General features: G+C 38.7%; 3 protein-coding genes across 6 annotated transcripts in view; 1 reads left to right on the forward strand and 2 right to left on the reverse strand.

Moving 5' to 3' along the window:
- Positions 1-2856: 2856 nt before the first annotated feature.
- LOC149071707 (dietary and metabolic glutamate transporter-like) lies at positions 2857-33301 on the reverse strand. Of its 4 annotated transcripts, none has more exons than XM_089247687.1 (11): positions 33234-33301; positions 33038-33153; positions 24517-24670; positions 21005-21232; positions 17543-17726; positions 16995-17125; positions 16078-16227; positions 14173-14305; positions 12570-12725; positions 10922-11007; positions 2857-3005 (listed from the first exon to the last, which is right to left on the reverse strand). In XM_089247687.1, exons 2-11 carry the CDS (start codon positions 33055-33057, stop codon positions 2874-2876), a joined length of 1374 nt encoding a protein of 457 aa, XP_089103813.1. In that variant the 5' UTR covers positions 33058-33153; positions 33234-33301; the 3' UTR covers positions 2857-2873. The 4 variants fall into 4 exon arrangements, with proteins under 4 accessions (XP_089103813.1, XP_089103814.1, XP_089103810.1 ...); XM_089247684.1 differs by lacking the exon at positions 2857-3005 and adding an exon at positions 5387-8689; XM_089247688.1 differs by lacking the exon at positions 33038-33153 and having other exon boundaries at positions 33234-33300.
- Positions 33302-43480: 10179 nt separating this feature from the next.
- Positions 43481-52282, reverse strand: Crz (Corazonin). The gene is made up of 2 exons (XM_089247900.1): positions 52032-52282; positions 43481-43991 (listed from the first exon to the last, which is right to left on the reverse strand). The coding sequence occupies exons 1-2, from the start codon at positions 52218-52220 to the stop codon at positions 43860-43862; spliced, it is 321 nt and encodes a 106-aa protein (XP_089104026.1). The 5' UTR covers positions 52221-52282; the 3' UTR covers positions 43481-43859.
- Positions 52283-65779: 13497 nt separating this feature from the next.
- Positions 65780-72089, forward strand: part of LOC149071709 (ADP/ATP translocase 1-like) — a 14483-nt gene continuing 8173 nt past the window's right edge. The window contains exon 1 of the mRNA XM_089247901.1: positions 65780-66078. Within this exon, the coding sequence (XP_089104027.1) occupies positions 65922-66078 (157 nt within the window). The 5' untranslated portion in view covers positions 65780-65921. The remainder of the gene's footprint in view (positions 66079-72089) is intronic.

A 72089-nucleotide genomic window follows, 5' to 3' on the forward strand; every position in this document is an offset into this window, starting at 1 on the left:
TTGTAAGAGATCTTTTATCAAACTTTCATAGTGTATCGGCATTAGGTTATAGAGTTACAGTATTGCTATCTTCGAAAACGCTAAATTATACGTTTGATGTAAGCTCGGGGAATTTGGCAGAATTATGAAGTGACGTAGGCCTAACCAATTTTTAAAGCGCTATAACTCTACAATTACTGGTCAAATCAAAAAGCTAAAAACATGTTTCTGTAGTTGATCAATAGTGCCTTCTATTGGGTGAAATTGAAATTTCTTGGAAATATTTATTAGAATATCCACTAGGTCGCGTTGAATCTTTTTTCAGGATTGGTGCAGAGATATCCCTGTAGGTGCAAAGTAGTCCCGAATTACGGTACTTATATTCTCATCTTCCTAAAAATGTTTAGAAAATATACTTTCTTACGTACTTATGAGATTTGGGAATTTCCAGAAATGCCTGGAAGGCGTGTGTATGCATACCCTTGAGAAATGCGTGAAAGACGCGCATACTCTTCGAGATTTCCAAGACCTTGCGTATCTCTAAAAATGCATAGAATACTAACTTAACAGTGGACATACTTATGAGTAGGGCTAGGATTTTCATGACCTTAAAACCGACAGAATATTGCTCTACAAAAAATGCATTTATGCTCTAAAAAAAAAACTAGAAATATTCCGTAAAAACCTAAAAATATGCTGTTATAAATAGGCTGAACATATGTCCTCGAGGAAATCACGGGAAATCACTAATCGTTGTCCAAAATGATGCCAATTGATAAAATAAAATATAAATCACCAATTATTGCTAATATCGCCGAAAAATTGCCAATTATTGCCAAAAACGATGTCAAACTTAAAAGTAAAATTGCCAACAACTGCTAATATGGTCGAAAAACTGCCAATATGAGAAATGAAGCTAGTGAATAGTGAGCTTGAGGAAAAGAATGAGGGGCCGAAGAGCCCCTCACGTACCACAGGTTGAGAGCCTAACACCTAATACTAAAGTATTGTCACTACTGCTTGTAAGTTTTGTTTTGTGGCGATGCACACGATTGCTGTCCGAGTTGCAAGAACAGAAGCGAATAAGTCATCATCGTCCCAATCGAAGCAACAATGAAGTTTTTAGTGAAACGGAAAATTTTGCAACCAGTGTAAGAAAAATCTCGTTTCTCGATGCTCTCGATGAAAAAGTTTTCGCCCTTGGTCAAGTTCTCGTGACCCTTCTTGGCGAAATGGCCGCGAATTTCGGATTTCAACTTGACGCTTTCTCCGTGGAACTCCGCCGCTGTCCACGTCAGCGAGAAGTACGAGAAGATGTTGGAAAAGAAGTACATGTAATACATCGAACACGACAATTCATGATAGCAGACTTTTCCCAGGCCGAACAGTACATATATCGTGAAGAATATCAAACCAAATACTTTCACGGTAAAAAGCATAACAGGGTAGTTGAGGACACTCTCGGCTTCATCCAGAACTTTGCACACTATTTGGTATCTATCAAACAGTCCTTGCACATCTACATCCATGTTACGAAGTTGCACGCGAAAATAACCAATCAGTTTCCTACTCTCGTGGCACACAGTGATATAATAAATGCAAAAACTATTGGGGAACACTAAATGAGTCAGACTAAGCGATAGCAGAGCTGTCAAGACTAATACGAAGGATGTCAATGCATTTCGTTGGAAATCCAAGCCCTCCACTGGAAACGTTAATTGGCCAAATCCGTAGATCATCGCCAGAGCCAATACGGGATAAAATATCGGGATCAGGATCAAACCGAATAAAACGAAACGTATTCCTCGTTCTGACTTCTTAGAAAAACGCATCTGTCTCTCAGCGAGGAATATGTTTTGTAAGAGTTGGCGCATTTGCGTGCTTCTTACGATGATGGCGTACCAGAGAGTGGTGATCATTGGTATTTGCGTAAAGAAGATAAAACCTGGCTTGAAGTTATCTGGTTGAGTCATAACCTGCGTGATCAGATCCGAGCAGTAAACAATTGCACTCAAGATCACGAGGAATATCCTACGAAAGTTCTTTTTAAAACCACTTCCGAAATCAAACACTCCGACAGCAATCGAAGCCAGCTGCAAGGGCAATCCTTTCCTTGTCCTAAATTCTTCATTGTGTACTTTACGGAAATTGTTGCCCCTAAAATTATGAAAGTTACCTTGGCGTTTATTACGGAACTGGACTTTCTGGCGCAACATCGTTTCATTGGTCATCATCATCGTTCGGGACTCGCTGCAAAAATGATACTGGAACGCCTGGAGCGAATCGCAGTTTGCTTCAAGATTGGCGATTTAAATTGTCGAAGAGCCCAAGCTTTGCCGTTTGGCGTCAAATTTAAAAGTTTAAGGGATGATAACCGAAATGTGGTAACTTTCGAAATTCAACGCAAAAGGATAATGGGGGCTGATAAGTTGGTCTCTAGGTTCCACAAAAATTACGCTTTGGTTTTGAAGTAATGATTTCGAAATAACTACTTTTTTGAGGTCGATGGTTTTCTGCGTAGAAAATACAACGGCTGTATATACATTTCTGTGTCTATGCGTCCATTTTTTAAAAATAATTTTCTCTGTTTTTTTTGGCTCATTGATTACTCTCCGACCAATGAGAACTATCAACGGTATATTTTTTAATTAAGATTTCTACGAAAGAATTAACAAAAAAAAGTACGGACTGTCATCTTTAGGACGCGCGATCGAAATGACTTTCAATAGAAATCATTCATGGGATGATTATTTGTATAGTTTAATTGAAGGACGGAGTTGAGTCCCACAAGTTCCTTCAACTATCAGTATCTGTCATTTAATTGAATTTCTTCTATGGGCAGGTACAATTGGTGTCACCTCAAATGAATGAATGAACTTTACATATAAAATTAATCAATTTATTGGTTTTTCTCCCACACTTACATTACACTTTGGCATGCTTTGCAGTGTGTATTTGTCCCGGTAACCGCTTATTTGAATACAAATACAAAGGCCACAACACAGACAAAATGCCCAACGAAGTGGCTGAAAAAAAGATGCCCATAAAAAATATGAATGTCGAATACATATCTAAACTATATCAAAAATACAGCAACCCAGTAATAGTAATAAGGACCTTATAAAATATAAATACCGTATATACTCGTGTATAAGCCGAGTTTTTTTCTGGAAAAATTCGTTCCCCAAGTGTGGGGGGTCGGCTTATACTCGGGTCAGTTTTTGATGAGAAAATATCGACCCCAATCAGTAGTCATTTTTGTAGCAGTGTTCGAGGAACCGGCATTATTGGTATGAGATATGTTCAAACCCCACAGAACTGATAATGTCAAAGCCGAGGCAAAGAAATCGAAAACATCATTGGTTGGTGGTGGCGGCTAACGTTGATTGTACAGCCTTTAGATGTGAGCATCAACAAGCCTCTCAAAGACTATTTGAGGACTATTGAGACTATTTGAGGAATTTGTGGATCGAATGGATGAGTTCCGATGATAAAGAAACTACAAAAAGTTGGGCCCTTGAAGAAACTTGACATTGGTTTAGTGTGCCAATGGCATAGCTGCCAACTTTTGAAAATGAAAATTCGGGAGATTTTCGCGCAAACCCGTATTTTATGCTAAAACCACTCCCTAATAAATACAATAGGGATTTTTCCAAATAAAATAGGGATTTTCCAAACATAAAAGTTAAAGCATAGGGAATAAAATCCCTACTCAAAAACCGAAGTCAAATTAAAATAGGGATTTTACACACGTGGAAGTTAAACACTTGGGAATAAAATTCCTACGCAAAAAACAAGTGAAATCGGAGGCCAAAACTTCAATGATGTAAAAATAAATATTGTGTTCAATCAGAAACGCTGTGAACAAACATTCTGCGCGAATGACCCCAAAATCATCGGAAGATGAAGGAAAACACCGTAAATTTTTGAAGAACACTGACTTTTTGTGACACTTGCTTGATGTTTTTTTTTTTCACTTCACGAGTGATGATGGTAGTATTTCCATGACCGATGTTTATGTCCGTAACACAACTTGTACAAAAAGGAAAAGTCGGCCCTCTTCTGGAACGTTTGATGAAAGGAAATTCATCGGAATAAGTATCTTTAAAATTGATTAAATATGTTTTTGCTTATCATTATTCATGCTTTGTTATATCGCACGTACGTAACTTCAACAAAAGAGAGATTTTTGACCATATGCGCGTGACTATAATCTTCAATTATTATGCAGGACTATTGGCTGCCAAGTCATTTCCCTGCACAATAAGACAAACAACTTTCTTGTTACCATCAGAGGGTTTGTAAAAGTTCTTTAAAAAGGGAATTTCCCCATTTACGACGTGTGACGTCATTTCGAAAGGGGAAAAAAAGAGGCTTCATGCCCCACAAGAAATTCCTTAGGGATTGTTTTCATAAGCGGGGATTTTTTTTAATGAAGTAGGGAATTTTTAGGGACAATTAGGGATTTTTGTGATTTTCGTAAAAATTCGGGAGATTTAAGAACTTTTCGGGAGATCGAGCGATGAAGCTAAAATTCGGGAGATTCCCGAAAAATTCGGGAGACTTGGCAGCTATGCAATGGGTACATATTAGGCGTGTATAATTCTGTATAATTCTGTCCGAAATTATCATCCGATCCTTCAAAAAGTGTTTCGATGGACGGAACTGAAGATGATATCCTCTTTGAAAGTGACAATGGTCATTACTTTGGGGTCGGCTTATACACGGGTTTTCAATTTATTTGGTGGTCCTGAAGGGGGGGGGGGTCGGCTTATATACGAGTCGGCTTATACACGAGTATATACGGTATACTGCCCATAAAGCTGGATCGTTCACATAATGCATGCTAAATTAATATTGAAACTTGCTAGATTTGTTGAAAATTGAAAGGAAACCGTACTAAATGCGGAGCGAGTAGTATTCATGCAGAGAATCACTAGTATCTCTCTCTCTCTCCATATACAGGGTGCATAGCTACCTCCTCGCACCTCAACCTCCGTTTACTTTTTTACTACCATTGACGTAGGAGTATTTTCCTACGTCAGTGGTTTGTGGTTCCGCGAACCCCGGTGGTTCCTCAAGTGGATACTAACGGGTGCACCAGACGCGTTCCAGAAGGAACAAAGCAGAATTTAGGATTGGAATTTGGCAAGTGGGCTACTATGTCTTAGACCAGAGAGAGTCTTTTTTTCCTTCCATGATATTTTTGACAAGGCGTGCCCACGTAAGCACTAATTGAAAATACTTGATTACAAAACAAAGCTGATTATACATCGGAGGATGAACCTGATCTCTAACGAATACATGTCCCAAGAGTACGACGTATGTGCCCGGATTTCTCTTCATGAAATTAACAACAGAAAGTCACAAATACAGTCCTTCATGAAAAAATTCAGACATCTCCAATGCAAAATGAATATCATGTGCTACAAAACAGCTTCTTTTAATTAATTATAGCATGGGGTTGTTATATATCTGTACAAACAATCAAGAAATTTATATAAAAAAAATATTAAATTATACAGGGTGTTCTGTAGATGCTAGCACGGCCTTTACCTCATCAACCGTCCGTCGTTGTGGTATGATTCCAATTTATGAAATGCTCAACAGCCGTTCAAAAATTACCCTGTACCAGTTTTGAGAGTGAAAATACAGTGTATAACAAAATATGAGGTGTAAATTTTTACACGGTACCCCTGTGCTCTAACTTCTAAATAAAAAGCTGTTGCCTTGTCTCTCCTGATGGCAACAAACAAAAAAAAACAAAAACAAAAACACCACGTTCTTAAGTGCAATATTCACTGAGATACATTCGAATTCCAAAAACGGAGGAAATTTGGGAAAGAACAGCGTTAATTGCGGAAAAACCGTTTTACCCGCATTTAACGCTGTCTTTTCCCCTCCAAATTTCCCCCGTTTTTTGAATCCGAATATCTCTGTGAATATTGCACTTGGATACGTGGAATTTTTTTTTTGATAGCATTAGAAGAAACAGGGCAACAACTTTCTAATTGGAAGTTAGATGACTGAGGGGCCGACCGTATAAAAATTTAATTCATTTATTTTGTGACACACCGTATTTCCACTCTCAAAACTGCTACAGGGTAATTTTAGAATGCCTGTTGAGCATTTTATAAATTGGAATCATACCTCTACGACGGACGGTTGATGAGGTAAAGGCCGTGCTAGCATCTACAGGACACCCTGTATAAAAAACATATTAAATTATATACAAACATATATGTTTCAGAAATACTGAACCGCTTAACAACGGTAACCTCCCAATAACGAGATTTTTGCTCGGCTTTGAACATTTGCTCGGTCCCGTGGCCGTTGTTGGGAGGTTTCAGTGTACAGTCGGAACCGCGGTATTCACGGAGGGGTTACGTTCCGAGGGTGGCCGCGAACACGAAAAATCCACGAATAGCCCAAATTATAAGCTTTCGTTTTGTCATTTTATTGAATGTAAGTTTTAGCATGTTGACAAGGCTTCATCTACCAAGTGATCTACATGTGGAAAATACCATGGGTTATTTCTATATCGTAAACTCATTGGCGATTTAAACAAGGCCGTAGCGAAGGGGGGACGCGTGGGGGTCTGGTCCCTCTCCCCCCGCCCGAAATGTGAGAAAATGACCGAAGAAAGGGAAAAAGATGGCCGAATCTATTGTTTTATCACTTTGGTTCCCTCCGAACGAAATTTCTGGCTACTGGCCTGGATTTAAACTTGCGAAACTCATACGTTATGCTGCTCAGAGTGAAGTTGTTTTCTTCAACTTCTTCGTCTTGATCTTCTGAATGAGGGTATGACATCAGTTTCAGGAGCAATCGTCTCTGTCAATGTATTTTAATCGGTGTTTCATTAATTCTTGGATTTCTTTTATGAAATATCCCCGAAGCTCATCTCCATTCATCTGCTTTTCTAACGTGACTTTTATGAGGTTTTCGATTGGTTCCGTCGAAATGGAAGTGACCTCAGCCATACGTTGTTTCGATGCACCATTCAGATGGGCATAGTCAGAATGTCGAATCGTTCTCGTAAAGCTTTCGCTTTCTTTTGAGTAAAAATTTCTGGAAAACCCTTGAAAAAAAAGCCTCATGGAGATCCATCGTTAGCACGTAAAATTTAACAGGGTGCATAGCTAACTGTTACTTTATCCAACTCCGGTTATTTATCGCCATACCGAAATTTACAACCAGTAGAGTTTGATGGGGGGAAAACGAAGTCGCCATCCATCGGTGGCCGCCCCAGGGCAACACCTCCTAGAGGTAGAAGGCATCCGCACGGGTTGCCATAAACGTCATTCAGACTACCTAGCAAGTTTGCCACATTTTGAAACACAGCATCCTATTTCGTTTCTTCTTATTTTGGCGTAGAATCTTCATGATTGGATCACAAATGCCGCGTAGTGATTGGACGTGGGGCATAGAAATCGCCAATTCTGAGCCCGATCATTTCTTTTCCTCACAACGATGATACTGGCACGAGCACGGAATTTTTTTCCCCTGAATATTCTGAGGGAAAATGGACTACTACTTACTGACGTCACAAGCAGACTGCGAAGGCCTTCTATCTCTAGGAAGTGCTGAACGGGGTCGGTAGGTGAAGAACTTGTTTCTGATCTCTTTGCCCGGATTCAAACCCGAGGAACATAACGGTAACCTTCTCAGTGGAAGACGAACACCTTACCACTGCGCTACTCGGGGACATAGCTAACAACTGGCACCACAATTTACTGGCAAACCGTTGATACTACAGGCGTACTTCCAATTAGAAAAGTATCCAAATAGACTTTAGATACGTCATTCATGTTGTGCAAGGGGTTGTGTAGTTATCAAAATTTAAAAAAAAAATTACTTTTCCATACGGACACCCTGTGCTGAGAAACCCAATTAGAAAGTTGCTGGGAAAAACAGAATAAATTGGGGGGGGGGAAAGCGTTATCCGTTATTTAATCCTTTGTAGTCCTTTCCCAATTTTTCAAAATTTTCGAATTCAAATATCTCAGTGAATGTTTCACTTAGAAATGTAGAATTTCTTTTGTTGGCCTCAGGAGAGACAGGGCAACAACTTCCTAATTGGGTTTTTGAGGACAGGGTGTCCGCACAAAAAGTTAATTTTTATATTTTAACAACTATGCAGTCCCTTTCGATATGAATGACGTGTCTAAGGTCTATTCGGAAGCTTTTCTAATTGGAAGTATACCTCTAGGATCCACGGTTTGCCAGTGAATTGTGATGCCAGAGCTGTTAGCTATAAACCTTATACAGTGAAAAAAAAACCCTCAATGCATATCGCTTAGATGCGGTCACCCCTCTTTTACGGCCAAATAATAATTTTCCCGTGTATAATAAAAGTATGCTTTTCAAACCCCTGATTAACGGTCACCTCCTCCCTTCCACCCAACCTCTTTTACGGGCCTCGGTACAAATGGACGAAGTTGGGAAAACACCGCGAATACCGAAGGCCGACCGCATATATTTTGTTGTCTCATGATTTTTCTTTACGAATGAGTCCTGAAACGTTTGTGTTTTGTTGCTGAGCTTCGTGATCGGCAACAGCTTTTTTCCTCTGCCTGGTTCCCATGTCGTCGACTGTCCCATTCCAGGGCTGGACATCAGCAGAACCGAAAACATGAAAGACGGCTGCACTCGAGAGAGACACCGCTATGTTTATAAGAAACACTTTCTGCCATTCCGACATCAATTGCTGCAATTAAACAATTGGCTTTAATGAAAGATATTCATTTTGTTGTATCAAAACACTACTACTACTACTACTGAACCCAGGGCCGTAACTAGGGGGGGGGGGGAGCAACTGCCCCTTGTGACAAAATTTAGGGGCGTTAATTTTAGGTGGGAACAAAGAACAAAAGAACACCGTTATAAAATTATTGAATTTTAAAGTGGGGGTGGGGGGTGGGTGGCAAAATAATGTTTGCCACGTGCGGCAAAAATCCTAGTTACGGGCCTGCTTAACCGCACGTGTACCTCGTAAGATTCCCCCCTTTTTTTAACGAATTGGTTACATGCAGGATGCCAACAAAATATTTCACGATTCCAAGCGCAAGATTCTCTGAGATATTCGAATTCGTAAAACGGAGGAAACTCCAGAAAGAACAGCATGAATAAGGGAAAGAAGCTTTGTGCTCGTTAGTTTTCGCTGTTCTCTTCCACCAATTTTTCAAATATCTCAACGAATATTGCACTTAGAATTTTCTTTGTTGGTCTCAGGAGAGACAGTGCAACAATTTTGTAATTGGGTTTTTTAGAACTTGGTGTCCGTATAAAAGTTAATTTTTTTAAAATATTATCTACTGTACAACCACTTTCAACATGAATCACATATCTGAGGTCCACACGTTATTTGGATAACTTTTTCTAATTAAAAGGATGCTTCTAGAATCAACGGTTCGGCAGATCATTGATCATTTTTGTCGCACCACGATCATTTTCTGCACACGAGTGTCAATTAGACCGGGAAGTACAATTTATTGCCGATTCCGAGTGGCAGCCTTTTTTTATACTCACCGAGAGGTTGGTGCGCTAACCCCCTCGATGTGGAGCTCCCTATGGTAGCAATCTTTTGTCTGTGGTCATGTCGCCGTTTTTGTTGTAGCCCTGTGTCAGGAAAGTTTTCTGACAAGGTCGAACTTGCGACACCTCTAAACATCTTTTGGTACTTTAAGCGTGTACCTGATCGACCTGGGCTACCGTGCCCAACGGTAAGTGCGGAAGTATCGCCAGTAAAATGTGGGCGGGGGAAGTACTCATCACCCTGTATGTTCACATTTTTGTTTTATAGAAACAGTGATGTGTTTGAAAAGATATGAAGGAAATCACCAAAAGCGTACGTGGGAAAATAAACCATCATATAGCAACAAATCTTGCAAGATGCTTTTTGCAGAGGTTTTCCACAACACTTGTAATAAATGTTGCTTTGAGAATTTATGATATTGTTCCAGATGATGTCTCTCGCACAAGTTCTCGGAATCAGTAAAGAACGAAACATTTTGCAGGACGTCACAGATTTATTTAGAACAGCTATTCACACGCATTCACAAGCAGATATTTAACCATACACGATAAACAGAGAGAGCCCTCTGATAGACGGTTTCTTAATCGTACACGCGAGAGAATTTGTCTTCTCTCTCTCTCTACTAAAACGGGGGGGGGGGGGGAGGGGCGAATCTTCAATCGTTCTCGTCTCGCGAGCACCTTTTCATGCTCAACGTCAGAATAAGAGCACCCTGGAGTTAAAACACCACCCCTCCCCCTTCCAACCCACTCTTTGCCAACCCATTTTTTCCCCAAAATTTTAAATAAGGAATTAGTATTATTATTAAAAAATATATAAATACTTAACTTTCACCTAACAGTTAATTTTTTTTTCAGACACCACTGCAACAAGTTAGATAGACATGAACCCCCCTCCCCCACAAGGGTACGGCTGACAGGACCCCCAGCAATAGGGGCCCGAGACGATTGCCATCATTTTATTTTGTGATAAAAGGCTATAAATTCACTATGGAAGGGCCCGTGAAAAGTCTGGCTTGGTGCCCTAACGAACTTGAGGCGACCACTGATAGACAGCTTCCAACCCATCTCATTAATGGCAGTAAAATGCAATGTAGCGATATGGCCAGAATTGGTGTTTGGTGTAGTAGCCTAGGGGGCTCTGCTCCAGGATGTGGGGGTCATGTCAATAGGCTTTCGGGTGGATTTAGTAGGTTTGCACATACACACACACACAACACGTTCCTGCAAGTAATCAGTTCGTTAGAGATTTCCCGGGGATGTTTAAGAGGTCATATATACGGTTAAGTACTAGCAATAGTTCATAACACTGCCGTATATAAATAATTTTAAGTGACCGGCCTTTCTTTGAATTGGCAATGATAATTCAAGCAAAAAAAAGAAAACAGCATGCGGTTTTCCTCACCTGTTTACTCGTTAGATATCCAGCAGCAATAGGCACGAGAAATGCGGCTAAGCCTGAGATGGTATTGTTCACACCAGACAGAGTTCCTGAAAAACAATTATAACATTCTTGAAGTATATTTATAATCGAGTACATTGTGGAAGAAAGGCTAATTTTTGAGAGTAAATATATATTTTATTGAAAAAAAAATGCGCTATCCGCATTCTTAACCCATTTTTGACCGTTCTTCGAATTCGCGACCAAATTGCATAATAATTTTACATATCAGGTGTCTTCAACCCGTTGCTCGGTGCCCCCCCCCCCCCCCCCGAAGCATCCAGAGCGCTCGATTCTTCTCCGAGGATGACGTCACTCTCCGCTATCCATACTAAGGTTTTTAACAGCTGGCTGATGCGAACATACATTTTGGAAAGAGGAAAATTCAACTATCCCCGTGGGGAATCGAACCCACGTCCTTTCACTTTCCGGGTGAACGTCCTAGACTACAGAAGCAACGGATTTCTCAATCTTTCCTTGGAGCTCGTGTGCACTGAACGGGACCGTACATGGACGATCAGACTCAACTCAGGCCAAAGTTCACAATTGCTGACAATGCCACCAGATGGCGAAAAAAAAACAACCTTTGTATGGATAGCGGAGACTGCCATCATCCTCGGATAAGTCGTCATCTGGTGGCATTGTCAGTGATTGTGAGCTTTGGCCCGAGTTACGTCCAAATGTATGGTCCCGTTCAGTGCACACGAGCTCCGAGGAAAGAGTGTGATATTCGTTGCCTGTGGTTGTCTAGTGGTCTAGGGGCGTTCACCCGGAAAGTAAAAGGACGTGGGTTCGATTCCCCGCAGGGGCAGTTTAACTTTCTCACTTTCCAAAAATATATCTTCGCATCTCAGCCAGCTGTTAAAAACCTTTGTGTGCTCGATTCTTTTGTCCGATTTCGTGCTCGTGGGCGCTTGATCAACGTTCCAATTAAACGCTCTGTAAAAAATTACATTCGGGGGATTGAAATCATCCTGATTTCATGCATTCGTATGTCAGACTTGCGGTAAGGGTGGGTCTTCTTTTAATGATAGGTACACAGCAGTGCTCGCGACTTGAAAAAGATTGAATACCTCTGTTATATATACTGTATGAAAGCTGTTTATACTTAATTAACATATTTGAGAGAAGTTTAACTTAACATGTTTTTTTTTTGTAAATTTCTAATTGATTAACATAAATTAATCACATCTTGATTAAATTAAATTAATTAATAATTAGGATGTTAAGAACACTCATGTATCATGTAGCAAAGAATTCAAGAAAAGAAAAACTATGCTTTTCTATTTAAAAAAACATATATTTCTGTTCATGGTCATGAAAATTCCAGATCGCAAATAAGGATAAAATTTCTAAAAATTACATTTTTGAAAAACCATAAAGAACCGAATTTCTTCATAAAAAATTATAAAAAAATGCTATGTGGCGCCCTCTCTCTCTCTCTCTTATTAGACAATTTAATTTTCAAAATGTTCATTTCATACAAAAAATTTGCAAATTTGCATGGAAATTTAATTGCAAAAATTTTTTGTTTTGAACAAAGCGTGCTCTTGCAAATGTAACGTCGGTCAAAAACGAGTTTTAAAAGAGTAAACGTGAGGAAAATATCCACCAGCGAAATTCGGGGTCATTTCCACAGGAGCAGTTACGCAACCAACGACACCGAATCCTAGAATGGTCATGCCACATACGAAGCTGATCGCATTAACCGTCTTGTCGTTGCCCGCGAAGTACACGACGAGCGATAACACTGAAAATAAAATACAACCTGAAAAGAAAAGAAAAGAAAATTTACACAGTATATTGCTGAAAAAAAAATCTGAACTGGACTAACAGTCCACCAAAATGCTCTCGTTAAGCTTCCTTTTAATGGTGAAATTCAGTTACGTCACGAGCATCACGCGGAGGCCTTCTGCTATAGATGGTGTTGGGTAACCCCTGCCCCCCCCCCCTTCCCGTAGAAGTGGCAGTGAATTCAGCCAGCACTTCCTAGAGATAGATGGCCTCTGTAGTGTTTGCCATAAACGTCATTCAGACTACCTAGCAAGTTTGCCACTGGACGTGTGGGGACAATTCTGGACGTGTGGTGTGTCGCATTGTCCTGCTGAAATTGTCCAAGTCCGTCGGAATGCACAATGGACATGAATGGGTTCAGGTGATCAGACAGGATGCTTACGTACCTGTCACCTGTCAGAGTCGTATCTAGACGTATCAGGGGTCCCATATCACGCTCCATACCATCACAGAGCCTCCACCAGCTTGAACAGTCCCCTGTTGACATGTAGGGTCCATGCATTCATGAGGTTGTCTCCATACCCGTACACGTCCATCAGCTCGAAGCAATTGGAACCGAGACTCGTCAGACCAGGCAACGTGTTTCCAGTCCTCAACAGTCCAATGTCGGTGTTGTCGGCCCAGGCGAGGCGTAAAGCTTTGTGCCGTGCAATCATCAAGGGTACACGAGTGGGCCTTCGGCTCCGAAAGCCCATATCGATGATTTTTCGTTGAATGGTTCGCATGCTGACACTTGTTGATGGATGGCCCAGCATTGAAATCTGCAGCAATTTGCGGAAGGATTGCACGTCTGTCACGTTTAATGATTCTCGTCAGTCGTCGTTGGTCCCGTTCTTGCATGATCTTTTTCCGGCCACAGCGATGTCGTAGATTTAATTTTTTACCGGATTCCCGATATTCACGGTACACTCGTGAAATGGTCGTACGTGAAAATCCAAATTTCATCGCTACCTCGGAGATGCTATGTCCCATCTCTCGTGCGCCGACTATAACACCACGTTCAAACTCACTTAAATCTCGATAACCTGCCATTGTAGCAGCAGTAACCGATCTAACAACTATACCAGACACTTGTTGTGTTATATAGGCGTTGCCGACCGCAGCACCGTAGTCTGATTGGTTCTATATCTCTTTATTTGCATACGCATGCCTGTACCAGTTTTTTTGGCTCTTCAGTTTATATATTAGTCTATTTTATTCTTGGCACCTACTTAACCGCATTTATATCAAAATTACCACAAACATTTCTTCCCTTCTTCATGGGTCCATCTGGGCCCGTTTGTAGTCCCACAGTCAGCCCTCCCGGAACTGGGAATGGGGGGGGGGGAAACTCTGATTCTGGTCTGGTTTTCAGTTTCATTGGTTCGCAAATTATTGAATTTAAAAATATTTTCCTGACTTTTGGTTCACTTTATACTTACTCAGGGTATTACTCGCTTTCCTGATCGAGTTCAGGTTGAAGTGCTTCTTTTTGTGAAGTGCATCTGATGCGTAACCTGCCAGGCACATGACTACACCTTCAAGAAAAGAACTCACCGCAAGTATTGTGCCATTCTGTAAAGTACATGGAAAACAAATCAATGTATTTCGAATCGATTTTCACAATAAATCATTTCAGTGCCTGATATAACAATTCCAGTCAATCCCGATATCGTCAAAATGTTTCATGAAAAAAAAATCACTCGAATTTTCTATGCAGGGGTGCACAACCTCCGGCCGCGGGCCAAATGCAGACCGCCAAGGGGGTTTTATCAGCCCACGAAAGGTTTTCCTGCAGGAGAGCAGAGGATCGGAAGGTGTCATCCTCAAAAAATTATGAAAAAATTAAAGTACAGGGTTGGTAAAAAGTCCGTAAAAACTTAAAATTCATGAAAACCGGAAAAATAACCGAAATAAAAAACGGTTTGCAGGGTTAGCATCGCTAGGTCACGGAAAATTTTTTAAGACAGGGAAAAAGACCCCCCTAAAAACAGCCGATAGGTGGCACTGGTATGAGTGACCTTGGTGGAAATATGCAAATGAGACGGTTATAAGAACCTGCGTTCCTAATCCACAACCAGTTCACCGTTGTAAACCGTGTATGTGGACCAGCTGCACTCTGCCGTTACTGGATTTGTGACTCGCCTGCAATGTGCTATCCCCCTATGATGGTGGCCATGTGGAACACACACTGCTGTCATAAACAATTTGGAGGCACTCTGTTCGTTATTTGCGTATCTTTTCTCTGACTTATGTACGTCAGTGCCACCTATCGGCTTTTTTTGTCTTAAAAAAATTCCTGTGACGTAGCGATGCTCACCCTGCAAACCGTTTTTTACTTCAGTTATTTTTCCGGTTTTTATGAATTTTTAAAGTTTCTACGGACTTTTTGCCCACCCTGTACATTCTCCCACCCTGTACATGTTCTCACCTAGAAACACATAAAACAAAAAAAAAAATTAGCGGCGGAGTTCAATTATATTAAAGCCGCTAAAAATTATTAAACATTGCAACAGTTGGCTACTTATCGCCTCTCGAACTTCTTGGCGATATCTATGAACTTTTTCCCAGCTTTTTTTCTTCCGTAGAAACCCGTTTGTACGGCGTTGAAGAGGGCGAACCAAAACGTCCTATTAATGTGCAAGTCTTTTAAACGGAGATTAAAGAATATAAACACACACACACACACACACCACACACACACACACACACACACACACACACCGCACACACCACACACACACACACACCGCACACACACACACACGCTTATAAAATATTATTATAAGATTCAATGTGTTTAATTGCATCCCTAACTCTTATAAAAAAAATATTTCAATAACACTTGAAGGGAAAAAATAAATAAATCGCGCATTTCAAATCACTTAAAGCAGTGTTTCTCAACCGACGGGCCGCGACCCGGTACCGGGCCCTGATATCATTCATACCGGGCCGCGAGTGATTAGCCGTTTCATTTTTCCTCATTCAATTTCCCGTTCGTCGTGTGTTTGACCGGGCATTCGACTCACAAAAGTGAATGACACCGGGCCGCGAGCTTGTAAAGGTTGAGAACCACTGACTTAAAGTAATGAAATTTAGTGGACCTTAATGTCCACGACTAAATTACTTTAGTGGGCCTTAATGCAACCAAAAGTGGACCTTAAAATTTTTTTTTGCTGTGACCGACCATAACCGCAAGAGCTAATGCTTTGTTTTTCCCTCTTAATTTTCGAGCACATACTTCAAACACCCATACCTCGAATTTCATTGATTTTTGCGGCCTATATCGCCAAAGTTATTTTATGACCACCCTGTATATTGAGATAGAAAAAAAAAACTCGGTTTACTTCAACGATGGAGAACTTCACAACATTGCCTAGGAAGAGATTGTGCACGCCAATGAAGTAAAACACCATCCAGAATTGACCAAAACTCCCGTAGAAGACGGCCAGACACGGAACCGAGAAGAAGATCTTCATCCAAGGAACGGAGAGTTTCTGCTCATAACACACAAGAGAATAAAAATTCAACTTATATAAATTTGAAACTTTTTTGTAATATTAGAAATGCATGCGCGGAGAATTCATCGCCAACAGTCACCAAAGAAAAAATTCAGCGACAAACAATTCATCGACAAAGTGAAGTAGTAAGTGAGTGGATTACCAAGTGAGTAATCCAGTGAGCAAGTAATTGATCGGGTGAGTCGGGGGAGTTAGTGAGTGAGCAGGTGAGCAAATGAGAAGTGAGTGAGCACGTGAGTGAGTCACTCATACGGTCACTCACCCAGTCTTTCAACTAAGTCAGTCAGTGAATCACTAAGTCAGTCATTCATAATGTCATTCACCCACTCCCTTGGCCACTCGTACGGTTACTCACCCACTCACTCTATCACTCATACGGTTACTCGCCCACTCACTCTATCACCCATACGGTTACTCACCCATTCACCAGTTTATTCGAACGATCAAGCAATAGCTCCCTCACTCACTTGGATAACTCATGCGGTCGCTCATTCACTCGGTCACGCGAACGGTTTACTCATTCAATCTGCCATCCACTTACTTAGTCACTCATACGGTCACTCATGAAGTTACTCACTTGGCTAGTTTTATTCATAAAAAAGTTACTCACTTGGTCACTCACTCAATGGAGACGAACTGTTGTCGGTGAATTTTCTTATCGGTGAATTGCGTGGTGGCGAGTTTTCCGTAAATCATAAAAATGCGACAGATAATTAAATGTAGTACATTGGCGTGTGTCTTACTTCGGAAGAACATGATTTCATCCTTCCATCGAGTATGTATTTCATTTCGGATTCACTTACGAACGGATGTAACTCAGGGTCTTGGTACATGAACATCAGCAGCAACACAAACATCAACAAACCAGCTCCTCCTGGAATGATAAACCCATTACACAGGGGAAGGGGGGTGTCCAACAACTATGAGAGTCTTAGAGTAATAAAGTCGAATCCCGTTGTAACGAACTCCGACAGACCGGAGAAATCACCTTCGTTATAACGAAATTTCGTTATGAAGGAATTCCAGGTGTTTGCATTGTTCCTGCGTAAACTTATCTGGCGGATTAGAAAAGTGTTAGTTAAAACGAGATTTTCGCTATAACGGTATTCGTTAAAACGGGCTAGAATGTGAGTAGAGCGGCAAACTTTTGTATAGCATCACAGGCGGCAAAACCACAAATCCGCCTGTGACCTGCAGACCCGCGTCACGTAATAGCGATATCGGGGTAAAGGGGTAAGTTGTGTTACAGACAGTGAATAAGTAAGCGTAAGCCACGGAATCATCAACTTACCGAAGACGTAAAAGACCAATGGCCATCCACCCAGCACGGGCAACTCGCATAGAAAGCCGGACAGAATACCACCGAAGTACGAACCGAAGCACAAGCCGGAATATACGAACGCATAGACGAAACGTCTCTCTTGCTTGGGGAACCAGCTCGCCATGAGGTACGACACAGCCGGCATTGTGGCACCCTGGGTATATACACATTTTTTTTTTCAATTACAAATACAAATACAAAGGCCACAACAGACAAAATGCCCAACGAGGTTTCTGAAAAAAAAGATGCGCATAAAAACTGTGGATGCCGACATTTTATATTTGCATAAAAAATGTGGATGCAGTTCCCTGAGGACTCTAGGATAGATATCATCTGGTCCTGGTCTTTGCTTTTTAGAAAATTTAGGACCTCCACATCTTCCACTTGAATATCGTTGAGGATTTTATTACCCCATGCAATTACCGCTTTCACTATTAAAGACTGACGCGAAAAAGTCATTGAAAGCATTACACATATCTACATTGCTCTCTACCCTAGACCCACCTATTGAGGGGGGGGGGGGGCAACCGTCCCTTTACATCCATATTGAAGTACCGGAAAAATGATTTTTGGTCGGTGCCAATGTTTATCTGCCAACCTAGATTCAACATCCTTTTTACTATCCCTTATCGCTTTCTTCAATGCCCTTCTTTTTTCTTTTCAGTAAATGATGATAAGTCACCCATTCCACTTTTGTATTCCCTGAATGCCCTTCTCTTTTCAAGATAAAAATTACGTACGTTATCCGTGAACTAGAACGGTTGCAATGTGAATATACCCGTTTTTTACGAACAAAAGATACATCGTGTAAAACAGAGGAGAGTTTTGTTCTGAATTCATCCCACTAACTTACCACACCCACTGATACCAACAGGTCTTTGAAAATTAACCCTAACCTTACCTTCAAAAGTTCGAAGTTGGTTCTTTGATTGTTGGGATTATCCACGAAGAAGCTGTAAAAAAGAGTTAATTACCCGATAATCACTAAAAGAAAAGTTGTCCCCCAACCTAAACACGTTGCATCGGATAATACCTGCTGCTACAAGAAATTATCGGGCACCAACTTGAGAAAATCTCTCTCATATTGATCCCTAACCGATAGATCCTCCAAATCGATACCCGAATGATTAAAATCTCTTAATATTACTTAGCATGTAAGAAATTTCTTCATGAAGCTTGGAGATGTAATTTGGATCCCGATTCGGTGGGTAATATAGGCTTATAGCAAAACTCCTACGTAAGCTTATTACGTTTTCAAGCTCAATCCATGCAGTTTCGATATCCCTTTCTCTGTACGTAATAATTTATCAGTAATTTTATATACTCTATTAATAATTATTTCAAAAATTATTAGTAGAGCTCGGATTATAGGCATATGTGCATATATAAATGATTTGTAAGGTTATTTCTTGAGAGATATGTCAAAAGTGTTCAAATTTGTTTTAGAAATAGTGTCGAAATTCTTTTGTTACTGGTTATGTCGTTATTGAGCAGCTACAACGAACTAAATATATATTTGTGCATATCCCATGAGGTACCTGCATTTTTAACGCTGTTTTTTTCCCCCAGCTTTTCTCCGAATTTCCGAGTTTGAATATCTCAGCGAACATCACATTAGAAACGCGGAAGGGCAGCAACTTTGCGTAATTGGGTTTTTGAGCATAGTGTGTCCGTATAGAATTTTTTATTTTTTTCAACTGTTCAACTCCTTGCAACATGAATGACGTATACGAGTTCCACACGTTATTTGGTTACTTTTTCTAATTGGATGTATATCTCTAGGATCAATGGTTCACCAGTAAAATAACGTACGTCCTGTTACCTATGCACCCTGTATAGTTATATTTTTGTATTATTATTATTATTTTTACCTTTCCCCTCTTTTGTGTTTTTCACTTTACACTAGATGTTTTAAGCATTTAATCTATATTTATATATCTTTTTTTGTATTTTTTGCATTGTTTTTGTGCATTTGCATTGAATTGTGCATTTGCATTGAATTGTGCATTTGCACTGAATTGTGCATTTGCATTGAACTGCGCATTTGCATTGTTTTTGTATTTTCGCATTTCTTCATTGTTTTTGTATTTTCGCATTTCTTCATTGTTTTTGTATTTTCGCATTTCTTCATTGTTTTTGTATTTTCGCATTTCTTCATTGTTTTTGTATTTTCGCATTTCTTCATTGTTTTTGTATTTTCGCATTTCTTCATTGTTTTTGTATTTTCGCATTTCTTCATTGTTTTTGTATTTTCGCATTTCTTCATTGTTTTTGTATTTTCGCATTTCTTCATTGTTTTTGTATTTGTTTATCTATTCATTTTATTTTAATTTTTTTTTGTATTATAATACCTCGTATCTTGTATGTATGAAATTCTATGTATGTACATTTCATTGTGTTCAATAAAGTTTTCTCCGACATGGTCCCGCCCCTTGACAGGGGCAATGGTTAAATTGGCTACAGCCGATAGAGCCTGGATCGTGTTCGGTTTGAGAGAAAGAAAGTGTGTCAAATAAAAAAATCTAAATTTTTATACGTACCTCCGTCTTCTAACTTTCCATTAAAAACTTGTTTCTCTGTCTATCCGGAAGCCAATATATATACATATATATATATATATATTGCTATATTCCCTGAGATAATTGAATGAGAAATTGGAGAAGAGTCGGAAAAAAAGAGCAACATAAATGAGGGGAAAAAGCATTGTCGGTTAGTTTTTGTTTTGCCAGTGATTCCCTAAACTTCTTTCACCCGGCGTTCCCTTACCCTAACGATCGTTCATCTACGGCTCTCAGAAAAAGTTTTGTAGGTATTGTGTGCCACTTCAAAACAGAAAAAAACAGGCACGAACATCAATATCGATAGCTCTACCCGATATTCCCTAACAAAGGTTGGCGATACCCCTGGAGTTGCAATGCACACTTTGTGAAACACTGGTTTATGTGGTTTTTCTCCCCCCCCCCGCATTTTCTGCGATTTTCGAATTCAAATATCTCAACGAATATTGCACTTGGAAATCTGTTTTTTTTTTGTAACGGCCTCAGGAGAGACAGAGCAACAACTTTTTCACTGGAAGTTAGACGACGGGGGGGGGGGGAATTCATATAAAAATGTAGATTCTTTATTTTTTTGTCACACTGTGTTTTCACTCTTTAAACTAGTGCAGAGCGATTTCTGAACAGATTTTCGAGCATTTTTTAAAGTAGAACCATACCTCTACGACGAACGGTTGATGAGATAAAGGCCGAATCAGGACTTACATAACCCTGTATAGTATTTGATTGGATCCGATTATATTTTTCATACTTGAAAGGTCTTAAAAATATGAACTTCGGTTGTAACGAAAACATTTCGCAGAATCTTCGATGTCGTTATAACCGAGTTTGACTGTAAGCGATAGGGGGAAATGTAATGAATTAATGAATTAGGTACCATCCCCAACCCTTTGACGAGCTGAGCGATGATTAGACAGATAGTATCAAAACGAGCCGCATATGGTGACAAAACACTGGCCAACGAAAAGCAAACCAAACCCGAAAGCAGCACAATTTTGGAACCTAATCTCTCGGCTAATCGGCCCGCTGGAAGCTGCGGCAGCAAATAGCCTAAGCGTCCGGCTGCCAAGACGTAACCTTGAATCTCCGGGCTCCAGTCAAAAACCTGCAATAAGATAAATTGACGATTTTAAATGAACGAATATTATATGCCATAATACCAGAGATACATACTTCATTTTGTTGGGATTTGATTACCTCATACTTTTAAGTAAAAAACATGATGGAAAAACAAATTACAGTAAAAGTCCGTTATAACGACAGTTCACAAGCAGATTGTCGTTATAACCGACTTCTCGCCATAAACGAATTTTAGTTTTTTGGACCGTAGCTAAATAGAGCCGTTCTTAGGGGGATGTGCGACAGGTGCGGTCGCACCGGGCCCTGCACTTCCGGTAATGATAATTTCTTTCGTAAATTCTGAAATTTTCGTGAAATCTGAATTTTCGTGAAATCTGAATTTTCGTGAATTCTGAAATTTCATCAATTGTGGAATTATCACCATAATTGTGTCTGTTTCCTGTGTCCTGTTTTGGAAGATTTCGGGAAAGGAAAGAGAGGGGCGGGAAAGGATTTTTCCAGAGAAATGAGAACGATGTGAAAACCAGAAGTTTTCTCCACCTCCGATATAGATACAAGAAGATACAGCATGTGGTCCTTTTATCTATTGAGAGGTACTGGCATGCCCCGTTTATAAACACCTATGAACAGGGTGAAGGGCTTTAAAAAACATGCCACGCTTTCCAATTCATTTTATGTGTAATTATTAAAGAAAGTCAAACTGAAATCACGCTTTTCGAGAATTTCCATTGTTGTTATAGTGAATGTGTTCTGATTTTCATTCATAAAACAACTCGCTATAAGCGAATATATTTTTTGTATCTTTAACATTAGCTCTTTGACAATCACTTGCGAATTAGTTGTAAAAGCGAGATTCTCGTTATAAGCCGTGCTCGTTATAACGAACTTTTACTGTATTATATTATAGCAGCAAGGTGCATACCATAATTCACCGAAAGGCATATAAATTCTATGGTTCACTTTAAAATTCAACAAAGATATGAAATATGATCAGCAAAGGGTACGGAATTTATTTGGGATAGTTGCACCCTCTCCCCAAATCATTATTGGAGGAAATGCAAAAAATTGGAATTTCTATAAGGGCTCCGAATCTAAACAATATCAATTGGTAGATTTTGAGCTTTTTCTCTATGAAACTCAAAGGATTTCACCCCGTAAAATTTGGACCAAAATTCGCCGAGATGTCACAGTTCTTCTCGTATAACGGTATTTGGGGGAACTAACCAGTACATGAGAAAGAGAAACTCAAAGAAAAATAAATAAAGCATTCCAGAAGCAAAAAACAGAATTTTCCTGTATGAACAGGATAAATTATGAATAATTATTTCAATGATAACTTTTTTACTGTCGATAATATAATTTATAAGATACGTAGATATTTACGAATACATGGAGGGCTGTGTAAACTGTTGTGGACTCTACAACAGTTTTACACAAACATAAATTTATTGATGTTTCCCATTTGGCTTCTCAAAGGCTAAATAAACTTAGGAAAATCTAAATCTCCTTAAAAAGTGCCTAAAATTAATAGTTTTGACTATTAATATGTATGGAGTAAATTTCTTCGATTTTCATGGAAAAAGGAGCAAAATTTACTATTTGTCAGTTTTTAGACTGTTCAAGTATTACGTAAGCAAATTTTTATCCATTTTTGACTCCCCTCCCCTCCTTGTCAGCAAAAGTCAGCAAAACGCTGACACCCCCCCCCCCTTGTCAGCAAAATTTCGTCATCAGCTCTGCCCCACTGAATCTCAACTCATATTGTCATAAAGGGTGGTTGATGACGTAAGCATTATCCAAACCCCCCCCCCTTGTCATAGAAAAGTCAGCAAATCGGAAACCCCCCTACCCCCTTGTCATCAAAAGTCAGCAAATCGGAAACCCCCTCCCCCCACCGATGATGACGTAATACTTGAACGGCCCCTTAGGGGCCCCCGAGTACATATTTTAATTTTTGTATTTCCCCAATGAGATAATTTTTGCGGAGGAAGAGCAAAATGAATTCCGTTCTCTTTGCTGATCATATTTCATATTTTTGTTGAATTTTCAAAAGAACAATAGAATTCATATTCCTTTCGGTTCATTATGATGGAATAGCTTATATATACAAAAAACTCCAAAAAAAATTATTTGGCATCACTTAAGATCATAGCAGTATTACATTGTAGGAAATTATGACATCAGAATTGAAAATCGTGATTGTTCAAGAAAATACGGAAGTTTTACGAGGGTGGGCCGAACCACGGCCCCGAGGTCACCTCGTAGGGTATTTTTCCTCGTGGGAGCATGTCGAGGGCATTGACTACTGAACCACACATGCACCTCGTCCATATTCCTCTGAGGAACTTCTAACGAATTGCTGCATGTTGGAATGTGTGTGTGTATGCGTAGTGAACCTGACGTGATAAATTTTCCTAAGTTAATCACTATTACCGGCGATTTATGTACCCAAGCGTCGTTGGTAAATTTAATAAGCACAAAAAACATTATCACTTTACTGGCGATTATGCATAATACCCAAAGTCGCGTCGTTGGTAAACATAATAAATCGTTCTATATGATAAACTATACATAATAATCCATTCATGTATTGTATCATTATATTGGGGTACGATCGTAAAATCTGTTATCATCGTTATAATTACGGTCCGAGACTGTATTCATTACACATACTAGACTCATTTAGAATTTTTTTCCAGATGAGTCTAGTATGAGTCAAGTACCCTTTACTTTAAAATTCACCAAGTACACAGGGTATTATGCATAATCACACATAAAAGGCAATAAATTGCAAATATTTATCAAATTTAGCAACGATACTTTACATAATTGCCGGTAAAAACATGTTTTCAGTATTTATCAAATTTACCAACGACGCTTGTGGGTATCAAACTTATCAAGATGATTGGTAGGTATACATAATAACCGGCTATTATGTATGGCTATTATTACTATTATTATTATATAGTTATGGTTATTATCACGTTTACCATAACCATTTGCTGCCAGAGGGAAAATACAACTGTGATTTTCATGGATCTGCATTGGACGGACATGGGTCCCTTGGGAGATCAAACTCTTGTATTCAATTGAGTGTAGTTTTTGTGTTGTGATGTTTTTGTGTTATGCCTGTGTATTGTATTTATATGTATGAAAATGGCAATATGTCCACCAGGATCTGCGTAGGTCTGAGTAGGGTCAGGGTATAATATAACCACTTTCTATCTAGTGCTAAAAATCGATATGTAGAAAATTGTAAAATAATAACACTCTAGAGATAGCCAAATTAAATTCATAGACATCTATTACCTGACTGTCGTCTTCAGTTTTGTTGAACAGTTCGTATGTGGAATTTTTTGTCATCTTGAGAATAGCTATACCAATATTCACTTGATGAGCATTTAACATAAACATCAACATGAAGCCATACGCCGCTGTAAAATATCGGTATTCTATCCCCATCCTTAAAGAAGAGAGGAAATCATCAAATTATAATTCCTAATTCATACATATACCGTGAATATGATATATGAAAAATCACAAACGAATTCTTTGAATCGTATGAATAACTTCCTTCGATTTGAAATGGCAATTTTTATGGTCAGTCTTTCTGAATCGAGCCATTACGAGATCGATAACAAATCATTTAATAGCACTAGATTGAAATTTTGATATTCTTCGGTCTGTTATTTATAATTTTGCTCCTGTGGCGTATTCTGTGACCAAGTGTTGGCAATGAACTTCGTGAACACTTGGACTTCGATCAACTTCATGTAAACGAAATAATTGCTTCATTTCAATATTATCGTGCCTTAATACGATAAGCAGCGAAACTCTTGTCACTTCGCGTCTTTTTCTCATCCTGCCGTTTTTAATACGAATGTTTCTTCTTTTTCAATTTCGCGTGCGTGTGTGGGGGGAGAGGAGATCACGAGACGTCATTTGCGTCCTTTTCTCATCCTGCAGTATAAATACGAGGTTGGTTTTATTTATCCGAGGATGTGTGTGTGTGTGTGACGTCACTCTCCGCTATCCATACAAAGCTTTTTACAGCTGGTTGATGCGAAGATATATTTTTGGAAAGAGAGAAAATTCAACTGTCCCTGCGGGGAATCGAACCCGCGTCCTTTCACTTTCCGGGTGAAACGCACTAGACTACAGAGGCAACGAATTTCTCAATCTTTCCTTGGAGCTTGTGTGCACTGAACGGGATCGTACATGGACGGTCGGACCTAACTCAGGCCAAAGCTCACAACTGCTGATAATGCCACCAGATGGCGACTTATTGATTATTTTGTTTTATTTTTTAACTTTGTACGAGCGTGCGTTGCAAGCGTGTGTGAGTGCGTGGGTTATGAGTAGGCTGACCATATTTCCTCGAGAGAAATACGGGACATCTGGATTCCAAATACGGGACATCGCCAATTATCGCCAAAAACTACACCAAAACAAAACAAAGTAGCCAAATATTGTTGAAATTACGGAGAAATCACAATGGCGGGAAATGATGCATTACTGCAAATTGCAGTGGATTAAAATTCATTCCACGAAAAAAAAAGTTTACCAAGGCAAATGTGGGAGATTGATATTCCCATATATAGTTGTAATTATCATAAAATAATTTATGAGTTGAAAAATAATTTCAATCTTTGACTTCAATAAAGAATAAAAATTCAAGTAGTCTTCGTGTGAAATACGGGAAAAACCGGGACACTTTTGCCAAAAAGTCGGGACGGCCGAAAAGACAGAAAATACCGGGACTGTCCCGGGAAATACGGGACGTATGGTCACCCTAGTTATGAGACGTTTGCGTCTTTTTTTTTTTTTTGTCACTGCGTCTTTTTCCTCATCCTGCCGTATAAATACGAGGTGATTTCTGTTTATTTTTTTTCACTTCACGTGTGTGTGGGACACGATGTCTCATCACGAGAAAAAACAGTTACAAAAACAGAACATGGTCCTTTCCCTAGATACTTATTCTGGTTTAGTAAGTCTCAGAATGGACCGTTGCCTTTGCAATTCTGATGGTTTGCTATTGCATTTTGTCACTAGCTGTCCTCAAACGATCATACAGTATAACATTTTGGACCAATGGCGGAAGAACGTATTTTTCTTTAGAAGAAAAGGACATTGCAAAGCCAGTTCACAATGTCAAATTGAAGAATCTTCTGTGGTTCTTTGAAAGGAGCCTACACTTATTGCATAACAAGCAAATCAGGATGTCGCAATTTGATGGGGTAAACTAGCGGTCTGATCCTGACTATATACAGTGAAACCCGCGATTAACGGACATCCCTCACATGCTGCCAAATAATAATTTCCTGTTGTATTATTTATTTATACAATAATGTTGTTTAATTAATAAACCGAGGCCCGTACATGAGAATGAGGTTGATGGTGACAGAAGCGATGTTTTACATTTTGCGAAAATATAAAGGGCGCAGGCGAATCAACAACAGTGAAGGGGAATAAGTTCCAGTTAGCAATGGTATGCGGAAAGAAACTTAATTTAAAGCAGTCAGGGCGATAGCAAAGAGGGGGGTAATCTTATGCGGATGATGAAGTCTGCTAGAGATATATGTTGGCTTGGAGATAATACCGGAAGTATCGAAATTTAAATGTTTATGTAGAATTTTAAAAAGCATGGTGAATCGAGCAAAGAGGCGTTGAGTACTGAGAGGGAGAAGATTAAGTTCGCGTTTTAGTTCGGAAACAGACACAAAGGAGGACCAAATGTCGTAGATAAAGCGGACGGATTTATTTGGTTGTATTGATTCCAGCTCGTTCCAGATTGTTCTCGATATTGCTAGCAGTGTAGGGGTCCCCAATTTCGAAGGCATAGGAAAGAACTGGAAGAATATATGTTTTAAGATAACAGAAGAGTCTCACATCGCGAGTAGAGTGCTTGAGGTTGCGGCGAAGAAAGAAGAGTTTATTGAGACATTTCTGGTAGATACGATCGATATGTTTATTCCAGCGCATGTTTGCTTGGTGACACCAAGGTATTTATATTGAGAAACTTGGGATGTAGAGGAGTTGTTAATAGTAAGAAAATTTGAGAGGTGAAAGTTTACGTGAAACTCTCATGAGAACCGCTTCAGTAATGTTGAGAGGCATTTGGAGCATACCATTGGGAGATGGAATTGAGATTATGTTGGAGAAGTTCTTGGTATGACTCTGACTCGTAATTTGTGGTACGGTATATTACGGAATCATCAGCAAAAACGTCTAGTGGTACAATTGAGGGTTTCCTGAGAGGTCATTAATGTATATTAAGGACAAAAGTGGGAAAATTACTGATCCCTGCAGGGTCCCCGAATTTACGTTGGAGAGTTGTAGTCTTTGAAATGGGCATATTTTTTGTTGTATTTTAGGAAGACTTCCACCCAATTGAGCAATTGAACGTTCAAGCCGAGTGTAGACAGTTTAAGAAGTAATTTGCCATGGGAGACTTTATCATATGCTTTTGAGAAATCTAAGAAAATAACATCAGTTTGCAAGCTTGTATCGACGGCTCCCGAGAGGTCATGGGTGAAAAGTGACAATTGCGAGGAAGTGGGGTGTGATCGCCTAAAGCCATGTTGATTAGGGAATAAAAATTTTAATGAAATATAATTTAATAAAGTATAATAAAAGTATGCATTTCCAACCCCTGATTTTATGGTCATCCCCTCTTCTATGGACGAATTTTTTTGTCTTGCCGGTGACCGCAAAAGAGAGGTTTTACTTTAACCCTTCCCTCTGAAAATGAGACGGAGTAGCTACTCGAGTGGACGGGCTTTGCCATCATCGATGCAACCACGGTCGCGAAGAAATCAAGTGCTAAAATAAGTGACCGATGGATACTTGGCCACATACACTATACAGGGTGAATACTACAGTAGAACCTCTCGATAACGGATACCCATGGGACTAAAAGTTTGTCCGCTAACGGGGTGTGTCCGGTAATCGTGAGGTACGATATACAGCAAAACCCCGTATATATGACTTTCACATTTATACGGCATTCTGATTTGGTCGCAATTGGTTCCAGTAGCACATGCATTTTAATGTCAAAATGTATATGCCACTGTAAAGGTGATACATTGGTGATTAATCATAATCACCAATCGTCTCGATAAAGATGGTTTGATTGAATTTCAGTACATGTATCATTTTTTTACCAGCGATTATGTCTAATTCCGAAATAAGTTTGGGAATTCTGATAAATATGGAAAACTTTATAACCTTTCTTCTCTTCATTAAACCAATTAATTATATTAACAGTACCATATTTTGCAATAAAAATTGTGCAGAAAAGTGTGAAACGAAGATAAAACATTCAACAACATTATCAGTCTTGTAATGTTGGCCTTCAGATGCATCATAACATTACCATTCGAATTAACCATCCTGGACCATAGTTATTTATGTTCAGTTAATGAGTAATTAATTGACGATTTATCGTTTTTGGCAACACGAGTTTGGGATTAAACATAATCTAAGTTGTGTGTGTGTGTGTGTGATAAATTCTCTGTTTATTACCAAAAAATTAATAAATTAGAGAAAAAGAATTAGAGTTTGCTTGATTTTACTGCCCGCTATCGAGAGTGTCCACTAACGGGAGAGTGAAATACATTAATTCCTATTCCATGGGGCCGGGATCAGAAAACTGTCCGTTAATGGGAGGTGTCCGTTAACGGGGAGTGTCCGTTAGGGGAAATTCCACTGTATACGCATAGGATCTACATGACCAAGTACATTTCGGAACAATTCATCGAATATTTTCCTAGATATTCGAAAATATCTCTGAACTCTAAAGTGTACTATGATTTTATGTGGTTATATATAGTGTACTTTTGCCGCACAAAGCAGAAGTAAACGAGATGTCTAAAAACACCAAAGTTTATGGTTTGTGTTATTTCGCGGATTTTCCGTATTTGCGGTTATCCCCGGAACGTAACCTCCGCGAATACCGAGAGACGGCTGTACAGGAAAGTGGGATCCTAACTACTCCAGATATCACCAAATCTTACCATAAATGTTGGCAACTGCCGGCAAAATTGCCAAACGTGTATTTCTTGGGGGAAAAAATGATCATGAAAAATAAATGAGATGAGTATTTATATTTAAAAGAAGCAAACAAGAATTTATAGATTACTAGGGGGGCTCTGGGCCACCCCCCCCCCACTTCTCTTCACAACATATCTTGTTTATTTCGTCCCACTTCATCAGCGTTCTATGGAAAGGGACGTGTGAAAGCACCAGCTTACTGAAGTAACGAATTTTAATAAAAATAATAATAAAGAAACAAAAAGCAAATGAGATTCATCAAGTACCCCCAGAAAAATTCCCCATGGGGGTCCCCAGATTCAATTCGCTGAATTTTAGTGAGGCCCCACACTGGATATATCTCGGACTACCGATGTGTTGCAAATTTTACAATGTTAAACAACAAAAATCAATGAGATACATATCCAGGGGCCCCCGCATTAGAACCTGTCAACATTGCCATGGAGCCCTGACCTGGAAGCTTGTCGGACACCCCCCTGTGAGGGGCCACGAAAATTTTTAATTTGTATCAATTTCACAACGAATAAAATCCAGGGCCCCACATCCAGTAGCGGGGACACAATACGCAGGTTTTTAGTGGGGAATCCAGACTGGATTTATCTCGGTCTTCCACTGTTGCAAATTCTACAATGTTAAACAACAAAAAAGAATCAGATTCATCCAGGGCCCCAAAATGAAACCTGTAAACATGGGGGCCCACGACTTGGAAGCTTGTCGGTCATCCCCCGCTGCGAGTGCCATGAAAAAGTTTCATTTGCATTCGTTTTACCAACGAATAAAATCCAGGGCCCCCCAACCAATTACCCGGGACACCAATTCTCATATTTTAGTGGGGCCCCAGACTGGCTTTATCTCGGGCTTCCGCTGCTCAAATTCTACAACAGAAAAGAATGAGATTCATCCAGGACCCCCAAAATGAAACCCGTAAACATGGGGCCCGACTTGGAAGCTTGTAGGTCATCCTTGTATTCATTTCACCAACGAATATAATCCAAGCCTACCCACGCAACTACCCGTAACCGAATTCGCAAATTTTGTGCTTCCGCTATCGCAAATTTTTCAACGTTAAAGCAACAAGAAAACAATGAGATCCATCAAGGGCCCCTGGAAATGAAAACTTTTAACTTTCCCATGAAAGTATACGTGCAATCCCCCCCACCGGGTACCCCGACCCTGTGTCGGGAGCACTGCTGTTATATGTATATTATACATATACATACCTCTCGGCATGACCCGCCCCCCACACGGGCAGGGCTGACAGGGGCCACAACGATTCTTATCACTTTTTTATTTTTCACACTATAAATTAACCACAGAGGGGTTCCTGAAAAGCTGGTTTGGGGGCTCACCATCTAAATTCCAGCCTAAGGGATCTGCTGTAGGATGTGGGAGCCTCTCGGTACATGCACATAACATGGTCCCGATGGGTCAAATGTGCTAGAGTTAAATGAATACTCGACCCAAAATCGTAACCGACTTCCGTAACACAAAAACGTAACAGATTTCCGTCACTCAAAAACGTCACCCGCTTCCGTAACACATAATCGTCACTAATTTCGGTTGCTTAGAAACAGGCCCTTTTCAAGTTTGTGATTTTATATTATAGAGTAGATGTACATTACCTTTATCACTGATTCAAGTAGAGATCATATGCATAAAATTAAGCTTTTTTTGAAGGAAAAAAAAAAAGCTGGGATAAACAGTACATATTTTTACGTGAAAAAAATATCGATATAATTAAAATCCGGCTACTAATTTCAATCGAAGAATTGTAACACTTTTGTCTGATAGAGGGAGGAAGGGGTTCCAGTTCATTCATGCGTTTCTCACATGTGAATATAATATTGTACTGTATAATTGTTTTCAATGTTTTCAAGAAGGCATATTTTTGCTGATGAAATTTTATTTTTACCTGTTTATTGATTATAGACAAAAGTGCCTCAGACAGGCGCCATTTTTTCATATGAATTTGTCATGTGAAAAAAAAAAATTGAATCACATCTGATGAGAAGTACATCGGGACCAGGTACGAGCCCTGCTTGACCCACTCTTTTTGTGAGGGCCATGCAAGGACCTCAGTCCTGCATGGAATAGGAGCTTCCAAGATAAGATCTGTCAATGATTTATGACAATAAATATGTAAATTAAGAGGTGCTGCCTGTTGTTCTTTAATTTTGCCCTGGGGCTATGATTTTGTTGGGGCAGCAGTAGGGACATGCTTTTTTTTTTTCACAAACCAGCTTCCTCTAGAGATGAGTGGCAACTTTTTGGAAGTGCAAAAAAAGAGGTATGATGAGACATTATCTCCTGTATCTCTAGGAGGCTGAGATGAATTAAGCATTGAATAGCAAAGAGTTGAATAGAACATTTCAACACTGGAAAGTATTATATTTACGTGCGCTCATTTATACACTCGAGCTTTCACTTCAAAATTATTTCGACGTGTAAAAATTTCCGAGAGTGAAAAAATTGTCATAACGAATGTGTCATAAAAGATGCCGCCGTGTAACCATGCCTACATAGGTGGCCGCCTCTTCACCTCTGGGCCAAATAAGGAAGCTATCGACACTCAGGTGAGGCAGCCATGAATATTTTTATGGGTATTGTATTATTGTTTTTTATGTATGCTGAGGTGAGCTCGGAAAGAAAAGTCATCACGTCTCCGCCGGGACTCGAACCCAGGCCCTCTTGCATACCGGACAAGCATTCTACCATCTACACCACTACTACAGACACAGTGCGTGAAATTAGGAAGGCAGATTCATGTGTCTCCAGTGGTGTAGATGGTAGCATGCTTGCCCGGTATGCAAGAGGGCCTGGGTTCGAGTCCCGGAGGAGACGTGATGACTTTTCTTTCCGAGTTCACCTCAGGATAATATCCGGAAAATAACTGTTTCCTTTACATTGTAATTTTTAGAAAAATTATTTCCATTGGAAAACTCTCTTGCATAATCCGATAGAACTCATCCCAAAGATTCAGCAATCGTTAAAAAATCGATTTAGAAGAAAAAAAATGAACATGTTCCCTTTTATGACATGAATGTCGCTCTTCACTTGTTAATACAAGATATACGGAAGAGTGGATGTTGTGAAGATATTTATTATTTGAGATGTTAATTTCTTTAAGGAAGGAAAAAAAATCATCTCTGCCTCTACCGGGAGTCGAACCCGGGTCCCTCGATTGCCGGACGAGTGCTCTGACCACCAAGCTACAGAGCACTCGTCCATGAGCTATTGGCTGATCGGTTCACCGTCCATTGCACGGTTCCGTTCGGCACATATATACGCTCTAGCGAAGGGAAATCTCTATCTCCTTTGTAGCTTAGTGGTCAGAGCACTCGTCCGGCAATCGAGAGACCCGGGTTCGACTCCCGGTAGAGGCAGAGATGAGTTTTTCCTTCCTTAAAAAAAATTACCATTCCAAATAATAAATATCTTCAAAACATTCAGTCTTCCGTATATCTTGTATGTTCCCGTTGAAAACAAGCTCCTCATTCACACTTTAATTCTTCTTTCTTTTATTGTGAAAGAATGAACTAGCTGATTGTGAAAAGAAATTTTTTTACATTCGATTTGCAATTGCATGAAATAATTTTTAAAGTAATTTTTTTTGAAAAATCGACTCGTCTCGTTGACATCCCTTAACTCTGCTAAGGGATGAAAACTGGAAACAATGATCGCGACAATCATGCTACAATAGTTGTTATCAATGGGAAAGGAGAACAGACATTTCGTTAATGCGTTAAGCTCGAATTCTAAGAATCTCTTGTAAAAATACCTTGAATTGCGTCGTTGCATTTAATGGTTGAGTTTCACTGCTGTTTCGATTTGAAATACGGCAAGCACCATTGATTAAATAACAACTATGTATCACCATTTAGTTTTGTAACTGCCCTGAGACGGAAAAAATAAAGTTCATTAAACAATAGAAATTTAACGAGTTCATAAACGTTGTTTCTTTTTTAAAAACTTACTTGAGAGAAACCACTCATTTCACCAGTAGATGGAGAACTTCGCCGTTGCACAGCAAACATAATAATACACCTGCAGCATATGATGTGAAAGAGCAGGTGTGTAAAGTTCGAAATCTATTGGTCCAACATACGCAATGAGGCTTTTCGAATAGACATCATAATCATCATCACGAGGGACAAACACTGGATGATCCTCCATAGAGATCAATGTTAAAATTGCCGATTTTAGCGTAGAAATGCGGAAATTTAGTGGGGGTTTACCGCCACGTCAATAATTTTAAAAATTGGATCGAATGTTTGATTTTCGAAATATTGAGTTCGCTAAGAGATACGAAGCCCAGAAAATTAAATATAAAATAATGAGCCAGACCCACTTTTGAGGTGGATATCCATGCAATAACATTGATTTCAACCTTTTATTTATATTTTCTCAAGCGCGAAAATAAGAATTAATGTCTACGTATTGTTTTTATAATATCCAATTTCATCAATCCATGTAGTTTAGGATGTTTTGAAATTAATTATGGGGCCCATATAAATTACATTGAAGAAATTCTGCAGCTTTAATCAAGTATTTTTTGAAAGTAAAAACAGGCAGATCGATAACTTGAACTTAAAAACAAAAAATTTCGAAATATCTAGCTCCCATTAAAAAGAAGAAAAAAAGATTCATTTCTATGTTTCTTTACGTTAGATTTGTCTCATGAGTCGCACAGGAAGTCGCCATATTGGTTAACTTGTATGTCCCTTAAGAAAGAGGGAAATATCACGTGATCCAAAAAGCCTCGTTGAGTAAATCGTAAAGGTTCATCGCGGTTCAATGAAAGAAAAAAGTGTTGACCACATTTCCTCGAGAAAAATACGGGACATTGTCAATTGCCGTCAAACAGTCGTTAAATCGTGGCGAAATTGTCAATTATGGCACAAAACCGACCAAACTTCCTAAAACACCACAAATACATGTAGATGTTTTAAATCCTCCGAGTTTGAAAAAGATTATCAGAATAATTCGAGAATTCCGAATATTTTGTTTCGCATTTTGTTGATTCAACTTCTTTTTCCATTCACCTCCACCCCAGCATTTTCCTCTCTGGTGAAGGAAAAAGGCCTGCCATCACAGTACATTTCCATATTTATGACATGAATGTCGCTCTCCACTTGTTAATACAAGATATACGGAAGACTGGATGTTGTGAAGATATTTATTATTTGAGATGTTAATTTTTTAAGGAAGGAAAAAAACTCATCTCTGCCTCTACCGGGAGTCGAACCCGGGTCCCTTGATTGCCGGACGAATGCCCGGGTTTTCTTCAATGAGGCTTTTTGGATCACGTGATACCTCCCTCTTTCTTTGAGGGACATACAAACCGTTTTCAAGTTGAACCAATATGGCGACTTATTGCGCGACTCATGAAATAAACAAATCTAGATTTAAAGAAATGTAGAAATGAATATATATATATTTTTTCTTTTTCAAGGGGTGCCAAGTATTTCGATTTCCCCCCCCCCTCCCCCCGAAGTTCTAGTTATTCATCTGCCGGTTTCTGCTTCAAAAAATTTTAAAACTGAGGAATTTCTTCGATGTACTTTATGAGACCATAATTAATTTTAAAACAATCTAAACTATATGAATTTATGCAGTTAGACAGTAAGGAGACATTAATTGTCATACTTGAGAAGATATAAATAAAAAGTTGAAATCAATGTTATTACATGGATCTCAACTCAAAAGTAGGTCTGGCTAATCACTTCATATGTAATCTCCTGGGCTTCGTACATCTCTAAGCGAACTCAATATTTCAAAAATCTAGAATTCAATAAAATTTTTTAAAATTATTGATGTGTGGCGGAAAACCCCGCCACATTTCTGCATTTCTACAGTACAATCGGCAATTTTAACACTGATTTCTATGAGGATTACCCTTTTCCCGACCCTCAAACAGATGCTGATGATGATTATGACGTCTATTCAAAAAGCCTCATTACTGAGAGTATATTGAAAATGTGGCAAACCCTTATAAAGGCATAAACTATTATACATATACTAACAGGATTAAAGAAGTGACAAACCGTTGTAAAGGCATATACACGTCTGAAACGCATTGCTAGGGAACCACGGTAACCAAAGTAAACGTTCGGAAAGTGATTGTTGAGGCCCAAAAACCATTGTTGCCCGAACAGTTTTTTTGCCCGTTTGGGGCATTTGCCCTGCTCTGACGAAATTTTAAGGTAGCCTATCGTTCAAGTTAAACGGGTGTTTAATGTCCTTGGAACTCTCACGAACTTGCGAAATGATGCAAGTTTGTTTTTGTTTTAACTTTATTTCATTTTATTTCCTAATTTTTGCTATAATTTTTCATCAATTTTTGAATTCATAATAAATGCCGAATTATCACTTTCAATACGTTCTGGAGTGTTACTTCTTAAATTAATTCCCGTTTCCATCAATGCATGACTTTGGCCATTACTCATCTATTCCAAATTAACTGGGATCAAGAGGTGTCCGAAGTGTGCATGCACTCGTGAGCGCTCGGCCCTACCTTTTTATATGGGATTTCGAATTCTGAATACTAAGCTCAGAACGGTTTTACAAAATACTGTGGGTGCTTCAGCGCACACTGCAACCCCCTACTCTGACACCACTGTTCGGATCCCTGAATCTACATATAGCCCAGGGGCTTGAATCAATCCGAGGGCTCCAAAATTATAAGCTTTCAGTAATTATGTAATTATGTCTTTTTATAAATTTTGAATTTTCATCGATTCTGAAAATATTAATCGTGCATCGAAATTAATCTCGATTGTGGCACGGCTTGGAAAAAGGTTGGCCACCCCATGCCTTAGACCAGTGGTTCTCAAATGGGGGCCATATGGCCCCCTGGTGGTACTGGGATACTTCAAGGGGGCCACGGAAGAAAATTGAGAAAGGGGCCATGTCAGGTGGTTTGGAGGGATGCAGAGAGCTGAAAAGAAAAATTAAGGTGTGAAGAAATAAAAAAAAACTTTTATATTTGTGACTGGACACTTACAGAATCCAACAAAACTACCCAAAAAACTAGGGCCATTTTAGGGCATGGACAAACCCGGGACTCACCGCCTACATTCTGCAGCAGGTTCCCTAGGATGGGAGTTTTTCGCGAGGCCCCCTCTAGATTAAATGTAGTGTGAAAAAACAAAAAATGATGAAAACTCTATCAGGCCCCCCCCCCCCGAGCTGCCGCTCCGTCAGTCCCACTCTTGTGAGGGGGGTCAAACCCGGGGGTCTCAGGTCCATAAGTGACCCCCACCTCATGATATTTTGTATAGTACAATAAATTTTGAAAATAAGTAGGGAATATGTAGGCTGTTTATTTACACCTAAGTGTGAGACTACCATAGCATCACTTTACCTAGGGGGCCCATGATGTTGAGACGGCCCTGAATAGAACTCGGACTAGCGGGGAGCTGAATAAATTCTAGCCCAGTGGTCGGAGACCAATCTCATTTGCAAAATTTTCGTTCAGTATATATTCACTGAAAAAATAAAATACATGTAAAGGATCTTGCTTCCAGATGAGGGTCGAAGACTCTGGGTAGGCCACGTGGCTCAGGGGAGCCACGAGAAAAAAAATGTGGTTCAAACGAACTTATTCTAAAAATCTTTTTTGCACTTGGGGATTTAAAAGAGCTATTTGTGGTATTTTAGGAAGTTGGGGGTCAGTTTTGTGCCACAATTGGCAATTTCGTCGTAATTTAACAACAATTAGCAATGTCCCGTATTTTTCCTCGGGAAAATATGGTTAGCTTAGCTACCACAAATTTGTTCCATGAGAAGACCGTAAAACATAAAAATTTAACCAATAAGATCGCCGGTTGCATTTGCTCCAATGTAACCGATGCGCTTATTGGCTTAATTTTTCAAGTTTTATCAAAGAGCTTTTACAAAACTTCTATAGTATAATCCCGGCCTAACCCAATTTTATTTTCTTTCTTCCAAACTGTGCATCGCCAACACCATCTATGACAGAAGGCTACCACGTGAAGTATCGTGACATTACTTATTTTTTTCTTTCAAACCGATCACAACTCAGGTCTATCGAAACGGGCAATTTACGAATACTCTTGAGAGTAGAAAATTCAGCAAGAATTCCCGAATAACACATCAGGTGTTGTTCAAGTGCCTATATACAATACACACTGTATAGGCTATATTTCTCTGATAGCAAACAGTGAATAATATACTAAGAAGCAGCATACTAAGAAGCTTGAATCTGTGTGTTTGTATGTCTTACTGTGTTATACTACTTTATATCATGTTTTCATTTATTTCTTATAGGTTTGCTGCACTTATTTCATTTCATTGGTTCAGGTATTGCATAGTATATTTCAATTGAAGTATCATGATATTTGTTTAAATTTTGGCGGAAGTGTACAACATGCGTTATCAATATATGTAATAGAATTGGCTCGCCTACTCCAGCTCCGCAAAACAGTCTCAACGACGGGAAATACATTGGATCCTGAGGCATAATGAACGCAAAATAAAGGGTTGGTCATCCCACCCGTCAGTCGGGCTGCGAAACAGCCAGCCAAATACGTTTTGACGAACCAGAAAACGAAGGTGAGCTGCTTCAGTCGTCTACACTTACATACTACACGGATGGATCAAAGTCGGAAAAAGGGACTGGAGCTGCATATGTTAAGACTAAAGGTAAACAAGTAATGGCCAGATGGTCGGTCAAGCTAAAGGATGATAACTCAGTGTTTCAGGCTGAGCTTTTTGCCATCTATAACGCAGTCTTATATGCTTCTTTACATCAGGAAACTGCTCCAATTAGATCTGACAGTCTCTCCAGCATTACAGGCGGCCTCTAATCCTCAGTCAAATCATGAAATGTCTAGGACAATAAGAAAGCTTCTCTGCAATCATACCAGAATAAGCTTCTCTTGGGTAAAATCACATATAGGCCAATGGGGCAATGAATTGGCGCATACCACGGCGAAGGAAGCTCCCGAAGTCGGAATCATTACAGGTGATCTGCTGCTTCCCGCATCACACGCTCAAAGCAATCCCGTGGAAGGATCCGATGAATAAATGGCAACAGAGGTGGGATGACAACACAGTGCCCGGTAGATCAACTCATAGCATCCTGCGACATGTAATGCCTCGGAACCATAAATGGTCACGTGAGATGATAATGTTCGTAACGAGCCATGGTTCGTTTCCGGCTAACCTTCATAGGTTCAAATCCATTCCCAGTGATAAATGTGCATGTTCGGCCATAGGCACGCCTCATCACTACGCAACTCTATGCCCCAAGACAACGGCTTTCCACTTGAGAGAGCCAGCTGAACATCTGCGAATACCTTGGCTCGAGTGCATCCTGAAGCGAGAGGATTCGAAAAGTAAAATACGTAAACTGGTCCGCTTTCTAGATTAGCACCCTGAGGGTATCAGGATTTTTCGGACATCGGCCGGGTCAACTGGGCCGTCCACTTCGCGAAATGGCCATCCTCGGGCTTTGCCAGTAACATATATAATAGAAAGATACACATTGCATGTGGGTAAAAAAAAATATTCACTATCAAGGGTGTATAAAAAACGGGGAGGAAAATGTTTTTATAAGGTTACAATAAAGCTTCGCGGTGGATGAAGAGGAAGGAAAGAAAAAAAGACAAAGAACTTGTTTGAATTTATTCCACTGGCGTTTGGACGCAATATTACGTCCGTCATTGTAAAAAGGTTAAAAAAGCAATACCGCTGTACCTCAGGACAGTTGTACCAACGAAAATTTAATTTTGAAGTTAAAAAAAAACGAGGGGGTGGGGAAGGATGAAAGGTGGCGGTACCTAGCGGATGTAAAACTAGTGATAGACAGTTTTTCACGGGAAACCAGCTTGTGGAGGACTCAAGGTAAGTAAATATGATATTCTACGTTTCTTTTGAAGGTCAAAGTAAAAAAAAATGCATCTCATCTTTATTTTGTTTCTCCTCCTCTATTTTTTTTACGATTGCTTATCATTAGAGCCCGGATTATATGCACTAAAAAGTGGCAAAATATGCTCTAAAAATATGCAAATATGCACTTAAAATGCAAAAATATGCACTTAAAAATGCAAAAATATGCACTTAAAAATGCAAAAATATGCACTTAAAAATGCAAAAATATGCACTTAAAAATGCAAAAATATGCACTTAAAAATGCAAAAATATGCACTTAAAAATGCAAAAATATGCACTTAAAAATGCAAACATACGCACTCAAAATACAAAATGCGCACTTAAAGTGGTAAAATATGTTCTAAAAATATGCAAATATGCACTTAAAAATATGCAAATATGCACTTAAAAATGCGAAAATATGCACTTAAAAATGCAGAAATATTCACTTAAAAATGTAAAAATACGCACTTAAAAATGCAAAAATACGCACTTAAAAATGCAAAAATACGCACTTAAAATTGCAAAAATACGCACTTAAAAATGCAAAAATACGCACTCAAAATACAAAAATACGCACTTAAAATTGCAAAAATACGCACTTAAAAATGCAAAAATACGCATTCAAAATACAAAATACGCACTCAAAATACAAAATACGCACTGAAAATTTAACACCCCATTAAACACCCCATTAAACACCCCAGAATAGCACTAGAAATCTTGGAAAAGTCAAAAAGTCCGAAATACACTCATTGCCATAAAAATTTGCGCACCAAGAAATAATTGTGGGATCGAAACGAAAGTTGGCCTGAAGGTACATGTCGGGCAGATATGGAAATGATTAGAAATGCAGCGTGATTGCGCATTGCGTAATGCCACTAGAGGGCGTTGAACTTCGTTCTCCTTGGAGTATAAAACAGGTAAGCAGAGCTTGCTGGAGTGTATTTAATCGTTTGCAAAGGAAATGCTGAGGTAGACATGCCGTTACGCCGCCGTCGAAGACCATATGAGCAGTTGTCAGAGTTCGATAGGGGAAGAATCATCGGGATGATGGAAGCTGGGTGGTCAGCTCGGCGAGTAGCTCGTCAACTAGGCCGTTCTGATTTTACTGTGAGGAGGTGTTGGGACCAGTGGACAGAAGAGACGTCATTTACACGGCGACCAGGTTCAGGACGCCCTCGACAGACCAGTCGTCGAGAAGACCGTCACATCATCCGAAACGCACGCGTAGAGCCAACTGCCTCATTGGCCGCTATCCAGACACAGGCAGCAGCTTCACTACGGGCCCCTGTGTCTTCCCGAACCATCGCAAGGCGCCTGGCTGAAGGACATCTGGTATCGCGGCGCCCATTAAGTGTGCTGCCAATGACACCCACCCACCAACGCCTCCGTTTGGAGTGGTGTCGAGCACGACGGGATTGGTGGAACGGAATGGAACCTGGTCGTCTTCAGCGACGAATCGAGATTCAACTTGAGCAGTGATGACAATCGTGTTCGTGTGTGGAGGCCCCGTGGTGAACGCTTCAATCCTGCCTTCGCTTTACAGCGACACTCCGCTCCGACAGCTGGTGTCATGGTATGGGGTGCCATTGCTTACGATACACGGTCACCCCTAATATTGATCCATGGCACAATGACAGCCCAGCGGTACGTCCATAACATCCTTCAGCCACACGTGTTGCCACTCATGGCAGGGCTCCCAGGAGCCATTTTTCAACAAGACAATGCTAGGCCACACACAGCAAGGATGTCACAAGACTGCCTCCGCCACATTACCACCCTTCCCTGGCCTGCTCTATCCCCAGATTTGCCACCAATCGAGCATATCTGGGATCATTTGGGACGGCAAGTTGGACACCCTACGAGGTTGGTCGAACTAGAGGCGCATTTACAGCAACTGTGGAACGAGATGTCTCAGGACATCATACGGAACTTGTATGCCTCAATGCCCGCTCGTATCGCATCGTGCATTCGCGCTAGAGGGGGTCCAACAGAGTACTAAAACTTCTGTAATTATTATCGGAAAATTAATCGTAAAATTATCGAAATCTTTGCTTACCTGTTGCTATCTCCCTTCAAAGAACAAATAGCTTGCGCTGTACCTTCGGACACTCCAAGGCAGTGTTTCCCCAACGTGTGAAAAATATCACCCCCCGGGGGGGGGCGATGGAAGGGTCCGGGTTGGGCGGTAGAAGCTTACGGTTTAGAATAGAATCCTATGGGTTGACTTGAGTTGGGGCGATGAGAAGAAAGTTTTTTCGCGAAGAAGGGGGCGATGGAACAAAAGGTTTGGGAAACAATGCTCTATGCCTTTTAGAGCAGGCATCCTCACTCCGTTTCTCGCGAGCACTACGGTGCTTCACTCGCGTCCGATTTTGTGCTCGCGAGCACTCGACCAACAATTGCAATAATTAAACAACTTGTAATCGTTGCTTGCATTCAAGGATTGAAATCATCTTAATTTCATGCGTTCATATGTTAAACTCATCATAAAAAAAGAGCACCCTTACGGCAGTAAGGGTGCTCTTTTTTTTATGATGAGTACAGGCAGTGCTCGCGACTAGAAAAAGGGTTGAAGACCACTGCATTAGAGCATAGTTTCCCAAAAACGTTTTGTTCCATATCGCCCCTTCTTCAGAAAAGTTTTTTCCCCTCTCATCGCCCCTCAAGCGAGCCAATAGGATTCTTTATCATACCCATAGCTTTTATCACCCCCCCCCTCCTCCAACCGGAACATTCCATCTCCCACCAGGAGGTGATATTGCTCACTTTGGGAAACACTGCTCTAAGGTGATGTACCTTCGGACAGAATAATACGTGTTTGGAGCTTCGAACTATGTTAAGTTGTTTTCTGTGTTCGTCAACTTATATTGCAGTGAAGCCAACTTCGATCGACTTTTAAAATTATATTTTGGGCAAAGTTACCCCATTATGTCGGGTGACTTTGCCCACCCTGTTTTTATTTTTTCATATGTGTGTGTGGGGGGCGGAAGGTGACCCATTAAAATAAAAACTACATAAATTATATCTACGAACCATGAGCCGCGAACATAAAAATTTAGTTTTAGACTTTTAACCAACTGGTTGAATGAAAACTTTAAATTTGAATTTTAAAACTGGGCGAAGTTATCCCAGTTAACGGTATACAGTCGAATCCCGTTTTAACGAATACCGTTATCGTGAAAATCTCGTTTTAACGAACACTTTTTCTAATCCCCCAGATAATTTTACATAGGAACAATGCAAAAACCCAGAATTTCTTTTTAACGAAATTTCGTTATAACGGAGTGATTTCTTTGGTCTCTTGGAGTTCGTTATAACGTGATTCAACTGTATAATCACGTGACATTATTTTATGTGTATACTTACTTATCCATGAAAACTTTATGAACCAATGAAGTGTTTATTAACAACTTTTTTTTTAATGAAAACTGCACTTTTGCATCAGGGTGTGTCCTTATGGACATCAAGTTGTTGTACCTAAGGACAAAAAATTTCATCTTTATTCAGTGTGTTTTCGTTTCGGTTTCCATCTAGAACAGTGGTTCCCAATTATTTTTACTCGCGGAACTCCTCGTAAATCTTGGTGTCTGCCATGGGCCGCCATTTCTAGCAGCAGAGACTACAGCCATTTATCAGCAAGAATTTTCTTGAACAGTGAAGGATATTCTATCCAGTATTAGCAAATATGATGTGATAGCAATGTCATCTACTGGACCGTAAAGCACGCCTCCCACGACGTCCTGAAACAGACCCAGGGTACGATAATTGAGGTAAAAGGTAATGTAAAAAGTGTCTTTGTTCGACATAAACCGCAAAATGCTTTGGGCAACCACAGCCAGCGTGAAGGGACGCTGGCAGCGGTGGGACCACGACAGCAACCTTCATAGTGGTAGACGACCATCTTACCACAGCGCCACTAGAGCGGCAATTAAATTATCGCACCCTGGGTCTGGTTCCGGATGTGGTGGGAAGTGGGCTTAACCAAAAGAGCTAAAACAACGTTCCATACTCCTATCGAGAGATGGCACCACAAGTACAATTTTAGTCAAATCACAAGAATATTGCTACTGCTGTCCGTCAACGTTGAAGCTGTGCTTCTGCACGTAAATTAAAACTTATTTTTTTAATTAATTCACTGATTGTATTTTATTTTTCAACTTGCTATTTATTTATTTTTATAATTCTACAATAGGACCGCGGGCCTCCAGTAAATAAGCCACCACGGACCCCTGAGAGTTCAAGCAGCCCCCATTTTGGAACCACTGATCTGGAACACCAAAACGACTTTTGTGTACCAAAATAAATTTCACACCGTGAAAAATTAAATATTGAATATTTATTTCCATAATTAGACCAAAAAAAATGTAATGTACGCAAATACAACATGCTATTTGTTTTCCATATTTAGTTAGGATCGTGCGTTGTACGTAACAGCAATGATTCCCTCATCTCAAAATGACTTCGTTTATTAACACAATTGATTTGAACTAGATATGGTTGATGGGAATATTTTGTTTCTTCTGTGTTTCGATTTTCTTCAGAATCTTCAGAGAAATATTCAATGTCTGCGATTCGTTTTTCCTCTGACGTTAAGAAAGAAGTAGATTTGGCTCGAACCATAATCATAAAAGGGTGGGGGGGGGAGGCAGAAGTGTGTCCTTGAGGAATCGTTTGATGCCAGTGGAACCTCGTTACCTGTTTCAAGGATTCTTCTTGTTTCGCTTCGACGAACTGTAGCATCGGATATGGGATTTCAATATCGATGGGATGTAATGCGGCGGACAAATCTTTAGATGGTTCGTCACAGTCCTTATAGCTCCGCCGCCTTCGACCTGGAAAATAGAAGGGAAAGATTTAATACAAGATTCATCGAAAGACTGGTTATTTGTGGAGATGAAAATTACAAGGAAGAAAACTCATCACTGCCCCCACGGGGACTCGAACCCCGGACGAGTGCTCTACCATCTAAGCTACGGAAGCAGATAGCATACTTTAACCTTGGAGCGTATATATATATATGTTGAAAGGCACCGTACATGGACGGCGCCAACAATCAACTAATAGTTCGTGAATGAAAAAGGCCAATCAGATGGTCATATGCATATAGAAACGTCCTCTCCACTTGTCAATACAAGATTCATCGAAAGACTGGTTATTTGTGGAGATGAAGATTACAAGGAAGAAAATTCATCACTGCCCCCACGGGGACTCGAACCCCTGTCTCTCGCTAGAACGAGTGCTCTACCATCTAAGCTATGGAAGCAGATAGAATATTTCAACCTTGGACAGTATATATATGTTGTTAGCGAGAGACCGGGGTTCGAGTCCCCGTGGGGGCAGTGATGAATTTTCTTCCTTGTAATCTTCATCTCCACAAATAACCAGTCTTTCGATGAATCTTGTATTGACAAATGGAGAGGACGTTTCTTATGCAGGGAAAGATTCGTCTTAAAACTTCGTAAAGTGATGTGAATTTGAATTCTTCAAAAGTAATTACAGTGAGGCTTTTTGGATCACGTCGTTCACTCCGTTCTTCAGCGGTGGGTTTGAGAGACATACAAAGCGGGGGTGGACAAATGTCCAAAAATTTACATTCCCCGTCGGGTGCATGTGACTTTAAAAATAATACATACCCGAATCGATATTTTACATACCCGAAAATAACACTGGATTTACTTATTTCATTGCAAAACTCATTTCTCATTGTTAAAAAGAACACGCAATAGCTTTATATAATAGTTATTCGCATAATCTTCCTGAAAAAAAAATCATAGTGAAAACACACAAAGTTTCTAATATAAATCATCACCTGTGAATCTGCCTTATCACTACCGTGACTGTTGATATGATGAAAACCAGCAGGGATTTTCTCAATCTTATTTGTCTCTCACTGTCTCTTTTGTCAGAAATTGTTTTTAGGTTGGGGGCCAAATTTATCAATTTTTCGACTATTGATTATGATCCTCATAAAAATTAGGGCGATCACGAATTCAAAATCTAAGGTAAGCCGATTATAATTTTCCTCGCTGTTAGTGTCTGAAAGAAAGTCGGTGAGTTACTGTACATTTTGCTTATGGAATCCTAGCCGATTTACGTTCCAGGACCGGACTTGGACAGGTGCGAGGGACGAGAACAGCACCAGGCAGCAAAATATTGTCCTCGATAATGCCTCTCACACAAGTCCTTGAAATGAGTAAAGGATGAAACAACATGGAGTACGTCACAGACTTATTTATAACAGCTATTTACACGTGTTTGCAAGCGGAGATTTCACTATACACGGTAAGCAGAGAGGCTTTTGACAGACGGCTTCTCAAGCGTACATAAGAGGGTTTGCCTTCTCTCTCAACTGCAACATTTACCTCCTAGAGATACTGTATTTCTAGGAGGTAATGGCTTGGCGCGCATAGGTGGAGATTGACTTGGAAGTCTGGGGGAAGGGGGCACGATGATGATGCTGATGTCAATTCATATACATTAGATCAGTCGAATCCACTTGACGCTGGGGGGGGGGGCAATGACTCCCACGCCTCTCCCCGTATCTCCGCCTATGTTGGCGCGCCCTTATAACTAGGGGAAAGAAACTCGAGAAACTTCTCTTACATTCTCGTGAGATCCATCGAGCTTATGTGAAAAAAAATCCCATTCTTTCTAGAAATTTCTCTTGCCACCATGACGTCATCGGAACGTCAGTGCTGTCGCCAAACTCACCAAGTTTATAGCCACTAGAATAAGGGAGACTTGATAACCCTTATCAAGTCGCCTTAACCAAGTCCACTGCCAACTTGGCACGATTTGCAGGAAAATGAGTCATTTTCGTTTTTACATAAGATAATGACTATTTACACCAGTGATTCCCAACGTGGGCGTTAACGCCCCCTTGGGGGTGATGGAATGTTCCAGGTTGGCGGTAGAAGCTACGGGTGTAACATAGGATCGTATGGGTTAGATTACATTGGGGGCGATGGGAGATAAAAATTTCTGAAGAAGGGGGCGCTGGGACAAAAAAAGGCTGGGAAACTATGATTTACACCATTTAAAAGCGAAAAACAATAAACGATAAATAAGAAATATTTACACAATTTTCGTAACAATATTAAAGGCCGTAAATAAAATAGATTAAAATGCATTCACTATACTAACTGCCTAACACAGCCCCAGCTGGAAGCTAAATACGATTAACTAGCGCACAACTCTTAAATAACAATTATTTAGGAAGTACCATCAACAAACCTTAATAAACAGCATGTCCAGGAAGTCCTTATTCAAGCCTTTTTCCTCTTAACCAGTTATTAAAACATACCTCTAATTGAAAATGATTCGAACGAAGTGCTCATTTTACATATGCCATATATTATTATTGCCCCCCCCCCCCCCGCCCAGTAAGCTTTCTGAACGCGCTCTATTTTAATATGCCATAAAAAAAAACCCTATTTGCCTTATTACGCACCTTTACAATAAATTGTCGTAGTAAGTCGTAAAATGACTGATCTCGCATCGACCCCGATAACCAAAACACGAAAAGTGTTTTAATTTTTTGGTTTTTCCTAGTGCCCGTTTCGGGCATGTAATTGAAAAAAATACATGCTCGGTAAAAATTTTTACATGTCCCGGGCATGTTGGGCCTGTCCAGCCCTGACACAAACCATATCCAAGTTAATCAACATGGTGACTTAGTCCGGCGATCACGGAGGAAACAATTCTAGTTAAAGAAATATAGATATTTATGGATTTTTTTCCCTTCATAAGGGTGCGAGATTATTTCAAAAATGTGAAGTTCAATATATTGATCAGTTTGTTTTTGAGTCAAAAATGTGGAATTTCTTCAATGGCCCATTATTAATTTTGAGAATTGTAGAAAGATACAATTTCAGAAAAAATGAAAAAAAAAAACCCAAAAATGAAAAAAGACACCATTTTCGAATAAATGGAAAAATGATTCAATAGTTAATGAAATGATTGATTTCAAGTTATGTAAAAAGATTGACAGAAAGAACAATTTCGGAATAAACGGGAAAAGATTGATTCCATAACAAATCGGCCAAAGAATAGAGAGTTAGTTGCATAACCGACTCGTATTTTTTCTTCCAAATTCAACACACGTACAAGTGGTGCGAACGTCAGAAAATACTCAAATTTTCAACGACCTGCTCTGCATATTTGTGGAGCAATACGAGTTTGAATTTTGTGGAAACCTGGAAAAAAGCGTAAAAAATGGTTTCGCTATTATTAGTATTTGTACAGCAGCTGTATTGAAGCCATGCAGGAGTGATAGGCGTCTATGAAAACAGTATTTTCTGTATATTCAAAACAAAAAAATTGTAGCATTAGAGTAGAAAGTGGAAGAATCATATCACATCTTAAACTTGAGCTTATAATTTTGGAAATTTCTGATTTTATCGAAAAAGTCCGCCTTTATTTTGAACAAATAAGCTTGAAGAACCAGGGGTTTCAAATTTTCCCGTTGCAACACTAGTATTTGGTGAAATTTTCTGTTTGATGAATTTCTTTGTGTTAGCTTCCTCTTTTTGGAAATATTTTAGCTTAAAAGTTGCTCTTTGAAAATCGAATTTCTGCCGTTTTGGCAGCCATTTTTCTCAGAGAGGGCAAACGGTTAGCTGGCCTATTCAGTTTTCTATTTCAGTGAATACAACTTAAGGATATGTCAGCTATTCATTAAAAGTGATTACACGAATAGGTATTTCGATTATGCCATTCGAAATATATTAAAAAAAAAATAGATGCTAAAAATAGCCTTCAGGTATAGTTTTGCCGCTGCAAATCTTTACTAGATACAGTTAATGAATAAAACATTGTCAGATTTTGTCAAATGTCACTAGGTCACGACTATGTAAAATTGGCATTGCACCTGAAATTTTCTATATTTGATTGTTGCTAAATCAGAGTCTAAGAGTAACACAAAATATGATTTCATATTGACGTGTCTTCCAGCACGAAACGGGATAATCAAGTTTCGGGACAGTCCGAAAAACATTATTTAGGACTGTTATTCTCGGTAATCACATTTGCAATAATGCCAACACACGTTGTCAGAAATTAACTGTTTTTTTATACTGGCATTCTCTTGTCATTTGGCGATTTTTCATTTATTAAGTCTATGTATTAAACATTTGCAGCGTCTAAACTAAATCTGAAGGCTATTTTTGAGCATTAACTTTTATTTATCTTATTTTGTGAATGGCATAATCAAAATATCTCTATTAATGTATTCATTTTACAAAAATAAACCTTTTTCTAATAATTAGCAGACATATCTGTTGTTTCTATCCATTGAAATGAAAAGGCTCTATCAGCTTGCGCTCTCTGAGAAAAATGGTGGAAATTCGATTTTATTCGTACTTTTAAGGTAAAGTATTTCCAAAACAGAGGAAGCTGACACAAAGAAATTCATCAAACAGAAAGTTTCACCAATTACTAGTGCTGTAACGGGAAAATTTGAAACCCCTGGTCCATCAAGCTTGTTTGTTCAAAATAAAGGCGGACTTTTTCGATAAAATCAGAAATTTCCAAAATTATAAGCTCAAGTTTAAGATGTGATATGGTTCTTCCACTTTCTACTCTGATGCTACAATTTGTTTCTTCTGAATATACAGAAAATACTGTTTTCATAGATACCTATCACTCTTGTATGGCTTCACTACAGCTGGTGTGTAAAAAAAAACAGCGAAACCATTTTTTCCGGTTTTTGCAAGGGTTCCACAGAATTCCAACTCATGTAGCTAGCTCCACAAATACGCGGAGCAGGTCGTTGAAAATTTTGGTTTTCTTACCTTTGCACCGTTTTTCAGTAGTGCCACTTTTAAAAAACAGAACAATCCCTTAAATTTGTTAACTCTTTCAGCGGCAATTACGAGATATCTCGCCTCCTTAAATCACAAACGTTACCTCCCCCCCCTCCATTAAAGGAGTCATGACTAACACTTTGGGAACCACTGTATAAAGGTGATAGAGCTGAAGGAAGTAAATTCTTTTCGGATAGTCGTATCTTATGGGCAGCAAACTATTATTAGCCTCTGGCGACAGATTTTCAACGACCGGCCCTGCCTTTAATCAATGAAGATAGAATTAGAATTCCAGTAAAACCTCGTTAAGAGAGTCTTCACCCTAATAAGTCGTCACTCCAGTTGAATCGTCGTTTTTCTTTCGTCCCGTCCAGCTTTCATAGATAGCAATGTTCGCAAGCCCTCGTTTACTTGCCGTTAACTCGTCACTATGGAAAAGTTTGAGAGAGAGAGAGGAACAGATGATTTATCTATGTCAGGTCCATCATTGGGGGGGGGGGGGGGAAGGGGGGAACGTTGGCCCCCCCCCCGGCTTTTGAAAATACACTAAAAATGGTATATAATATATATATATAATTATAAATATATTGAGTACATGTTCTTTGCCCCCCCCCCCCAGAAAAAGTTTGCTCCCCCCTGGAAAAAGTTGAAATGACGGCCCTGTGTTCTATGTCGTATTTTGAAGGAAAAAGTTTGATAACAATATTGCCACACGTTCAAAAATGATCATAAAAGCCTCATGTACCAAAACAGAACAGCTCGAGTAATGAAAGTGACGCTGAGGAAGTTTATTTGTTTTATAAAACAAACGCTTTTGGAAGGGACTGCTCGAGCTGGAACCAATTTCTGCATGGGGCCCCATTGCTTTGGGCTTCAAATTTAAACCAAATACCTTTGTTGAAAAGCCAGACATTTTTTCTCAGGTTAAGGCTTTCTAATGTACAATTCCCTCTGCCCAGGGACCTTTCAAGTGAAAAGAGGTCCTGTGTTCGAGGTTACCTTATAGGTGAATGAAGAATTCAAAGTACTGAAATTGAATGTCATACATATGTAAAATTAATGTGCAATCGTTCTGCTGTAGAGAAAATGCTAAATATTCTAAAGGTTGTTGAGATTAGTCTCTAAATTAAAGTACCTGATGTGATTTCAAAACAGTGTAATATGAGAAGAAGTGATCATAATGGCTTTAAAATTCGCATGAATGTTCCTGAAGCGATGAAATTTTGGTTGTGAAGGGGGAAAAAAAATTCACCGATAGGTAGCTCTGTATTCTTAGAACACGTGGAAATTTGCTCGCAGAATGGAAACAGTTGAAAAAAGTTGCAAAATGGTTGTTCAGTAGTCAGCCAAAGCCGACTGTGGTGGTCGAGTGGTCATAGTGACGGACTCGCATCGCGGGGACCCAGGTTCGAGCCCCACCGTCACCACAGTGGTGGTCGGCTGAAGTTGGTTTTCTGTGGCTCCCAACTTCGAGGCGCAAATGCGAGCCAATCTCCCCATTAAAAAGTCTCGCCACAGAGAGCAACAATCCTACAAACAGTACAAATATTCAGTCACTACACATCACTCACTTCACTTCTGAGATATAGATGTCAGCACTGAAAAATCATACACAACACTAGATACGCACTCAGACTGTTAGGTACACACACTTACACTTCCGGCACAACTCACTAGGTAGTAAATTGCCTATGGCGATAGACCTGAGTTGTGCTCGGTTTGGAAAAAAAAGAAAGTAGTCAGCCAAAAGGCACAAAAATGACAAATTAATTAACATCGGAAAATTTCATAATTCATGGAAGCATCACTTAAATGAAGTCACAAAGCAAACACCTACGTTCAATATGTTGTTGTGCTACGACAGTGGTTCTCAAACTCTAGTCACCTTCGGCTCCCTTGCCCAATTCATGGTTCAATTTGATCTCTAGAATTGTTTTATAGACATTTTCCCATATAAAAGAACTACTTCAAAGCGTAAATAAGCACACAAATCAATTGCGACGCCTCTGACAAAAGTTGGTGAAGCTTTTAGGAGCCGTGACGCACACTTTGAGAGTCACTATGCTGCGAGTTTGAAGCTCGAAACTGCATGTTCAACAACGGATCGGTTTGTAATGCTGTGGAGGTACCTCAAGAATGTTGTGGTAAGATAACGAACTAGGCTGAATAGCATTATCAACGGCACATTCAGGGAAATTTCATCAAAATCCCTGATCTGGAAAAGTTCCGGTCTGGAAAACGTCATAAAAAAAATGCCTGATCTGGATAACTTCATCAAAATTTCTGGTTCATAAAATTTCATCAAAACGTCTGACCTGAAAAAGTTCCGGTCTGGGAAATTTCGTCAAAATTTCTTGTCTGCAAAAAATTTAGTAGAAATTTTTGATCCCGAAAAATTCATCAGCATATCTGGTCTGGAAAATTTCATAAAAATTTTTGGTATTGAAATTTTCGTAAAAATGTCTGGCCTGAAAAATATTTCATCAAAATTCCTGATCCGGAAAAGTCTTAGCCTGGAAAATATTTCATCAAAATGCCTGATCTGGAAAATATCATCAAAATGTCTGGCCTAGGAAAGTTCTGGTCAGGAAAATTTGATCGAAATATCCGGTCAGCTAAATTTTATGGAAATGCCTGATCTGGGAAAGTTCTGGTTCGAAAAATCTGGTTGAAAATAAATATCGTCAGTAATAGGGCCATAACTAGGAGGGGAGGCAGGGGAGCAACTGCCCCGGGCTGCAAAAATCCTAGTTACGGCCTTGGTCAGTAATGCCATATGTAATACAGTTAAAACTCTGTATGGCATCACACCTGACTAATTAAAATTACTTCACAAGCAATGACTAAAAGACGAGCACCTCCAGTTCGCTAAATAAGCCGGCAGGACATCCGCAAACTGTTATAAGCGGGGTGATTGTAAAAGTCGGACTGTATCCCTGCTTTCGAATCAATGTAAAACTATGTACTAAGACTATAGATATTGCTTTCGACGCAATCTCAGCCGGAATATTCCAACACTACCAATCATATAAGTAATGAGAGTCACAAGTGTCTCTCACATTATCTTACCATATGGCGTTTATGCTTTCCCGTGCTCAACCCTTCTCGGTCTGAGTGCAAAGGCCTCTCTGGTACGGCTACGGCACGATACTGTCTCTTGCCATTGGTCCAGCCTCGGCTGTATTGGAATGTCTGGCACTCGGCGAAGAACGGAAGCACCAACAGGACGATAACAGAAAAATATATCGAAGGTTTCATGGCTTCGCGTCAAACCACCAACGATAAGTGGCCGTCACAACCTGGCAACTGATACCGTCCTATTCGTTGCTATCCAATAACTATCGCATTGGAACGCAAAGTTAAAAACAAAACGCAAAAAAAAAAGACGCCATTTTTACATTTTTCCACTTGATTTCGCGGTGCTTCGTTCCCGTTGGTCCGTTTGAAAGTTCCGCGAGCCAATGAGAGTATCCGGAAACGGCCCTCGAACTTTGTGATTGGTTCCCCTCGAACTGCCCGTTATTGGAGGGGGATACTAAGAGAGTAGGCGTAAGTGTGTTTGAAAACCAACGTGTGGGAATTCAAAGATACAACTCTCCCTCTCTCTTTTAATCAATCAATCAATACATTCCATGGAAGCTTCATTCTACAACAGGAGTTTATTTACGTACTTTAATCTCTTAATGACTTCCCTGCTTGCTACGCGCGTTCCCGAAAATATCTGCGTATCGATTAGACTGTACATATCATATCTATCGTATCGATTATTAGTGAAATTCACATTGAATTGAAGAAGGATCTTCTCAGCATAGCTCTGAAATTGGATTTCGAATTAACTGAATGATGACTCTGAAATAAGTACAGCTGTTATCTTCTTCTTCTGCCGAGAAACATTCAATTAACATTTATGCCCGAACTTACCGGAAATATAAATGCTATTAATTACATTTACAACTAGGGTATAAGCCACAGGCCAGAAATATCACTGCAGATTTTTGTGGGCTGCCTCATGATTTTGTGGAATAGCTGTTGAAGGTACAGTCTTTGACTTCTTTCAGTTTTGTTATTCAGTGTGGGCACAAAAAGGCACTTTCGAAATTCCGTGAAAGTACAAAGAAGAGAATGTAGGGCCGCCTTTACTAGACGCGGAAGGTCCTGTGCGACAATAATAGCGGGGCCGTAGCACGTCCCAACTATTTCGGGCACCAAAAAATGTTTAGGCCCTCCCTTTGGCCTGATTTTATATATTTTGTGGGGGAGTGAAATCGGCATCTATTATTTTAGAATATACAGGAATGCTGAGAAATATCCATGTAAAAAATTTTAAGCACGCAATCAATTGTAATTTAACACAAAAATTGATGAAAATTTAGCGCTGAAGGTAATTTTAAACTGATATTGATGAATTAAAAATAAATGAAAGAATGAATTAAAAATAAATGAAAGAATGAATTAAAAATAAATGAAAGAATGAATTAATAAAAGAAATGTCGGGCATTGGGGAAAGAAATGATTCCAGAGGTTGAGAGAGAGAAAAGAAAATTTAGAACTAATGTGTGAAGAAATAATTCAATAGTTGATAAAAATTCAGAATTAACGAAGAAAAAATTCAAAATTTTACACGTTAAAATTCTATGATTGATGAAAATTCAAAATTAACGGGAAAAAATTTGCAGAATTGATGAATATTCAAAATTTAGCGAAGAAAAAATTCTAGAATTCTGATGGAAATTGAGAACTAAAACGGTAAAAAATTCTAGAATTGATGAAACTTCAGAATTAATGGTAAATAATTTGTAGAATTTTAACATTGAAGACTAAAACGGGAAAAAAAACTAAAATTGATGAAAATTTAGAATTAACGAGAAAAAAAAAAACATCCAGAGCTAAAACAAAAAAATTCTGAGAATTTTGGCGGAAGAAAAAAATTCAGAATCAATGGGGAAGAAATTCTAGAATTGATGAAAATTCAGAATCAATGGGGAAAAAATTGTAGAATTGATAAAAATTCTGAATCAACGGGGGAAAAAAATTCTGAATCCACGGAGGAAAAAATTCAAAATCAACGGGGAAAAATTTGTAGAATTGATGAACATTCAGAACTAAAACAGGAAAAATTCTAGAATTGGTGAAAATTTAGAATTAATGCAAGGAATAATTTAAGAATCGGTTAAAGTCTCCAATATTTTACTATGAGTGATGAGTCTCACAAAGCGCGGGAACCGGTGCGACCGTACCTGTCGCACATCCCTAAGTGGGGGATACCACAGAACTCTCTCTACCTCTGAAATGAACGATTTGATAGTAGACGTTACGGCAAATACTTTCCCAGCAGAACCTGGGGTCGCAAATGACTTTTTTTTTTACTGCATGTTAACGTGCACTCGATAATTTAGAATAAAATTCGGATGTGACTTTCATCCAGCAAGTGGATTGAAAATGGTTGTTGATGATGATATGTTTTAGAGTGAAAAAAAAAATCCCCAGGGGAAAAAAACAATTCTTCAAACCTAAAAAGAGGGGATAAAAGGGGAATTTTCCGATACGTATAGGAGGACGCTTGAAATAACATAAAAAAAGAGGACATGCCATCCTAAAGGAGGACGTCTGGTAACCCTAGTCTCGACGTTTTCTGTTTAGCTTGAAGTTAATGTTTGGCAACTCTCCGATGCCAGTTTTCTGGTTGTGCTCGAATATTTTACATGCTTTCACGCTGTTTAAAATGGCCGGCTCCGGTAATCGTCGCTCTCTATCATTAAGCGAAGAGATTCGGAAGAGGAAATATTGGTGTAATGGAATACAGTGAAAAGACGGAAAATGGTAGTTCGTGCTCTTGCAAATGAATTCAATGTCGGGAGGACCTGTGCAGACATGTTCCATTTTGATGCAAAAAGAACACTGACACATATCAATCAAGCTGGGAAAAATAAATTTCCGAAGACAGAGAAGGACTTTGCGTAGACGCATTTGCGTAAAAAAATTGCCAAAAAATTACCAAGGGATATTCTCAGTCAATGATATGTACCAGTGCTTGCCAACAGCTGATCCGCATGCGGTCAATGTTTGAAGGATTTGAAATACTCAGCGAAACACACGAAACATCGTTGATCAGTTTCTTCAAAAGATGTAAATTCAGTACATAAACTTTGTATAATGCTTATTTTGTAATTTCAATTATGTATCCGTACGATAATTATGTACTTTCATGACTTTAATCTTCGGTCGGGCGCATGTAAGGGCCCTTTCACAAGCTCCGTGTGAAAAGGGCCTAATCTGTGGGATGAAGTAGGCCTACCCATTTTTTTTATGCCAAAGGGCGGCGTTTCGTAAAAGTTTAGTTCAAATTTTGTTATTGGAAATTGCAAGGAAATATAAAAGAGTTAGCTAAAAACGCAAATACAACCTTGTTTGAGTGAAGAGTTTAGTTTTATAAAATTTTCCTCAAGAAGAAGCAAAAATTTAGTTTTTCATCTCCCAGATGAGTTGCACCCGAACATGTTATGATTTCTATTACGCTTGATAGAAGGTTACACGCCCATTATATTGTCAGAACTTCATTCATATTCTCCAAAAGACGGGGTAATGGACAAAAAAAAGGGGTTAGGAAACACTGATCAACACCATTCTGAAATCCGGAAAATCAAGTAGATGCATTAATAGAATTGGCCGTGAGTTTTGTGGTCCATTCGATGCGGCTCGTTAAGTGGTAATTATGGGAAATTGAGTAAAGTTCCGAGCATTTATGAGTTTTTGGAGAACCTTTTTATACACTTCCATAAAAGTGTTTAATAACCTGTTTGTTTTTTTTTTTGTCCACTCTTCGTTGGGAAACCATCCATTGCTTTTGAAATTTCTAGCAAAGGGATATGAGAGGAAATTTCAGATATACGAATCTCATTCGGTAGGGAAAAACTCCTATTTTAAGGGACGATACATCAGGCTGATTGCACCTGTTTTCCCCGTTCCGGATTTGGTAAAGGGCCCGCGGGGCACTTTACCAAATCCGCGAAGAGTGGTCATCTCGTTATTGTGAAAGCCGCAGTTCCAGAGAGAAAACTTTGAGGCGGTATTTATGGGAGAACGAAGGGGGAGAATTATTTGCACAACTGCCGATTTATTCAACCATCTAATCAATTTGAAAAGGCCTTTCTCCCCAAAATGCCGTGGTCTATATTTGCGAAATGAGCACGCCGCAGCGACTCTGGTGTCTATATATACTTAGATACTTCAGGGCCTTTTTTCTTCTGTGAATCGGGCTAATAAAGGAGAAAATGCCATTTTCTCAGCGTGATTTTGAAGAAATTTCGAAATTTTGTTGGAATTGGGGTTAAGCCATTTTCTATGAGACCCACGTTGCAAAGTGATTCTGAATATTTCTGATATTCTCAATAAAGCAAACTCAAATTATATATTGATCTCGGTTAGACAAGGGGGCAAAGGAACTTGAAGACAGAGCGACTCGAGCTTCCCGTCTTTCTTCCTCGCGTGGGGCTACTGAAAAAACTTCAAAACTCAAGAGAATGTGGGAGAATTGCTCAATTTTAAGTAATTGATCTCTGTATTAGCTCGAAAACCAACCGTGACAAAGCGTGCACCATCTATGTGTGGAAAAAAAAAAGACGCGCACGACAAAAATAAAAAATTGGCGATGTGACCTGCCCATGTATATGTATTTTGTTCAAGCTACAATTAAATAGTTAGGCTTTCCGGAAGCACCCGAGTCCCCTGGGACAATGTGCTTACATCACCTAGTGTTAAAGAGCCTAACTGTCTCTTGGTTCCTATCACTATCACATCATTATCACCAGAGTGGCGTGGTGGTAAGATGCTCGTCTGTCACCGTGAAGGTTGCCGTCACGGTCCCAGGTTAAAACCCGGAGAAGAATATATTACTATCAAACGAGTACTAACCAGCGAGGAGACTAGCACGGGCCAAGTCGTCAGTCAACTCCTCACTTAGGTTTTCTCTCTCTCTAGTCGCCAATACTCCAATATCTCCGTCTGAGATGTGACATGGAGATAGATGTGTTGAGTGGCTTGATACCGAGTCTTCTGATGTCTAGGCAGGGGTGGACCTATACCACCCGGGCCTCACCGCCTACATTTTGCCGGCTGTGAAGAGATTTTCCACGGGTGGGTCCATGCCCTAAGACGGTCCTGGTTTTATGGGTGGTTTTGTTGGATTCTGTAAGTGTGTAGTCACTAATATAAAAGCTTTATTTCTTCACACCTTAATTTTTCTTCTCAGCTCTGCAGTCGTCAAAACCAACTGTCATGGCCCCTTTAACCATTTTCTTCTGTAGCCCCCTTGAAGTATTTCAGTACCAATAGGGGGCCATACGACCCCCCCCCCTGTGGTCCTGAGATACTCAAAAGGGGCCACGGGTAAAAATCAAGTTAAACGGAGCCATGACAGACTGCTAGGAGGCACAAAGCGCTGTGGGGGGGGGGGGGGGAAGTCAGATATAAAGAGAAATGAAGCTTCTCAAGTGAAATATGGTAGGAAAAAGTGTACTTACTTTCAGAATGAAGCAGAATCGCCCATATATAGTCAGGGACGTGTTAACACATGTGCCCACCGGGACACAACCTATATGGAATGTAATTCCATAGCATATATCGGGATTATGTGCGCTGTAGCCCGGCAGCACCTACTAGAGATAGAAGATCTCCGCACCTTGCTTGTGACGCCAATAAGTAGTCCATTTTCCCCTCAGAATATTCAGGGGAAAAAAATTCCCTGCTCGTGCCAGTATCATCGTTGTGAGGAAAAGAAATGATCGGGCTCAGAATTGGCAATTTCTATGCCCCACATCCAATCACTACGCGGTATTTGTGACCCAATCAGGAAGATTCTACGCGAAAATAATAAGAAACGAAATAGGATGCTGTGTTTCAAGATGTGGCAAACTTGCTAGGGTAGTCTGAATGACGTTTATGGCAAACAGTGCAAAGGCCTTCTATCTCTAGGAGGTGCTGAGCCCGGTTGATAAGATACTCGCCTAAAGTACTAAGGGATGTTTAGCGGTGGCGCGAGTTCGATACACAGTTCGTCCATGTCAGAATATTTTCCTGTGTGACACAGGGGCACAACAAAAAACGGTGACTTGACCGCAGCAAAAAATTGCTACCGCAGGGAGTCCCCCATCGAAGGGTTAGCTCACCAAGCTCTCGATGAGTATAAAAAACAATCCTGCCGTTCGGAATCGGCAAGAAATTGTAGGTCCCGGTCTAATTAGCCCTCGTGTGCAGAAAATGACCGTGGTGCGACAAAAATGATCAAATATCGGGATTATAGATCCCGAAGAAACTTTCCCGCATCCTAGAAGCCCATATTGTATATATTTCAAAGTGAATACTGAATCATTTTCACATCTATCACGTTCCTTTCCCGGATACACAGAGATCATTAATATCGTAAGTGGAAAGAATTTCTAGAAATATTCCTTCTGAAGATTAATAGAACTCATCTTCGACAATAATCATTATTGCGTCCATTGTCGTGTATTGCGACCCTTGGTATTGCGGATATTGTGTTTCGGAATTGGAAATGAAACGTTGGTATATCGTAGATATCGAATAAAACCGAGTTACTCGATGTTTGTTTCTCCGGGTTTTGATAGTCTCTCCGTATTTGCATCGTTAAATCTCGAATAACATCGATTAAATGATTATCGTTTCGTTGAATTATGATGTTTAAAGCATGAGACCACCAAATACGGGTTCCCCCTCAAGAATACGGAATAACCCTGAGTAAATTATCGTATGATAAGGTTGTTGATGGTTTAGAGAGTTCCCGTTTTTTGAAGAATCGATTATGAGTATATAAGAACGATTCCGATAAATATTTGTCCGTCGTGAAAGTTTATATATGTCACTGCCAAGCCCGAAATTGGCCGATTCGCGATGGGGGTCGGCTACTTCACGAATTGGCCGATTTTCTTAAATATTGAAGAAGCTGATGTCCGAAATTCGGACATTGGCTGGCCAGTTCGCGAAGCGGCCGGTGACCCCCTAGCTAAAGCCCGATAACAAAAGACATGATTCGGGATCATCGTCAAGTTGGCGTATTTTTTCGTGATAACTATGTCCACGTTAGTTATGGCAACCCATCAAACCGTAGTCACGATGCGGTAATAATTTTTTGACAAAATGTGGCAGAATAAACTATATATTTATACAATTATTTTTATAGTTTTTTTCGCTCAAATTTCACCTTTTTTTTTCTCTCGTCACATGGAGCTAATCCAAAACAGCTGCTCTATATAGATATGTATCCCACGTTGGCGATTAAAAACAAAATGGATTTGGCTCCTACTGGGCCGTTTTACATTAACACATCGATCTTTGGCCAGGGATCTCCGGCCACTTCGCGAAATAGCCGACCAAAGTTCGAATCATTTTTGCGATTCGGACTTTGCCAAAATTTTTGATCAATTCGCGAAGTAGCCGGCCTCGTCGCGAATTGGCCGCACACTTTGGACTTTGGTAGTAACATATACAGTCGAATTTTTATTTTATTTCAAATTTGTTAAAAGATAAATCCAAACCCGTGAATATTTTCCATAAAAATTTCTCATTTCAGTATACAGTACATAAGTGGTACGAGGGGGAGGGCGGAGAAGAGACCGCCCCCTTTCCACAAAAAATTTGTATTACTAGCATATGCGGGAGGTCGGAGGTCGAAAACCCGACCTCCTCGTTCGAAAAGCCTTTACTTACTTATTATATATGCAGTATGATAATTAATTAATACATTATTATTATTACCAAGAGTAGGGATGCACTACCTTTTCAATCCATAGGCGAGATATGTGGTATTGTTATCGCTCGTAGGTGAAGGAACTGATATATAGGGTGACCATATGACTAGCCTTTCACGGGACATTCCATTCCAATTATCAAAATAACAATGTCCGGTTTTCCCAACAAAGCTTATTTGAACTTATATTTCTTACTAAAATCATGAATTAAGATTTTTCTCAAAACGTATAAATTGCATCATGATAACTATGACAACAGTTATAATATTTAATTACAATCTTATGTAAAGTAACTACATGACTCATGTTTCAAGGGCTTATAAAAGCATCCCATTTTCCCGCAGTATTTTCAAAGAAGCATAATTGTGTTATTATTATTATGAAATGAAATCGAGGATTAAAATTATTTCAGCAATTTTATAATTTATATTATAATTATTATGACTATATAAAAATGAATATTCATCTCACTTATTTGTCATGTTAAAAAAGGGCATTTTTGGGTAGAATTCATTTTAAGTCACTGCGATTTCCAGCAGCGCTTTGTATCTCTCCATTGGTGATTTTATTCTTAATTAGCGAATTCGCTTACTTTTAGCATCATTTTTAGCGACAACAGGCGAATTCCCGTATTCTTCTTGAGGAAATATGGCCAGCCCATCCATATGCATAAGTTATTATCTCGTCTATTGGTGAGACTAACCATTTTTCTTGCGAATTGCATTTTTGATTCATGGCAGTTTGCGGTGGCATTGCATTTATTACAATCAGCAATTTTTGAATATCAAATGTCATCTTTGCTTACCTTCGACAATTTTTTGGCGAGCATTGGCGATGGTATTTTTTTTTCTTTTCGTATTTTTATCGAGGAAAGGTGACTTACCTAGATATGTCGTGCTGTGTGTGTGTTTGTGGATTGATAATTTTCTACTACTTAACCGTACATGCAACCCGAACACGTGATACTTTCTTACTGAGAAACTTTTCACGGGCCAGATGGAACATTTTTGGCAGAACGCACTTCGGAGTTTGAGCACTCTTGATCAAGAAGAACTTCGAAGAGTAAAATTTTTAGTTTCCCCCGAGAATTGGACTTTATTTCTCTTGCAATCCAGACAAACTCACTAAGCAATATGCCACAGAGACACGACTTTTATTTCCGTAAAACACGCGCAGTAGCGCTGAGGAGAGATGGTAAGGGAGGCTGCAACATGTCGCAGGATCAGCGTGTCACGCTGCTGTTCGGGTTATAACGAAAGAAATCGTTGCTTCCCCCCCCCCGTGATACAGTCGAATCCCGTTTTAACGAATACCGTTATAGTGAAAATCTCGTTTTAACGAACACTTTTTCTGATTCCCTGGATAAGTTTGCAAAGGAACAATGCAAAGACCTGGAACTCATTTACAACGAAGTGATTTCTCCAGTCTCTTGGAGTTCGTTGTAACGGGATTCGACTGTATTATGATTGGTGCTCTTGCCCAGATTACAAGAGGAGCGGAGTTTGATTCTGCCGCCGGTGGAGAGTACCCACTTTGCTTTTTACGAAGTTTGTCTCATTATGACTGTCTAGAAAGTATCTTTCCTTGAATCTATTCCTTCGTTGTGGGTCTTCTGATTGGAGTGGCAACACCTTCTTTATTGTAAGAGATAGCAGATTCGAAGTTGAAAAACTTATGATTGGTAAAAATATAGTGTTCAGTGAATCACTATTGCTCGGTCACGTGTAGGAACAGCTCCGCAGCACCCCTGACAGAGGTTGGAGGCACACAGTTTGAGAACCCCTGCCTTAGCGTGTTCATGATGTTAGAGATATACGTGATTCTCACTGCACGACTCACTGCTTCCTCGAAAGCACATTTTTGGAAATATTGGGTTCTTTTTTTAGCTTTGACCCTTGATAAAACTTACACGATCAAGTACAGTGACCATATCACCCATAATTAACGGGACATTCCCGTTTTTTTATCGGAATATCCATCCCCATTTTTCTTTATAAAAATGCAACAAAGACTATTTGAAAAATTTTATTTATTTTCAATGAAACCAGGATTAAAATTATTTTCCCAACTTCTAAATAATTTATGGTAATTATGGCCGGGATTACACTATAAAAGATTTACAAAAGTTCATTTATAGAACTTTAAACATGCAATCACAATAAGCGTATCGGTTGCATTCGCGCGAATAGGTTTATCGGTTGCGTCAAGTTTTGGAAAATATATTTTATAAAACTTTTATAGTGTAATAGTGGCTTAATAATGAATATTCGCCTTATATGTTTTTCATTATAAACGAACCCCCCCACCCCCGTAAAATTCATTTAAAACTACTGGGATTTGCCGCGTAGTGCTTCATTTCTTGCTGTTGGTAGTACTAGCAATAATTGGCAACTTTGCTATTTTCGGTGTCTTTTTCGAAGAAATATGCCACACCAGAATTAAAATTATCTTCCCGGGCCAACAGTGGGCTCACAAATTGTGACCTCTTCGAGGCAACGTGTGAAGAGAAAGACAAGAGAGTAACTGTATGTGCGTTTGTGTGCATATAAGCACAACGCGTTTGAGTTTATGGAATTGTTTAAGAGATGGCGCTGCAAGAGTTTCACGGAGACGTGATTGCATTTTCATCTCGGAACAACTAAAAAGAATCCCAGCAAGAATTTTCAGATCAGAAATCTTTTATAGATAAAATTTTGTGCATTAACTTTGTTGTTCATTTTAATTCATCCTGAAAAACCTTATTTTGGAAAAACAAAACTATTATTTTTAAATATAACTTCGAATGAATAAAAAATTTAATTAAAAAACTGTTTTTCATTAAAAAAATTCATTTGATTATTTGACAATAAAATTTTTGTGAATTTTTTTTTTTTACATATACAGTCAAACCTCGTTAATGAGTCACTCTTGGGAGAGCAAAAAATATGACTTAGTAAACGGAGTGACTCGTTAAGCGGAGTAAGCCATAGCTGTGGCAATTCCAATTGGGAGTTCCAAAAAGTGATCCGGTAAGCGGAGTGACGTGTTAACCGGGTGACGCACTAACGAGGTTTGACTGTATCATCTGAGATCAGACTTTGAAACATCTGACAATCATGTTAGATTAAAAATTCTAGGGTGTAAGGTTACAAAATACTTACATGAATTATAACGGAACATTGATATCATACTGTGTACCTGTCAGTACTTTATAATAATCAATTTATTGTGAATCTGATTGTACAGTATTTACATAAAATATTCCCTGCTATCTACAATAAGAAATAATACAGGGTGTGGGCAAAAGTCCGTAGAAACTTTAAAGATTCATAAAAACAACCGAAATAAAAGAACGGTTTGCAGGGTTAGCATCGCTAGGTCACGGGATTTTTTTTTAAGACAGGAAAAAAGTGACTAAAGAACAGCCGATAGGTGGCACTGATATACAAGTCAAAGAAAAGATACGCAAATAATGAACTGAATACCTCCAAATTGTTTATTACAGCAGTATGTGTTTCACATGACCACCACCACCACAGGGTATAACACATTGCAAGCGAGTCACAGATCCAGCAACGGCAGCTGGTCCACATACACGGTTTACAACGGTGAAATGGTAGTGGGTCAGGAGTGCAAGTTCTTATAACCGTCTCATTTGCATATTTCCACCGAGGTCACTGATATAAGCGCCACCTATCGGCTGTTTTTTTAGTTTTTTTCTCTGTCAAACAAAATTCCCGTAACCAGCGATGCTAACCCTGCAAACCGTTTTTTATTTCGGTTGTTTTTCCTGTTTTTATGAATTTTTAAAGTTTCTACGGACTTTTTGCCCACCCTGTACAGTATCTCTACAGTGATTTACACCATTACAACTTGCAAAAGTTTTTGCACATTGAAACAAAAACTGCGAAAATATTGAAATATATACATATATATGAATATTCCCAAAATATCATGTGAATTTTCTGATGTGCTTCCTAAACGGGTCGTACAAATCCCCTTGCAGTCCCTTTATAAATGCACTTTATGCACTTTGTGCACTTGAATGCACTTATTAACACTAGTTTCTCGGAAACCAAACAGACCCGTGGGTCGTGATGCCAATCATTTTGCTGATTTTGGGTCGCGGCTATAAAAATGGGTAAAGAACTCTTGGTTTTAACTGTTTTATATGTGTATAATTTTTTCATTTAAAAAATTTTTACGTACTAGAATTTCCAACTTTTTACTAGTTTCCGGAATCTAAAAAATCTCCTAAGATTTTTTTACTTTTTAATATTTAATTTTCTTAAAATTTTTTTTTTTTAGTTTTTATTAATTTTAGCTTTTTTACCCTTAAAATTCTCACTTATTTTCGAATTTTTTTTTTCTTTTATAATAATGTGATCCTCACATATTCCCAAGAGATCGGTAAGATCTGTCCAGAGAATTTGTTAGTGTTAGTAGACATCCATGCCCGAACCGGGATTCGAACCCAGACCTGCACAGTCAGAGGCTAGCTCCCCTAACCACATTAAAAAAAAATTTTCAATTGTTATTTGTTTTAGAATTTTTCAACTCATTTAATTCTTATTTATTTTAGCATTTTTTATTTCTTATTTATTTTAGCATTTTTTATTTCTTATTCATTTTAGCATTTTTTATTTCTTATTCATTTTAGCATTTTTTATTTCTTATTCATTTTAGCATTTTTTATTTCTTATTTATTTTAGCATTTTTTTTATTTCTTATTTGTTTTAGCATTTCTTATTTCTTATTTATTTCAGATTTTTTTTATTTATTTTAGCATTACTTATTTCTTATTTATTTTAGCATTTTTTTATTTCTTATTCATTTTAGCATTTTTTATTTCTTATTTATTTTAGCATTTTTTTATTTCTTATTTATTTTAGCATTTTTTATTTCTTATTCATTTTAGCATTTTTTATTTCTTATTTATTTTAGCATTTTTTTATTTCTTATTTATTTTAGCATTTCTTATTTCTTATTTATTTCAGATTTTTTTTATTTATTTTAGCATTACTTATTTCTTATTTATTTTAGCATTTCTTATTTCTTATTTATTTTAGCATTTTTTATTTCTTATTTATTTTAGCATTTCTTATTTCTTATTTATTTTAGCATTTCTTATTTCTTATTTATTTTAGATTTTTTTATTTATTTTAGATTTTTTTATTTATTTTAGCATTTTCTTATTTCTTATTCATTTTAGCATTTCTGTATTTCTTATTCATTTTAGCATTTTTTATTTCTTATTTATTTTAGCATTTCTTATTTCTTATTTATTTTAGATTGTTTTATTTATTTTAGATTTTTTTATTTATTTTAGATTTTTTTATTTATTTTAGATTTTTTTATTTATTTTAGCATTTTCTTATTTCTTATTCATTTTAGCATTTCTTATTTCTTATTTATTTTAGCATTTTTATTTTCTTCCAATTCATATACAAGTTAGAATTTTTCTTTTTTTAATTTTTATTAATTATAGTCTTTCTTTTTTCATTCTCATATACTCTAACACGTTTACTTTTCAATTCTTATTTTTTCAGCATGTCTTATTTTTTTAATTCTAATTTATTTTTCGCATTTTTTTACTATTTTAATTGTTACATATTTTAGCATTTTTTAATCCTGATGTTGTAAAAGCATTTTAATTTTTTAATTCTCATTTCAGCATTTTTTTTACTTTTTTAGTGTGATTTACTTTTTTTTTTTACTTGTTCGCATCTGGCTGCTTTTTCTTAACATGAATTTTTTCATGTTTTGTTGTATTTTTCCATGTCCGGTGCAAGTGCATTCGTTCCTTCTAGGGTTGCATTTAAATATGTAAATAAATCCCAAAATTCATAAATCATGAAATTTTTCCACACATAATTTATTTTAATATTGTAGATCTTTAAAATAAGTACTAAATCAATATTAGTGAATTTATTATATTTCTTATTTCCCACCGTCTTGAATTCACCGGTTTTTGGCGCGGAATGTACCGGCGTTTGGCGTGAAACGTACCGGCATTTTGGCGAAACCGGCGATTCTCAGTCACCTCGAGGCGACCTCTACCTCTCCTACAGCGCAGTGCGGCAAACCGGGACAGACACAGAACGTCGTGCCACATTCAGTGTTTTCCATAATAATTTAAAAAAAAATTAATTTACAGAACCATTCAAAAAGATATATATTTATAGTAAAATATAAATAAATTACATAAAAATCGAAAATGCCTGAGGGAATGATGTCGTTCGCAAAAGACTTTTTAGCCGGCGGTATAGCCGCGGCTATATCCAAGACGGCTGTCGCACCCATCGAGCGCGTGAAATTGCTACTTCAGGTACAGCACGCCTCCAAGCAAATCACAGCCGACAAACAGTACAAGGGTGAGTTCCATTACGACAGAAAATAATAATAATAATTGATAATTATTAGGGTGACATTGCATAATCGAATCCTATCGAACGCCAATAACGTATCGATTGACGCCAAATTTATATATATAGACCTATCCGATTCGTTTCCGTCATTTCTAAAATCGATGAATTATTTCCTTACAATTGAATTAATTTTTTAATAGTTGCGTACTTTCTAAGTGAAAAAATTATGAGCTATAATTATTAAATGATAATTGTTGCTTACTCTTTGAGTTATACGTAAAAATTCATGGGATCAAATATCTAATAGCCATAGCGTATCGTAATTTCGAAACAAAAACTATTTATTAATGAGGAAGATGATGATAATAGTTAATATCAATTAATATAATTTTTTTGTGTTGTTAGTTCTCTATATTTCAAGTAAAAAATTATGAGCTTAAATGATAATTATTGCTTCCGCTTTGAATTAATTATGCATAAAAATTCATGGGATCAAATATATAATAGCCATAGCGTACGTTACTTTGAAATAAAAACTATTTATTAATGAAAAAAAATTATGATAACAGTTATTATCAATTAAGATAATTTTTTTTTGTATTATTAATGTAATTTATGAATAATCAAAATAATTGTTCGATAATAATTGAATTGTATTGATTATGAAAATATATGAGAATATCGTCAATTATAATATGATGTGTTATTATTAGTTTATTATCATTTGGTTGGTTTAAATTATAGCTTATCATATATTTGATAGAGAGATAAAGTTAAGTAATTATTAAAACCTTGAAAATATTTTCGTAATTATTTTAGAACTAAAATAACCAGAAAAGTCGTGTTTTGCGGCATATCCTTCAATTGACCTTGCGATCAAATTATTCGGCGATAAATTTACGTTTTTGAGGGTTTTTTTGCATGTTATTCATATTGATAATTTGGAAAATATATTTTTTTTAAGTTATTATGACGTGATTTTTGACTATCAGCTGTTTATTAAATTTCATTGAAACACTCTCTACTTTTTTCACGGCCTCTTTTCTTTTTGAAATTGGCAATCCCGAGCGTGACGTGACGTGGATTTTGACGTCACAGACTTACGTGTCAGGAAGGTGATACGAGAACGTCACGATGATTACGAAAATTTACGTATTTCTCTCAGTTTTATATACGATTTTCTTCAATTAACGTATACAGGGTGCATGGCCCTCCACATCCTGATGCAGGGCCTCTAGGCCGGGATGTTTTACGGGCCCCCCGACCAGACTTTCACGAGCCCCTTTATGATGAATAGCAAAAAACAAAAAAAGGATGAAAATCATCCCGGGCCCCAGCGCTGGAGCCTTGTCAGCCCACCTCTTGTGGGGGGCCATGACAGGGTGCATAGCTAATATACAGTATACACGGTACACGCAACGCAAATTACTCTCTAGCAGTTGATGTTAGAGGCATACAAATAACCTGTAGACCTCAGATAAGTCATTCATATTGCAAGGGGTTGTGTAGTTATTAAAATACAGAAATTAACTTTTTATAGGGGGATACCCCGTTTTTTAAAAGTCCTATTAGAAAGTAGTTTCCATGTCTCTCCTGAGGCCAACGAACAAAATTCTACGTTTCTAAGTGCGATATTCGCTGAGCTACTTGAATTCGAAAACCACTGAAAATATGAGACAGTTCTCAGAAGCTAGTTGAATTTTTACAAATCACGCGTGTGTGGCTCCACTTACCCCCCCCCCCCCTCCCGATTTTCACTTGCCTCAGTTTACCGTTTACCTTATTAACTGTACAACCTTCTAATATATGAATGATGTATCTAAGATATTCCAAGGGGCGGATCTAGAGCTCGATGTTCGGAGGGGTAATTTTACAAAAATCGGCAAAGAAAAAGGACACAAATTTCTCAGAGAGAACTGTTAATTTGGAAATAAATTAATAGAAATATAATTTAGCGGCAAAAGATGCGGTCACTCCTCTTTTACGGTTAAATTTGCCTCGTATGCATTTCAAATACCTGATTAACAGTCCAACGTCCGCAAAAACGGGGGGGGGGGGGTTGTACTGTATTCGTCAGTAAATAAGACGAAAAATTCACTTTCATTTTTTGTGTTCGATAGATGGCGCCGCTGCAATAATTTTACTCGCGATGCCCCTCCCACACACACACACTACTAAAATTATTCTTGAACTCACATCTAATTTTCTAACATAAAGAGAAAGGGGGAAAAACTTTTCGAACTTTTTAAGATGTTATTAATTATTCATAACTTATACTCGTTTCGTTTAAATCAAAATACGGGATATAAACGTAATGTTTGGGATATTTTTTAACTATGCGGAATAATCCCATATGCACGTGACGTTGGTAAACCTTTGTCATAATGGTTTGTCAGAAAAATGTCATTACCCAACATATACATCAGATTCCACACCTTATACTACCTGTACGTTATAGTGAATGTTTTATAGTCTACCACATTATATCCCTCCTCGTACTCCCTTAATGCTATGGAATTGTATTCCATATTATACTAAAATTCAGAGTACCGATTACCGCATAGACAAATGGGGCATTTTCCAGTGGCCCCTAAATTAAAAGAACTTATTTTAACTGACCAACTAAACATCTTTAAACTTCAGGGTCCCCTCAATTTCTGCTTTTCTCAGGGCCCTTTGATGTCGAAGTCGGGCCCTGCAAAGGGCCACAAGTACGTAGATAATTTTCCAGCCGTTGCAGTATGCATTTCCGCTTCCCCGTGTAAAGTAGAAGAAGCAGTTGAAGGGTGGGTTCAGCGTCTGGGGCACCAGACCCCGCTTCCTCCCTCTTTGTCCTGCTAAAATCCACCGTATATTCGTATATTTATAGCGAATAAATTTCATTAGGATCGCCGCCTGACCTAGAGCCCCGTTTTTCAATTCCTGGAGCCTAAATATTTGCCAAGCCCCCTAGGAAATTTTTAATGGGGTAATCTGTAATAAATTTAGGGGCAATATATTGAGTGCGCGTGAATTCGAATATTTTACATGTGGTACGTTGAATCGAATACTTTGCATTTTAAAACAGATAATCTGCACTTTAGAAAGAATACTTTCTAATACTTAGCACTCTCAAATGGATACTTTCTTTGCACTGTAAAACGTATATTTTTCACTCCAAACTGACACTTTGCACTTCTATTTAACCATTTTACGATCAAGGACGTAATATTGCGTCCAATCGCCAGTGGAATAAATTCAAAAAAGTTCTTTCCTCTCCCCTCATCACCGCGAAACTTTGTTGCAACTATACGAAAAAAAGTAGTTCTATTTACCTCCGTGATGTGTATCCTTCTACTATATACATCTAAGAGCGAAAGAGAACTGGTAGGTGAAGGTTGATGAGAGAAATCTACTTCGTACCTAGTCTGTTATCTTAAATATTACAGATAAGAGAGAGGAAGGGGAGAGATAAGAGTATATAATACAGATAAGTATCTCTCTCTCTCTCTCTCTCCCTCTCTCTTACATTTATGTATTATACTGTTTTCCTTTCATTTGTTTCTCTTTTCTTCCTTTTTCTAACATGCGATTATGTTAGGACAAGGTTACCATATTTATCGCCGATTCATCAAACAAAGATCATCCGAATTTCTTGCCAATCGCTTGTAACCGAAGCAGTTAAAGTGCAAAAAGTATCCGTTTTATATAGTGGATATCATCCAAAATGAAGCGCAGTTAATTGTATCCATTTAAAATCCCTTCAACTATTTAACTGCAACCAATAATTAAGAGTCCATAGGAAAAAAAATCGTATTCCTCTCGGCTCCCCTCTGGACTGGAAGAAAGCTTTCAACTTTCCCCCATAGAGAAGCCGTGACCAACTCTACAGTTAATTATGGTGAATAATGTAAACCTTATGGGAGATTATGGACAGTAATAAAAAAAATAAGGACTCTATAAAATACAAAACAAACAATAGGCAAAATGCCCAACGAGGTGACTGAGAAGAAGACAGAAGATGCTTATAACAAATATGGATGTCATATACAGTATGTATATGTAAGATGAAGGATGTTCCTACATTCATGTAAGATGAAGCATGTTCCTATATTCATGTAAGATGAAGGATGTTCATATATTCATGTAAGATGAAGGATGTTCATATATTCATGTAAGATATTGCCAATTACTAACGTTAAAGCCGACTTTGACTTGTTATGCACTTGAAAAAAAAAATCGTTAAATCTACGAATGGGTTAAATGGAAGTTTGATATATCAGGGTAAGACTGTAAGTAGGGTTGAAGATTCTGGATGCGGAATTATCCGGAAAAAATCGGGATCATCTGATTAAATGACTTTTATATTCGACTCGGGGACGGAGTTGTGTAGGAGGCTCGATGTGTCGACGGCGCCATGGAAACCATGGCTCATATCGATCGATCCATGTGCGTGTGTGTGTGTGTGCCATGTCCCAGTCTTTGCATTCGTTCCACGCTTATCATGGACGTCAGAGCTAAAGATGGCGTCACTTTTATAGAATCCGGGAAAAAATAAAACAGCCATCTGCTGGAGTTGGTGAATTCTCGTCTCTTTCTCTCTCTCTCTCTCTCTCTCTCTCTCATACGGTGCGTGTTGTTTTATGAGCCCTACTTTCCTGGCATGGAACTCACTTTGAGCAGAGCTGTTCTAGAAATAACGCATGTGGTGGAGAGGACAAGTAGAAAGAGAGAAGGATATGTGCGGAAGAAGGATGTAAGGAAGACCCTTCCTGGTAGAGGATGCGAAAAGTTCTTAAAATAATCCAATATTTAACGCGGAAATGAAGGTTTTTAGGTCGAGGAAGTTTTTTTTTTTTCTTTTTCGTAGTAGAGAGTAAAAGTCGGTTATAGTAGAACCTCGTTTATACGTCGCTCAGTTATACAACTTTCACGGCTTCGGTCGCAATTGTTTCCTGTACACGCTTTAATGTTAAAATAATTCATCTATTGGACGTAAAACTTCAATTATTTGACATCTTCACTTCGACTCGAACTCAGAATCTTTTGAAGAAAACGTCATTTACATCCATCAAATTTTGAACTACTTATGCTGAAATATGCATCTGGAGTTAACTGCTTATGTACACACAGTGTCACAATGTTGATTGTATAGAAAAATTTTGTCCTTTGTGGAATGCAGCCGTTTCTGCAGCTGGAGTACTCTTGGCACTATAAAAACGGGCCCAATGACATTTAAGGCGTTTTGCCCTGCCTCCAGTTTTGGAAGATTCCAAAAAGCGAGAGAAAGAGAGGGGAGGAAAGGATTTTCTCAAGGGAAATAACAACGATGTCAAAACCAGGGATCGTGCTCTACCTGCCCAACACACCTACAGATAAAACCGTGTTTTTCCACCTTATAGATAACAAGAAGACTAGATAAGATACAGAATATGGTCTTCTTATATTCAGGTAGGTACTGATGTGCCCCGCTTATATAAGCACCTATGAATAGGGTGCAGAGATTTTTTTAAAAAAAAATTCCTTTCTCTCTAATCCATTTAATGTATATCGGGAAGGAAAGGAAAACATATTTTTCGAGAATTTCCGCTGCCGTTATAGTGAATGTGTTCTTATTTTCATTCACAAATAACTCGCAATAAGAAGATATTTTTTGTATAGTTTTTAATAGTTTTTAATTGGGCATTTTGCCTGTTGTGGCGTTGTATTTGTATCTTTAACATTAGCTCTTTTTTGACAGTCACTTGCGAATCAGTCGTAATAGCGAGATTTTCGTTGTAACGGACTTTTACCGAATATTATCCACGTCGGGCTTCACAGCGACGTGAAAGTCGGGAAACTGAAAAATTAGTCAGGGAAATGTGAAATATTTGATAAAATTTCTGCGAAGGAAAAGAACTAAAATTCGAAAAACAAAAGAGAGAGTCATTAATTAACGGTGAGATTAATTAATTTTCTTAATTTTTTCTGTTATTTCCCCTTCTGGTCCTTCAGTTTAGAGATTTCAATCATAAAATTCATGAAAAAAGACTTTTCCT

This window comes from Pholcus phalangioides, unplaced genomic scaffold, assembly GCF_987345545.1.
Source record: "Pholcus phalangioides strain wild (caught in Gottingen) unplaced genomic scaffold, Ppha-v1.0 ptg000018l_1, whole genome shotgun sequence".
NCBI lineage: Eukaryota > Metazoa > Arthropoda > Arachnida > Araneae > Pholcidae > Pholcus > Pholcus phalangioides.

Bases quoted from the DNA above. Each gene is read 5' to 3' on its own strand.
- LOC149071707 (XM_089247684.1), bottom strand. From the start codon at position 33,057: ATGCAACGACGCAATTCAAG. The intron at 21,233-24,516 runs GTAATAGATGTC...ATCTTATTGCAG, and splicing joins AAACTGAAGACGACAGTCAG to GTTTTTGACTGGAGCCCGGA. The intron at 12,726-14,172 runs GTAAGTATAAAG...TTTTCTTTTCAG, and splicing joins GAAAGCGAGTAATACCCTGA to GTTGTATTTTATTTTCAGTG.
- Crz (XM_089247900.1), bottom strand. From the start codon at position 52,220: ATGAAACCTTCGATATATTTTTCTGTTATCGTCCTGTTGGTGCTTCCG. The intron at 43,992-52,031 runs GTAAGATAATGT...TCTATTTTCCAG, and splicing joins GAAAGCATAAACGCCATATG to GTCGAAGGCGGCGGAGCTAT.